General features: G+C 48.9%; 1 long non-coding RNA gene across 1 annotated transcript; it reads left to right on the top strand.

The window, feature by feature from the left end:
• Positions 1-18946: 18946 nt before the first annotated feature.
• On the top strand, positions 18947-57226 carry LOC146871257 (uncharacterized). The gene is made up of 4 exons (XR_014980910.1): positions 18947-20120; positions 30334-30443; positions 35663-35709; positions 56513-57226. It is a non-coding gene; the product is annotated as an uncharacterized LOC146871257 (long non-coding RNA).
• The last annotated feature ends 14863 nt before the right edge of the window (positions 57227-72089 follow it).

Genomic DNA, 72089 nt, shown 5'->3' with positions numbered 1-72089 from the left:
CGGGATCTCAAGACAACCAACATCATTTGGATCCGTAGCCCAGAGCGTTACAGGAAGAGAGAGCAATTCATGTGGGAATTGATCTTTAGACAAATACATTGAAGAAGTCAATTTCTGCCCTAAAGTAAGATGCACACCAGAAGGAGAACAATATATTGTTGCATGCATTCTTTTCAATAGATCCAAACCCAACAGATTCTCGCCGCAACCAGTCGTTAAAAGAAGAGGAGCTTCCATATCATAAGGGCCAATTGAAATAGGCAAAGGACAGGAGACCGGGTTACGAACTGGGGCGCCAGAAAATCCTACCGATACATTTGTTAAGCCAGACAAAGGTGCCCCAGGGAGTTTAGAGTGAATGATAGAACTTCTCATCACACCAGTATCTAAAATAAATGGCTCTGAAACACCCATTGTAGTGACATTGACATAAGGCCCATCCTGATTTACTGGAATCGATACAACTCCCTCACTTTTTCTATGGCTGTCCTAGTTAGCGTTTCACCTTCAACATGATAATCATCATTGTAATACTGTGTAGACTGAGTATTCTGCTGATCGAAGTAGTTCGTAGAATTTTGAGGGGGTAAGGAACGCTGTTCTTGAGGCATCACACCTCGACCTCTACCCCTGTATATTATCTGGAAACCACCACGGCCTCGTGGAGTAGATAGCTCTCCCTTACGTTGCAATAAAACCGGGCAGCTATTCTTAAAATGACCTTCCTCTCTACAATAGGCACATTGGTTAGGACCTAATAAAGGTCGCGGAATAAAGGGCTCAGGCTTTTGATACACCCTCTGAAACTGTGGAGGCTGTTGAAACTGGCGCTGAGTATAACGAGGAGGATAAGCTTGTTGCAGAAGAACCTTCGTTTTTAATTCTTTCGTCTTGTTCTCTTGCTTATCTTTCTCCTCTTTATCCCTGTTCTCATAATATTGAGCAGTAGCCAATATCTGGGCAGAAGAAGAAACAGCCCATGAACTCTCGGAGTCTTTCAACTTATGTGACAGTTCGGGAAGCAAATTAAATACGAATTTATCTACAAATAATCGCTGTCCACCCTCCGTAGTCATATCCTGACCACTGTGTTCAATAAACGTATCCTCAAAACGAGTGAAGAAATCGAGACACTCTCATATTTCTTCTGCTTACACGCAGCTAATTTATCCCAATTAACTCGCAAGGCGGGCATCATCATTTTCATTAAAGTAATAATCCTACCAGGGAGTTCTGAAATCAAAACATCATGCTTAGCACCACCCACTTGGGCTGCATCCGCGGCAGTTAGAGCAGCCCAATCGCCACCCAATGCTTGGGCGTGATCCTCTCTACGAATCCGAGCCCATAATGCTTGTGGGACTACATTTCCCATCAACATATCAATATCGGATAAATTCATAATACAGGCATCAACAGTCTGGGACAACTCCTTATAATAGCCAGCAGGGTTTTTACGGTGATCTGGTAGAGACTGTTTAAGAGCCAAAACTTCAGATCTCTTCCAGGGGACATGTACCCATATACGCTGGAAGTGCGCGGGAACAGCTGGATTAGCACCTGCTTGTGCAACTGCTTCTCTCCACACTGGAGGAACCTCTCTCATGGGATAATGTTTGGATGTCAGCCTAACAGCAGGATCGGAATCAAAAAAGTCTGTGATGAAAATAAGGACCTAAAAGTGACAAGTGTCCTTACGGTATCCTCAACCTTAGAACCCACAATGAGTCCCTTATCGAAATTAGCCTGAACATCTAACAAACCCTGAGGAAGTAAACCCAAATCCATATCCTCCCATTCTTTAGCGAGAGTGTCACACATTACATTAAATACATATCTCTGCGTGGGCGCCTCCCACTGATGAAAGGTTGTCATGATATCTTTCACACTATACTGGGGACCCTTCTCGATCCATTTGCGAGAGAGTCCAATACCACCCGTTCGTCGGAACCTGGGAGTTGACTACGAGACTGTCTTCGAGAAAAAGCCAGAGACATATTCAAAGTCTCAAAGAAAGGAGACAGAAACCCAGAGACAGTATCTGTGATTCGTTTGCGCACAGTAGGAGAATTAGACATAAGAACAGGGGACAAGGTATTAGGTGAACTAACAGAAGAATTAACAGTTATAAGGGGAGCCGAAGGCAAAGGAGATTGATGTTCAGGAAACGGAGGCAAAGAAGTCGGTGGCGGAAGAGGTGGGGGTGGCACTACCGGAATGGGCGAATGCGGAAGAGCCGGAGCAGGCGGAGGCGCAACTAATGGCTGAACTGGTTGTAACAATGGGGGTGCATTAGCACCTTGTAAATAGGGAGGAGGCAATCTCAATAAGTGAGACATCAATGGGTCTTCCTCCGGATCCTTACTTTTATCAGAAGGGGAAATAGGCAACCCCGGATAGCATTTATCTCTTGCCATACGATGCTGTCTCTCTGAAATTTCCATTTCATGATTAATCTCATTATCTTTAAACTGCTGGGCAGCCTGTATAATCGTCATACTTTGTGTTTTCCTATCTCGTTTTGCCTGTTTAATTTCTCTCTGTTTGGCTTCCTTACGCCAGAGGCGGAAAGTGTCAAACATTGACGGCCGGGCTTTTCTTTTAAACAAAATCGCTTCCAAATTATCTAATATGTCAGGCTCAAAGCTTCCATTCTGTGGCCACTGTAGAACACCATCGTTCTTCGTGTATTGGATCCATGCCTCATTAAAGGCAATGGGGTCAACACCATGTTTAGAATAAAGCTCATAAGTGGGAGTTCCAACCGGAGGAATTGGACAAGAGTCCTCCAGCCGGGAATCCCTATCACAACCAAAACAACAAAACTTTCTAAACTTACTCAGACCAGGCATCGTTATTTCACTGGACTGTTCACAAACATCAAGGGGTTAAATCAAATAACACAGCACAATCCGTACTCACCCCTCGGCTTCGGCTTTTGCAATAGCCGAATCAAAGACCCAAATCAAAACAAAATAGTGGGAGCTAACTAAGTGTCTTCTTACGCCAACAGAGGCCCGTCTAACGTCTCGTGATACCATACATCACCAAAAAGGGGCCAAAGCAAGGCGGCAGTCAGGGCAGCAGTCGTCAGCAGCCGTCAGGAAGGAGAAACCGCTCTGAAAAAGACCTTCGGACCACTTCGACATACAGGGGTCGCTTGACGTGGTTCGCGATTCCTCCAGAATTTTCTTGCGGGGCTCCTCACGATCCTCGGGCAGAACTGCTACCTCTGAAGCCGCCTCACAGAGGGCACCAATTGAAGAACCAGGTCCTTATGGCCCTGGCGGCGCAGGGCACGCCTTAATCTCCTGAGTTCACCTGCTTTGTTGAACAGAGACACAGGACATTCTGTTGAGCGTAGAAGATCTGGTTTATTAGCTGCAGCTAAGTACAGTTGTCCCATAAGTACACTCAATATGTTCTTAGGAGACTGCCACTTTACCCCGCGGCGCACAATCTTTTATAGCACATAGATTCACCAAGAACACTCCCAATGCATACATGGTTATCCAATGAGAAGAGTTTGAAAACAAGATATAACCAATGAGAAAAGTTTGAAAACCAGATATCAAGTAACCCAAATAAACCTTTCTTCCAACTGTTTTTGTCACCCCTCCCCACAAGTTAATCAGTGGTAGTGTCTACAACTTAACTTGCAGGTGGCAGGACATATTTGTATGTATGAGAATAGCGAAGGCCAGAAGATAAGATAAAGTCAGGAAAGAATGGTGTGAACCGACAGACAGTTGAGACAGGGTTTAGTCAAACCAGACGAGGATTAGTGGACTCAGCCAGTCTCTGACATCAGTCTCGTAAACAGAGGCAGAAGGTTATTTGACACGTCGCAGTAAGATCAGCAGAAAAACTTCGTTCATTGTGCTGCCTGAGTCAGGGCAACACAAAATGGCGGTGGAACACAAAAAATGGTGGCTGAATGCAAGCGAGATCGAAAATCGAATTTCCTCAGTTGTGTCCTGAGAGACAAAGGGTGCGTCCAAGTATCTGTGCAACTGAGGGCCTAAGAGCAGGGAACTGGGTGCTTGTCAAAACAAGGCAGAGGTGGCACACTATGATCAGAAACGCACAGATCCCAGTAAAAAAATAAAAATAGTGACAGTATTTATTCGGGGTATATACATACATATATCACAATTCGAATGTCTAGTAATGTTTTGATAATGGGGTGATTTTTTTTTTTTTTACCCTGCCCCCGCTAACCCCTCCACTCCCATTGCCCCCGCCCCCATCGCTCAGGCCTTTCTGTGTGGCCCTCGGCCACAAGACAGACTGCAATTTTGGCCCCCGAGAAAAAGTTTGTGAGTACCCATGCTCTAGATTGATTAAAATGCCCAAAAAAACTTGCTTAAAAGTTGTGATGGTTAAGTGCACACATTGACCTCCAAGAGAATGTTAACAAAAAAAAGGTAGTTGCAACAATCTATTTTGTTTACTACAAACACAAAGAACCACTTGGAGAAAAAACATGTGAAAAGTGCACATAGAACTATTAGATCATCTACTTCACTGTGTCACTGCTGGGTACATCACACAATCCTCCATAAGGTGATATAATATACTCATTAACCCTGTAAGAAATTGGGTTTATTAGTTGAGCAGAGTAAGTAATAATAATCACAGTCCTTTCAGAGTGAACCATTAAGTCACTAACTAAACTATCGCCCAACGCCCTGGTAGCTATGGCACAAAGTAGACAGGCTTAAGGTAGAGGCAATGTGTAAAGTATGTATGCAGTACTCAAACCGAAATAAATTTGAAAGGCAAAATTCAAAAGCAAATTAGAAAAATGGGGTAAAGTTTTATAAAGCTACAAGCTGACCAATCCAATGAGAGCAACCAGAGGCATGCATTTTTTAAGTTTTAAGTTGAAATGGCAGAAAGAAGCACAACGTGCCAATGATAGTCAGTCACAGCATAACAGGATTTGGGTGCGATTCGACGCTCAGCGCGTTGGGAGTGTGGGTCAGATACACTTACGAGTTTCCTCCTGGTCAAACATTTTACCTTCTGACTTTGGTCCTTTTAGTCACAAAATGCCACAACTACACTTTTAAAGACCCCAGGACCTCAGGGTAAGGGGGCGCTTAGATATTTGCGGGGTGTCACGCAGATGCAAACAGGAAAGCCTAGTCAAGGTCCATTTGCCACTGGTCAGCTGGGCAGTTGCAGGAAAAGGACTCTTATAGCTTGTTTTGTAACTAGCTTTAACAGGAGGTCAGCCTAGTGTCTCTTGGAGGCCACTTCTTTGTCATGGATGCAGGAGAGGAGAGTGTGTCCAGTTATCTTGACTCTTCTCAGGTCTCAGTTAGTAGGTTCAGTCCTCTTGTGATCTTCCATAAGTTCAAGGGTGTTTTGGAGTGGGTTCCTGGAGGTCCCACATTTATGCATGGCACATGCTGGTGGGTGAAAAGGATCCCTTGGGACACCGTAACTAATGGAGTAAATGTTCCCGGGGCTAATCCAACCAACTTTGGGCATTTTCATGATGGCCAAAGTCTTTGGCCACACTAAAATTGGGCTTTGAGGGCTGCAAGTGTATAGGGGAAAGTGTTCTGTGGTAATCCTGGTGTCCTCCCACATCGAACACTAAAATCCAGTTTTAGATCGCCCCTGTACCCCCAACAGCCGTAGAGAGAGAAGTGTGGTGAAATCAAAGCTGAGCTTTTAGCAACCAGACAATGGAATCTGTGTTTTGGCATTCTGTTTCCCTTCTTTAAATTGTGCACCAAATATTTTTTGTAAACCCATCAGACCTGTCAAACAGACTGTGACACTAATATTGAAGAGATTCCCACTGCGATTCGGACCTGATTGGGTAAAAGGACAACAGAAGGGCCCTGCTCAGGTAACCTTTGCCTGTGGCAGGGGAAGCCTCTTTGAAGTGTCACCCAGTTATCCCTGTAAAAGGCCCAACTGACATGCCAAGCAGGATATGACAGTTAAACAGGATTTGACATGTTAATGTTGGTAAGTAACCTCACAGCCCCCCATTAGCTTATTGTTTAAGGTTCAGATGTTTTATCTCTGCCCATTCAGGTCAGTCTTTTGTTTTGCTCCTAGGAGCAAGTCCACACCTTATTACTGGATGGCCAAAGTAGGAGAACAAAATGCATATTTAGAAATATTAGTCCAAATCAGTTTTTTGTCGTCCAAAGCACTCCTTATTTTTCTTATAAATGGAACAGAACAGCCAATATTTGTGAATGCTAATTGTGCAGTGCACTTCACATACATTGGATGAACTTTTCTGACCTTTTGGGGTCGCACCTCTTGTAACAGCGGGTGCAGTGGATGTGTACGCAACACTTCTTTTCTATGTTTTATATCCAAATGAACTGATCATAAGGAGGGCGGTGCGATTGTTGCTTTGACTCGCTTTTTCTTTGTTTCGCAAAATGCAAATTTAGTTTTCAGGGACTTAAGGGCATGGCAAAGATAACTTTTTAAAGCTTGGGGGGTATTTTCAGTGTAAGGGCATGTTTATCATTATACCTTTACATGTCCTGCTTTTAGCCATGCACCCTGACAAACAGTTGGTCTGATTTACGTATCGCTGCTGTCCGTTGTAAGTAGAACTTGAGACATCTTCTGATGTCAAGGGAATGCAAGGCCCTTTCCGCAGCTGTGAACAGATTTGGGAAAAATGTCTTTAAAATTATAGGTTCATTAAGATGAAAGTCCACAGGAACTTTTGGCATGAAGCTGGGATTAGTGCGTAGCACTACAGATTTCGATGTAAATTGCAGGAAAGGTGGATGAATAGTGAACGCTTGGAGGTCACTGACTCTTCTTGTTGATGTCAGAGCCAATAGCAAAGAAACTTTCCAAGAAAGGAACTTTAAGTCCACTTTATGAATATGTTCGAAGGAGTGCCGCATAAATTGCGTAAGCACTACATTGAGGTGCCAGGATGGAGGTGGACGTCGAATAGGGGGAAACATCCGAAACAACCCCTTGAAGAATTGCTGAATGACTCTATTTGAATACAGAGAATTAGAACCATCCTGCCGAAACCTTGAAATTGCCGCCAAGAAAACTTTCAAAGTAGAATGGGAGAGGCCCGATCTCGCCAAATGAAGGAAGAATGGTAAAAGTTGTTCTGGTTTTGCATGAATAGGGTGGATATTTACAGATTGACACCACATGCAAAACCTCTTCCATTTTAGTTTGTAAGTTTTAATAGTAGCAGGTGCTCGAGCATTAGCTAAAACTTCTCTTGACAGTCCGCAGGAATATTTAGATGTGTGAATTCAAGGTGTTGAGGAGCCATGCCGCTAATCTCAACGATGCTGAGTCCGGGTGACAGATCCGTCCGTTCTGGATGGACAGAAGGTTCGGTATTGGCCGAAACTGAATGGGTTCGCACTCCGGGAGGAGGAGAAGTTCGGTGAACCAGTATTGGCGAGGCCACCTGGGAGCAATGAGGATCATGCGGCAAGGTTGTTTCTTGATCTTGCGGAGAACTTGTGGAACCAACGAAATTAGTGGAAAGGCGTAGGCATATATCTGCGACTAGTTGATCGAAAACGCATTTCCGCGTGAGTTTTGTGGGGAACCCAACTTGCAAAGGATGGGCATTTGCGATTGTTAGAAATGGGATTTCTGGTTGGCTAGGGCTTGCGCCAAAGCCAGGCAGAAACCACCACTCTAAGTCAGGGCTGGGGAGTTACACGCCAAAGATAACCCCTGCTCACCCCCTTGGTAGCTTGGCACGAGCAGTCAGGTTTATCCCGGAGGGAATGTGTAAAGCGTTTGCGCGCGCACCCAGCAACAACACCCAAGGCCCACCACAAAAGAAACTCCACACAAGGTTATATATAAAAATAGCCTTTGTATTATACCAAAACACATTAGATAATATTCACACAATTTACAGTGTGCCAACTGGCACTGGCAGAATTTACAGGGGACTATTTACACAAGACAGGGCCACATGGACCACTGTCAGAATTAGCACACATCACTAATTGTAGATTATATCAACTGTAACACAAATTATCACTGTAGAGCACAACCAGTAACTACTGGTAAAAGGTAAGTACACCATACGCAATCCTAAACACCTTAGGCATATATCACGCAGGGAACCATGAACTCACTGGCACAACCTATACTAGGAAAAACCATCTCCTACGCATAGACACAGTTAGAAATAAAAATAAGCATAAAGGCAATGCACGTTAAATGTAGAACAAATCAGAAATGTAGCGCACAACCAGTAACTACTGGTAAAAGTTAGGAGCACCCTATGCAATCACAATCACATTAGGCATACAACATATTGACCTAAAACACAGGAAAACTGTCCCCAGGCCAATTTGGCCTCTCAGGGGCTCAAACGCCCTTTGTCCAAAATGTCAGGGCTGGGCTGCCAACGCAGCATAAGCACCGGCGCACAGGGGCACAACCTAAACGTTGCAGCTGCCCACTAAGTGCTGGGCAGCTGTGAAGATGAACTTGGGCACTAGCGTGCCTCCTGAGCCCCTCTCTGGGACTCTAAATGAAAAATGCCCCCAAGTCCCACTCAGGGACTGCTAAATATAAATTGCCCCCCTCGTTGCAGCTGCCCACTGATAAGCGGGGCAGCTGTGAGCACTGGCAACGTGCCCCGAGGCGTGCACTGACCCGGTGCGTGTGAGTCCCACTCGGGGGACTCTTAAACAACAATTGCGGCCCCAAGTTGCAGCGGCCAACTCTCCTGCGGGCCGCTGAAGGACACGGCACTGTCACTACTGTGCCTTGTGGGCACTCGAAATGCACCCGGTCTGCCCCCCACTCACCGGGACACTCCACGCGCTGCTTCTGGGCTCCCTTCTTCATTCACCGAAGCGCGGGGTGGGCTCCCGCCTTCGTTTAAATTTAGATATACTGAAATAAGCGGGGTAGGCACCCGCAAAAGCACCGCAATGCGGGGTGGGCACCTGCTTTACGATAGGTAAATCTTCAAGGCGGCAATAGTGCGGGGTGGGCTCCCGCTCAAAATGCACAAAGCGGGGTAATCCCTACGTCGGGATTCCCTCGGAAATTATCGCAGCTCAGCGCTGCTGTTCCCCATGAAGGCGCTCCTCAGTCCAAAAACACAGCGCTTCTTGGCCATGGGAGGCACAGCGCTCCTCCAAATAAGGCAAGGCTCAGGAACAAAGTCTTTCAGGAGGCAGGGGGGCAAGGGCTGGGCCCAGGGGCCAGCTCACAGGGCCCTCCAGGCAGGGAGGCAGTCCCCAGTGGCGGTCTCTCCTGGCACCCAGCAGCAGCAGCAGGCCCCCCCTCCAGTTAGGATCAGAAGGAAAACATTTTACTTGGGGTCACAGACCCTTTTTATATACACATTTCCTTTGTCTCAGGCTTCAGGGTTAAGGAAAAACCAGACGCTGCTGGTTTTGGAGCACTCTGTTGTGCTCAGCCCCTCTCTCCATTCACTGGACAGGCTAGGGACATCAGTCGCACCACAGGGGGCGGAGCCAGCATTGTGTAGGGAAAGCCCAGCCCTATTCAGGTCCCAGGTGTACTCCTCCCTGCCATCAGCATGCAGATCTCTCCATTCACCACCGGGGCAGACCCATCCTGACTCCTGGAGCCAGGCACACCAGCCAATCACAAGCCAGACAGTCACTTCACATTTATTACACAGACATGCCAGCTTCTATAAGTGGCACTTCTACACTAGACACAGTAACGCTGCACACATCATCGCGCAGCATTCAATCTCACGAGTTCGCACATACCAAACTCGACCCTGCACTCCCCACGCATCAGGAACTACCATGGACACATACATTCCCCAGGCATTCCTATGGGAGGGCAGGTCAGTCTCACTAAATGTAACACAGAGCGCACGAACTTTACACGGGGACACCGTGCTAAAGTGCCTAGGGGTCTAAAACAACTAACATCAGGTCACATTAAAAGGCAAAAAGTTTTTGGGGTGAGCCTGCCAGAAGGGCCAAGTCCAACAGCGGTTCTGGCTGGTCGCAAACAGGTCTAAATCTGGGTGCCCCCACTCTCGAAAAACTCTGTTTATGTTGGTTGATGTAGCTCCCACTCGTGGTTGGATGTTATGGACCTGCTGTGGGAATCCGCTAGAACATTGGCGACCCCTGGAACAAGAATGGCTGAAAGGCTGATCTTGTGACGAATCGGCCAGTCCCAAATCTCTTGCGCTTGTTGAGATAGTAGGGCTGACTTTGTCCCTCCCTGCTTGTTCAAGTAATGCATACTTGTAGTATTGTCCGTTCAAATTAGTACTGATGTTCCTCGGATGATGGTTCGAAATGACTTCAGAGCCAAGAAAATGGCTTGTAACTCCAGAAGGTTGATATGCCACTTCATGTCAGAGGGATGCAAGAAGAAATCATCCCTAGGAAGGACTTGTACAAACGGACTGAAACGCACTCTTTTGACAGCAACAAGCGAGCAAGATTGCAGATCTTGAGTTGTCTTTCTTTTGAGACGAAAGCCTGAGCCAGCCGAGTGTCCAGTGTGGCTCTCAGAAAAGTCTCTCTGTGATGGAGTCAGATGAGACTTTTCGAAATTTATGGAGAGACCCAGAGATTGGAATAGTAATAGACACTTCTGAACATGTGCGTTTGCGGTTTGAAAAGAATTCGCCTTGATAAGGCAGTCGTCCAAGTAAGGGAAAATTTGAATGTCCTGTAGACGAAGGTGTGCGGTCACTGGTGCTAGGACCTTTGTAAATACACGGGGTGCTGAACGAAGTCCAAATGGAAGGACTCTGAATTGAAAGTCTCTGCCAGCCACTCTGAACCATAGAAATTTTCTGTGTCTGGTTAGGATTGGTACGTGAAAATAAGCGTGTTGGAGGTCGAGGGCGGCCATGTGATCCCCTGCCGAAATCAGTTGGAGGATTTCTTGAAGTGTTAACATTCGGAAGGATAACTTTTTCAGGTATGTGTTGAGGGCGCGAAGGTTGAGAATGGGGCGCCATTCCCCCGACTTTTTTAGAATCAGGAAAAATCTCGAATAAAATCCTGTTCCTCTTTGTAAAGGAGGGACCTTTTCGATTGCTCCTTTCCGAATCATCAGATTTATTTGGGAAAAAAGCTCCTTGAGATGAGCATGAGGTGGTCCTTTGGGAGGAGAGTTTGGGGGAATCTTTATGAACTCCAGAGCATGGCCACTATATCCAAAACCCACTTGTCTGTTGTAATTGTGGACCAGTTCGAGTAGAAGTGGGATATTCTTCCTCCAATTTTTGACTGGGGTAACGGCAGAGATGGTGGCAGGTAGCGGATCTCATTATTTTTTATTTGAATACCGTCCACGATAGGATGGCTTCTTTCTTGGTTGCGAGTAGGAGTTACCTCGCTGACCGTATGATTGCTGTCTGTAGGGTTGAAACCTCTGATTACTGTGAGAGGTTTGATAAGATTGTTGTTGATTGTAACCTCCCCTATTGGAGAAGGATCCACGTCCTTTGGCACCACGTAAGGACGACTTACGAAATTGCAGGCTACCAAGAGACCTCGCTGTCTCTGTGTCTTTTTTAATAGCCTGAAGGGCCTCATCAACATGTTGGCCGAATAGTGACTCCCCATCGAACGGCATGTCAATGATCTTGGTTTGGACCTCTTGGCGAAAAGATGTCAATTTCAGCCAACCTTGTCTCCTCAGTACTGCTGCACCCGCTAACTGCCTAAATCCTGTGGATGCAACTTCCACGGCTGCGTCAATGATTTCCGCAGAGGTACACTCTCCTTCCTGTAAAATCTTCAAGGCCTCGGACTTGGAAGGTTCTGGCAGCATGTTAATGTAGGGGGAGATGTCGGACCACATTTGCCTATCGTATCTCCCTAATATGGCTAGGGAATTTGCAGCACGGACAGTCGTCGCAGCCATAGTGGAAACCTTTTTTCCAATTGAATCCAACCGTCTGCCATCCCTGTCTGGCGGAGCTGTTAAAGGCGAAGAGGGGTTCCTGGCCCGCCTCTACGCCGCTTGTGCGATGACAGAATCAGCTGTCGGCTGGCCGATAAGGCATGCAGGTGGATCACTCTGCGCTTTATATTTTTTCTCTAACCGAGGCAAGACTGCAGGAAGAGAATTTGGGGCTGCCATGATCTTCAACCCTTCCTTCCAAATGAAATCTATGATAGGAATCGTCCTGACCTGCTTCCGTGGTTGGTCTTTAAAATCCTAAAGAAAGCAATCATCTTTCTTTGTCTCCATAGGTATGAGAAACCTCTTTGTTGCTCTCTCCATAAGGAGATGAAAGCCTCCGATATCCACAGGAGGAGAGTCCACGGGAGCTGGAGCTGACGGTGATGGGGTTTGAATTTAGTATTCGTCCCACTGCGAAAGAACAGACTGATCATCCACCTCTCCCTCTTCCCTGTCATCATCTGTTGTATTGGCATCATGGGAATGTCAAGATGGCACTGGAGAAGGTGGTCTAGGAGATCGTAAAGTAGTTACAGGAACCCTTGGCATGGGCGTGGATGGAAGAGACTCCGCCGATTCAGATGGAGGAAAATGGCGGTAATAGTCCTGCAACATATATTGCAAATTATTAATCAAGTCCACAGGCATTTGTGTTGTGGGAACTGTGACAGGAGCTGGAGCTTGAGGCTCCAGACAAGGTTCCTTCTCCTGGTCGTCATCTTGGTATTTTATAAACAATTCCGACGGACTCCTAGCAGTGCGGAATCTATCATCCTCTACTGATTCCTCTTCTTCTTCTTCCTCCTCAGAATCTAATAATTGCTCAGGCAACTTCAAAGGGGAAAGGGCTTCCAAAGAGGAGCCACGACGTTGTAGTAAAGAAGCCGCCGTTGTAGGCAGGGCGGAGGAAGCAGTAGCCGATGTTGCAGACCAAACTTGTAAATCTGTGCAGGAAGACAAAAGAGGCGTCGACTAGTGTGCCGTCGACGAGATCGTCATCGATGGAGCTGGCGTCAGAAAAGTGAGTGTCGACGAGAGGTTCGACGTCGACGAGGCAATCTTCGTCGACGAGGAGGTCGTCGACGATGAGGCAATCTTTGTCGACGAGGCAATTTTCATCGACGATGAGTCAGTCTTCGTCGACGACGAGGTAGGCTTCGACGGCGAGGTGGCCGTCGACGAGGAAGTCTTCGTCGACGAGGTGGCCGTCGACGCAGCAGTCGTCAACGAGATCTTCTTAACCCTTACCGTCGACGGAGCGCTGACGAGAGATGAAATTTCCTTCGTCGACGAAATGGGTTGAACAGCAACGGAGACCATCATCGACGGAGAAGAAGCCGATGCCATGATCATCTTGGGTCTCGGCGACTAGAAGGTAACCGTCGACGTAGAAGTAGCATCGACGATGATAATCGTCGACGAAGGAGCCGTCGACGACTCCATCGATGACGGAGCTTTCTGCTGAGGTAAATCTTTGTCAGGAAGTCTTTTTGATGCCAGAGACTTTCCAGACTTTCTCGGGGGCGTAGCAGGCTTAGATTTTGAAGGTGGAGAAGCCTTTTTTGAAGAGGAAGTAGAAGGCAAGCTAGAGCCCTTAGCAGGCTGGACTTTTCTCAACACCTTAGCCCTAGGAGATGATAAGTCTTCCTCAGCCATCCTCTTTCTAAAGGACATAGATGAACCAGAGGCTACACTTTCCACCTAAGATAAAGGGTTATCCTTGTCCTTGATCTTCTGTAGCCACAGAAGAAGTCGCCCTTCTCTATCTCTGAGGGTCTTCTGAGGGAAGGTCCTGCAGATCTTACAATCCCTCACCTCATGATCCAGATAGAGGCAGTAAATGCACTTCTTGTGGGGGTCTTCTAAAAATAGCCAGAGCTTCCCACAAGATTCACAAGGCCTAAAGAGAGACCTTTTAGAAGATGACATCTTGAAGATAAGTAAGAAACCAGAAACAACTGAAGTACTGAGCAGAGCTTAGGGAGACTCCCTTCACACGACGTGCGGTAGAAAATCTGAGAGCCTAAGCCTCTGAGGAGAACATTCTGGTGGGTGCTGTCACCTGATTGGCTGCAGTTTGGACTGTACATAATGACTTTGATAGTCATAAGTGTGGAAGGTTTTTCTTGTAGCTTAGGGCTACTTTACTTCCTGGTTTTATGTTACCAAGGTTTTTTGGTTACGTTATGCACAATTATTGCTTTTTTATGTACCGTGGGACTCCTACTCCGAGGACGGGGAATGATTCAGGCATGTGAATCTATGAAAGACACCAATACTGGAGAACCACAGATTAGAGGTAAGTAACTATTGTTCTTCTTTTTGTGTAGTGATATTCTGTAAAATTACCCCACTACCCTTATCTGCTGGTTTAATTACTGTTCTGATGTTACTTTTTCAAGGATGTGATAGCCATGTTTTCAGTCTTGGGAATGTTGTAATGAATATACTGTCTCTTGTGACTTAGTGAATCAGGTTCTTTGACCACTTTCTCGAAAACAAGAAGTTCCACTGGTAAGCTGTGTGACGATGGATCACTTTTCCCGTTATGGGAGTTGTATGCAAAATATTATATTTCAGTCTCATTTCAAATGAATTTCTGTAATTCAGTTCTGACATGTTTGGCAGTCGGTGCAAAGCTTAGTACTCTACTTAGTACTGCAGCTTCTGGAGGTGAGAGAATGTGTTCTGAATGATTGAAAATGAAGGCTATTGCGGAAAAGAGTAGTCAGCAGTCGGTGTAGAATCTACCAGAGAAAATATTTGTGTCTCTTGCGTTTTCTGTGTGTTTCCTGGTTGGTAATAGCCTCTTCCTATACATCTCTCTTTCTTCTTCCTCTTAGCAAAAACTGTCCTCCCTTGCCCAAAAAAAGTTTGTTTGGCTCGTATGGTGTAGAGCCTGGTGGAAAGAATGAAGATTCACTACCTGGTTGTAGAGTACTGTCAGAATCTGAACCCACTGATATAGAGATGTCTGAAAATGTAATGAATTGTCTTTGTCAGCTTCTGCCTCAATCGATTTGATGCCCTGCTTTAGTCTTGCTGGTAGTACTTGCCTGCAATGTAATGGTATGTTTTGAATTTTTGTAGATCTTTAGCTAGTTTGTCTAATTTGCAATGTGTCGTGATACTATTGAAATTGATTGTGTTCTCCAATGAGTTAAGAGCCTCTTTAGAATAGACCAGCTTCTGGTCATTTGCTATTTCCTGTGTTAGGCTATTTATTTTTCAATGTGCTTAAATGCTCCAGCGCTTTCCTATTCTTAATCCCATCCAGTGGCGAGAGCATTTGTTTCTCACAAAGAGTTTCTTTTTCGGACCTACTTTCCTATACTCTCTTGCTCATTGAGTTTAAGGAGAGTTTCGGATGTGAAAGATGCCCTCACAGTTAAAGCAACTGATGGGCGGATAGGAGGTTCGTCCTGATTGGGGCTTTGCTCCTCTGTGGGTTTTCTTGCCCATGGTGCCCTGCAGGTCTCAAAGGGTGCTTAAATCGCACATTTTCCTCAAATGTTTTGTGATGTAAACTACCAGAATCAAGTGGGTACCTTTTTTATCAGGACAAGTGTGCGAATGCTGGATGGTTGCAAATTTGTGGATCCCCATAGATTCTGGAACTTTTTTCACAGACATGTGAAGAAAATGCAAGTTTTTAGCCAATGTGTGAGGTTTATTAAAGCCTTATTTGTAAGAAAACGTCATGAGATCCACACAAGTAACTGGGTGTCTAGTTTTTAGAAATGTCGAGATTTGCTTGGTGCCTCTGGGTGTAAGCTGTTCTAGGGCCCAAATTCTACAACTGTCTACATTCGGCGAAATAAAGTGTTGATTTTGCTGGGTGAAATTTGGAGTTTCTAGTAGAGTTTTGGAGTGTTTTGTATCTCTTGCGCTAAACCTAGCCGTAGCGTAGCGAACCATTTTTTATCAGGAAATACTTTGGAATAGTAGAACACTTGGTGTTGACAGTTGGATTCCTCTACCTTTTTTTAAATTCAGAATGTAAGCCAGTCTGCAAGAAAGAACACATTTTGCAAAAGGCCCTCTGAATCACACAATAGTCTGGGCAACCCCAAATTCCGAGGTGTACAAATAACCACTGTTCCTGAACTCATCTTTGTGTGCATGTTTCAGAAATGCATAGGTTCCTTCGTACTCCTTTTTCATTCATTAGATTTTACCATGTGAATTGCTGCAGGGCCTATACATGATTGCAATGCAATGGGTCTCGCTTTTGGGACCTTATAAGAATTTAGTAATGCAGCATATTGTGCTGCGGTGCTTTCAGGGTGCCAAATCGCTGATGAGCAAGCATTGTCCTGTGATTTTGGGCAAATCGCTTAAAATACAAGCAGCGAACTCAGAGGATTGGTGGGGACGGTGTGAAGGGGTAGGAAGAGACAGCACCGGGCGAGCACATAACAAGACGTAATTGTGAAAATGAAAGCGGTAAGCGATGGCACGCAATGTGACTTGAACAGCATTTGAGTTTATAAATAACTCAGTTTGGCAACATTTTAAAAACAGGAATGAAACTGCATCAAACATGCTGTGAAGGGCATGCGGTCAGAGCTGTCGATTCTGGAGTTAAAGTCTTGCCCAAAATCCTGTCATTTTAAACAAATCACTTAAAATGCAAGCCGTGATGGGGGCGTGGTGAAGGGAGGGCCGGCACGGGACGAGCAAGTTGCCACAAGCAGCAAACAAGACTCGATGGTTAAAATAAAAGTGGGCACGTCGTTGAAAGGCGCACAGCCTCCAAAGTAAAACGGTAATTAAACTTGCAATGCAAATGCCGACTGAAACATGAAGCACAGCATCCGTGAAGTGGGCGCTGGGCTGATACACAAGCTGAGGCAAAAAAAGAAAATAAATAGTGTGGAACCTATATAAAAAAAAAGTGCAAGACCAATTATAACAGGGGCTGTCTCCTTGGAGGGTTTGTAACACAAAAAGGTGGGACTAATTAAGTATGCTGACCAACCAAAAGCATGCATTTATGAAGGACACAAACTGGGATTAATGGAAAAGATGGAAAGTGCTTCAAGTCACTGTCTAGATTACAGAATGTCTCGCATTGCCCAGGCTCGACTTATAAATTGTTATATGCCTCAGCTCAGTTGTTGGTTTTGGGTATCACTTGTTTTTCTAAAACCTACAAACCCTAAATTTCCTCGTAACCAGAATAGTGTGATGGACATAGCGGCGATCCATGCTGGTTCCCCTGCTGTACGTTCCATTCTAATAACAGAAAGAGCCGACGTAGGTTGAGGCTGGTGTTTTGCGGGGTATGAATCCGTTTTGGTCCAAGTGCACCAGTAGTTGTCATTTCCAATATTCTGTTGGCCAACACCCTGCCCAGTATATTATAATCTGTATTCATGAGGGACAGGGGGCGGTACGATCCCCTCTGTTGCGGGTCCCTACCCGGCTTAAGGAGCACCACTGGTACGGCCTTTCGAAGTGAGTGCGGCAGCATTTCCCTTTCGTAAGCTTCTGTGTACACCCGGTGTAAACGAGGGACCAACTGCGTGCTAAACACAGTATACAATTGCAGTGACCATCCATCGGTCCCCAGGGTTTTCCCCTCGCCAATTGCTGGGTGGCTTCCGTTATCTCGGTTTCCGAGATGGGGGATTTAGGGCTGTATAATGGGTCTGCGGGATCCATGAATGGGAACACAACTTAATGTCATGTCACAGTTAAGTTTACTCATGTTGGAACCTAAGGCAACCACATTCAATAGTACAACACCCTCTGCGCCTTGATAAATATTTTTGCATCAAAACAAACTTGCATGTGAGGTCTAATTTACATAGAGCAGAGGCATAGTCCTCTACTCTTTGGTTTGCTTGTGCACGGCTAGATAAATTGTAGCATTGAATGGCTGTGCAAACTGTGGGTGCATAATAATCATCCAAATCTAAAAGCACATTAACAACTAGCATTTTCTCCCAATTTTTTAGGTCTCACGTGGCATGGCAGCGCATGTGCTGCTCGCCTCACGAGATTTATTGTTAACAATGACTTTTCAGAAGAGGGTTTTAAGCCCCACCCCTCATTTCTATTCGCTGGGGTCACCGTTTATGCTAAACGGTGGCCTGCCATTGGAAATTAGGGTTTTCTGTAGACGCCCTTTCGCCTCCGAGCCGTTTATGCTAAACGGTGGCCTGCTTTGCGTCTGTCGCAAAGCACTTTCTTATCTTTATGGGGCCATGTGTTTCTAATTTGAAACACATAGCCCCATAAAGAAAAGCGATCGAGGCTTGTTATAGGATGGGCTGTGACGCGGAAGGTAGGGGAGGGAAGGTACTATTTAACAGAATCCCTTGTTCTATTGGTTCTTTGTGCAGACCCGACCTTGCAGCAGAGACAGGTAGAGGAACATGTACCTTCAGCTTCGGCTAATGTTGAGGAGGGTTTGGGGGGCTGTAGGGACGGTCAAAGGCATTAAATGTAATCGACTGCTGTATCTTTCTCGACTGCTGTATCTTTCTCATCCGCTTCTTAGACAGGCATTTAGTCTCTCACCCTGATCCTTTCATGCTCGTTTACAGTTTCAGTCCTTCCCTCCCTGCCCATCTACTCACCGCAGCTCTGCCTTCTCACCTTGTACTGTTATTCCGACCAGGCATTTATTTCGGTCTCCTCCCCAGCTTGCCCCACATTCGCTACAGATTCTGTCCAACCTCTTCTGTCCCTGCGTTGAGCACAAGCACCGCTATCCCTTCTCACTTAGGGGCATATTAACAAGCCAGGCGATAAAATTATCGCCGCTTTAGCGGCAGAAAACTGCCGCTAAAGCGGCGATAATGGGCTTGATAATATGCTCTATGGAATTCCAATTGAAGCCCATGTTAGATGCCCTTCACATTTAACATGGGCTTCAATTGGAATTCCATAGAGCATATTATCAAGCCCATTATCGCCGTTTTAGCGGCAGTTTTCTGCCGCTAAAGCGGCGATAATTTTATCGCCTGGCTTGTTAATATGCCCCCTGTCTCTTACCTCACCAGAGGCACACTTTCGCCGAACCTAGGTGCATATAATGAGCGTATCAGTCGGTTGTGAAATGGAAGTCAGAAGGCCTGTCCTGTGTCTGATCCTGTGGTGTGAGCCGTTTTCCCCAAAAATATCTATTATTGCCACTGGGGAGGAAGTCAAGGGAGTAGAGAGGAGAGCATCCCGACCTCCCCCAAACCTAAGAAGAGGAGGGGGGCGGGGGAGGAGGATTTGCTTGCGAATTAAATGGTGACGCGACCGCAGCCTACGAACCACATCCCCCCAGCCCCCACCTGGAAATCAATTTAATGATTTGCCCCGGATCCCAGGTCGCTGATGCCTCCATAAGGAATGCCGCCCGCCCTGCGGCGGCGCAGACAGGAGCACATCCCCGGACCTCGACGCACAGGTGACCAAACACAATCGGTCGCCCGGGATCACAGGATGGTGCCGCCACCACGAGGCCAGCGGCCCGCAACAGCACACCCCCGTCGGCGACCACCTCCTCGGAGCCCCACCCGGACCCGGCTCGAGGCCCCGAGGGGGGGGGGGGGGGTCAACAATGACGTGCCCATGAAGCCCACCCTCAATGAGAGTGCGGAAAGGTATTGGAGCCCCGCTGTCTATCCTCCGCGACAACAACCCCAACCCAGGCCCAACTCAAGGACAGTGCGGGAGGAGTGAACCGCCCAGTATCGTTAACTGAGGGCACAACCTCACGCTCGTTAGCTTGGCGAGTGCGGGCATTGAAACCGGTCCCCAATTTTGAGTGTGTACTCGGACGGTATTGGAGCGCTTTACCCTTCACAGTATTTCGCTGCAGCGACGCGTGGCCAGGGGATGATTTAGACCGTGCCAGCGAATCCCCCCGAACCCTAGCTCGATGCGCGGGGGGGTGAAAGGATAGCCCGTGTTAGCAGGGTGACCCACCGCTTCGGGGCCAGCGCCACCAAGAGTCTCATACTGCTACCTGCTGTTACCGCTCATTGCCGGCGCCGCCGACGGACCGAAGCGTCGGCCTATTAAGCCACCCCTGCCCCCATCTTGCGCCCCCTCCGCCCGTGGCCATCCGAGCCACAGGGCCCCGTCGACCTGGTACTGCCCAGGGACAGGGCCGGAGTGGGTGCAGCAAGACTCACCGTTGATCCTGTGACACAGAACGACGACGACCAAAGCGGCGTGGGGACCAGGATCGCAGCAACGAGGTGAGGACAACGACCGATGGTGCGATGTGGGCGACAAAGAGGTCGCCAGGAGGGTGGGGGAAGGCTAAATAGCCTCCCCCTCACACCTGGGCCAGGAAGTGACACGCATTGCGCGTCACTTCCGGCCAGCCCGAGGAGGGGGGCTCCGGTCGGCGTCCCCGCCCCCTCCCTGAGGGAGGGGGTGGGGAGGGGTGACCGGTGCCCCGGGGGCACTAATGCGCCGACCACTGATTGGCCCCCTGTGGGGGCCGCGGTCAGCGGCAGAGATAGCAGGGAAGTAGCAAAAACAGTAATATCACCAAGAGAACGGGAGAGACTGAAGGAGACGGGCAGAGGACAGAGCCACCAGATAGCAACAAGGAAGTAAATAACAACGAAACGGGCTTAAAGAAACATAGAAAGAGTAACAGTGAAGGGACTAGAAAGTACTGAAAAGACAGTAACATAGAGAAGTAACACAAGTCAGTTCCTACGTTCAGGGAAGTTTTTTTGTTGCTATTTTATTATCCTTTGCTGAGTGAGAACTCATGAATTACTTGAAGCCTGAAATGCTAGGTCCCACGATTTAAGCCACACCCCTAATTGTGTTGGTCACACCCCTTTAACAGGTTTGTCACGCCCTTTTTAGAAACACCCAAGTTTTTTTATCCCACTTAAAGCCCTGCTCATCATCACCAACATTCTAAAGCCAAAAGAATGCTGATATTAATACATGATAATTGTGTGTAATGATGACATCACAGGAAGATTACATGGCCTGATCTTTAATCTGACCGTGACATCATAGATAAGACCGTACACAAGTGACTTAGATAAGTCTGGAGTAAAAGACTGTGGCCTTTTGATACAGAGGATGTCGCCAATGGTTTGGCTTTCCGTGCTAAACTGGCAGCGATGCCCCACTGCACTACAGAAATATGGCATAAGAGGAGGACTGCCGTCCTGTGTGCCCGCTTATAGCCCTCTCGTTGTTTTTGGACCCTGCATGGCTCCATGCATTCCCCTTCCACACGCGAGGACAGTATCTCGTGCTGTTATTTGTGGTTATTTTACGAGTAGAGAGGAGGAGGAGAAAGACTACTATGAAAAAGACAGCAAAAGAAGGGAGAAGAAGAGAAAGGCGTAGGGAGAGACTGGGTAGGGAGAGGAGAGGAGGAGGAAGAGAAAGGGAGGTATTGAGCACAGCGGAGACAAAAGAGGAGCTAGAATGAGGTAGAGTGAAGGAGTTGGTGGGAGAATAAGGAGAGAAAGCGAGTAAAGCTTGAAAAAGGAGAGAAGAAGTGGGATTTGGAGGGTGATAGTAAGGAGGATGCAGAGGACGAAAGAGCAAAAGTAAATCAAATATAATGGCGGAGAGGGATTGAGTAAACGATGAGAGCAGATGAGATGGGCAAAGGAGATGTAGAAAGAATGATTTCCCAGCGTATATTTACAAGAATGTGAACAAGGTTGTTGGGAGGAGGAGACAGAGAAAAGATAAGGACGAGAGTCATCAGTAACAGGGAGAACCGAAGAAGGAGGAAGAAGACTAGGGTGGGAGAGAAAGGAGGCGAGGGTGTGAAGGGGGAGGAGGAAAGGGAAATCGGATGATCTGTAGATATCAAGTTAGATAAGATGGGGGGAGAGTGAGTAGGAAAGAATTGGGGAAGTGGATAAAGGAAAGAGGTTAGGAAGACAAGCGCAACTTAAGAGGGAGAAGGGAACAAGAAGCAAGCATTGGCATAGCCAATAGGTCTCGCCTTTGGGACCTTGTAAGTAAAAAAAAAAAGTAAAGAAAAAAAAAAAACTTAAGTGTAAGACTTCACGTTTACATTTACTGCATCGTAAATACGAAGGAAAATGTAAACCTGGAGTCTTACACTTACGTTTTTTTGTTTTTTTTTACTTACAAGGTCCCAAAGGCGAGACCTATTATCTATGCCAATGCTTGTTCCTCTTCGCTCCCATCGACCCACAACCTTCTGTGGGAGTGAGGGTGAGCTGCCTTAGTCACAAGCAGAGGGGTCAACTCAGTATGACACCATCCGTCATTGTGCGCCTGTCGCACGAGGCAGTGGGCTGCACACACTTGTGGCAGGTTGCAGTGGGTGCCAGCATCAGAAAGTGGTCGATGCCGCTCAGCGTGTTATTAATAACTGCGATTACAGCCTGCCCGCAGGGTGCGTCCAGGCAGGAGCCGGGCGCGCTGCCATCAAGCAGAACCGGGAGACGCACACACAGGCGCCGAGCAAGCTAGGCACAGCGTGTTCCAGGCGTTAGCTCCCACATCCATGGGAAAAATACACACACACAGTGACACTGAGGACGTACAAGGGGCAGGCACCGCACTGAGGAGAACTGGACACACACACACACACTGAAATCCGCAGCAGTGAGGGAGGCACACGCACCACACTGACAGGATGACTACCACACAATAAAAAAAAAATCAGCCAGCTAAAAACACACACAGATGCTGAAACATCCAGAACATGTATTGGCAGACTCCACACTCACAAAAAATGGCACACAACCAGCAAAGCGCAGACACAACATACTGAGAAAAACATCTGAATCGTAAAATCAAGTTGAAGAACGCACACAACTCTGGTATGTAAACGTATACACTTCAACCAGAAACACACAGCATATGGTGCCAAACACGCAGATTCAGATTAAAAACAAGCATTTACAATGCAATGGTCTCGGCATTGTTAAAGTTAGAGCTATTGGCATTGTGACCCGACTGCTTTACTCACACGTGACACCCGATACCCCGAGAGTTAGCCGTAAGGCCCTTATTTTGATGGATAACGTCCAGGGCAGGGCACACCTTATCCTCTCGTGTGAGCGCGAGGCGTCTTCCGCAGACATACAATGGATGTCTCATCTATTTACGTACTCATGTGTCATTTCTTTAGGGTTAGGCCAGTGCTTTGAAAGGAAATACAGAAGTGCAGTCACTCACTATTCAGTGAAGTGACCGTACTCTACCATTAGATATACTGCAGCAGTGCTGAAAAGAGCAGGAACTCTCCCATTGAAATGAAAGAAGCGCAGGTACTTGGTGCCGGACAGTACCTGCCAATTTGAAGCACTGTTTTTTAGGCACACGATTAATGATTGTAAGGCACAAAACATCCCATACCTAAAGTCTGGAGGTTCTTGGGAGCAAAAACCTGTGCTGGAGTATTGGCCTCCGGACTCTCAGCGCTCTATATTATGGGAGGTGGTATAGGGGGGTGGGTAAAAGGGGTGGGGGTCGCGGCGGCGCGCAGGCGGCTCTTACTGGCTGTTTGCAGGATCTCACGGTGCAGACCGCTGTGTGTCGATGAGCTCCTCCAGGCAGGCTCCGCTCGCTGTCCGTAGCCCGAAAACCTGTGCAGCACTTTTTCCAGCTCCCGCTCCACCGTCACGCACTGGTCCATAGTGGGCTCCGGCGGCGGCGGGGGGGGGGGGGAGGGGGGGTCGGTGCCAGCGCCGTGCCCAGGACCTCACGGGGGCTCTCGCACTCTCCCTCTGCCTCTCTATGGCTCATACGTGTTTCGGGCTTCTCTGTGGGGCACACAAGGGAGAGTGAGGCTTCGCGCAGCGCCGAGTGACGCCTTGCGGGGGAGGGCAGCAGGACGGCTCGCGTATTGTCTGGCGACGAGTCTCTCGAGCGGGGCCTGTGCCTCGTGCGCTCTGTGATGAGAATTGTCTCGCGCTTGCCGTGACAGGCCAATCGAGCTACCGTCGTGTTATTGTTTTCATAGATGAGAGACGGGGCGGAGTTCCAAGTTGACCTGCTTAGCTTGGACAAAACCATTCTCACGTCCTGTAGGGTGACAGCCGGGTAGGAACATGGATAAGACAAGTTTTGGAGCTGCATGGGGAAGCTGAAATGTACACCTTAAAGAACCCAGCAGCGTGAAGGTTTGTTCTCTTCGCGTACATTACTGCACAACGTTAAATAACCCCCCCCCTTCCAGTTCCAGTTATGTGCCACGGTCCATAAACTCCGCCCCTACGGAAGTTTGTATATTGAAACAGTCCTCGTGAACTAAAATCGGTAGCTTCTACATCCGGGTTAATTAGAGTCTGCGTAATGCATTTGAACTGTTTGCACGAAATATCAATTTCCAGCTGGAATGAAGTAAAGTTTCGATTTGATTTTACAGTGGCCCGTAAAAACGAGAGGACGAGCACACCACTGCCTTTCTCCGAGGCGAAGCAGAAATGCCTCAGAGAAAGGCAGCGGCGGTTTCAAATTCGGGGGCGTGTTTTTCTTTTCTCTCCTCTTGCCATTGGCTGGAGGAGATAATGAGAAAAGTAGCAAAAAACACGCCCCCGAATCCGAAAAGGACGAGGCCTGTTCGGAGAGACAAACCTCTTCTCCAATGGCTGGCCAGCATTCAAGAGGCCAGCCAATGCAGAAGAGGGGAGAAGAGGGGCGGGTTCAAGCCCCTCTTCTCCAAGTCATTAAATCTCGGAGCGAGACTGCGCAAGCGCAGCCTTCGCTAGCCGAGACCTAAAAAGGGAGTAGACAGCTAGAGCTGGCGTTCAATAAGCCTGCTCCTCTTCCTTCCCCTTGGAGCTCTGGCTTCTGGGAGGGCAAAATCACTACCACTTTATGGAGTAATTAACTTTGTGGCACTCAGGCGCGCTACACCCATTGGACTCAAAGGGCTTCACCCCCCCGTCGTGTGTAGCAGCCCAGGATGAGACAGCTTCCCGGGCACACACACAGCCAGCCGCACCCGAGCACTTCACAGGTCTTTAAAAGAACATTTGCATGTTAATGAGGCCTCGCTGTTGATTCACCCCTTCTAAGAGCCCCTGCAGCTCCACTCTGCATATTGCTTAAAGATTCAGCCCCCCCGAAAAATTCTTAGACCCACCCCCGAAATTTGGCTCTAGTTGCGCCTCTGGTGGCACTCCAAGGTTTTACTGCTTATGGGTGCCACAGACCCATGCAGAGACCAACATAAACCCAAATGCCACGCCTCCAAAGTGGAATTCTAAGCCATATAAATTCTCAATGCACAACCACCTGGCAGTCATGAGGAACAGTGTGTGGCACGGCTGCATGGCACTCTAGGGGAGCACGGTCCAGGGCAGTTACAGGGAAGTATCACCAGGCCCTTTAAAAGGCTACTGCTGCCTGCTCTTCAGAGAGACAAAACCCTTGCGGCACTGCCTGTCACAGCACATAGACAACTGATTGCGCTGTTGGGATGACATATTTGATCAGAGATTTACAGACGACAACCCACTTCTGTTACATGCGATGTGGTGAGCCCGATGCAAACATTCAAATGGCATTCTTGAAGACAGATAGGGTTAAATTGCTTCACACTTGAACTTGTATAATAACAGAGGCTTCTCAGCTCGGATATTAGTTTAAGTACGTTTCCATCTTTGGCACAGAAAACTACAAAGACCCTGGAGATGTTATAATGATTAAGAGTTTCCCTTTCACAAACTTTAGGCTTCAATAGGAGTTTGACTCAACTTGATCGTATACAGAAATAAACACATTTCTAATGTGCATCCAAAAAATATACATAATTTCAATTTGCAAAACATTTGCTGACATTTTGATGGTCGGCATATTCGCTTTACACAGTTTCACGTCAGTGTAGCAGACTAGAACACAATTAAATAACACATAGTGATTGACTAGTGTTCTTCTGGGCCCGAATACGTTGGCTGCACGCCTTCAGTCATGTTAGTTAATGTATCCCTCATGACGCCCCTTCAAACTAACTCCCAACCTCTTTAAGATCACCTTTTCCTGTGGTATCCCAACTTTTGTTATGGCCCTTTTATCATTCAACTCCCCACCTCCTTCTGTGCACCACTGTTTTGCTTTTAAGCCTCAGCCTGGCTAACGTTCGATAAATACCAGTTGCAAAAGCTTGGGCTCAAATTCTTTTGATCCGGCACTTAAGGGCAGATATATCGATCGATAACACACACCGACTTCTCTCAAGCGCCTAGAGGTAAACCACTGCGTATTCGTTTTAGAGGAAAACCTCCGTCCACGTGCTAAAACACATCCACGTTTAGCTCACACTCATTAATCTAAAAGTTTACGACTGTAGAGAGAGCTGCTGTTTCACTTCAGCACATATAATACTTCACACACATGGCAAACTCTATTTAAAGTGAGCACTGGTCTTTGATACTTAATCTTCCACTGACAGATTTTTTTAAATAAAACTACGGGAAAGCACTCGAAAGAATCTATATAGCACTCTAGATTCCCAAAAACAATAATCTGCTCTTGTGGGAACTTTACAAAAAAATCTAGATATAGCAATACATTCTCAATACACAAGACCTTCAGACTCGTCTGGTCAAAACCCAGCCTATAAAACCCAGATTTTCTTAAATACGCCTGCGGGTAAGTTTGAACAGTGGCCTTTGCTTTAACTTCACTTATTTAACCCCTTCGAATTGAACCAGACGTTATTATTTATTAGCCCCAAGTGGTATTACCAATGAAAACAATCTATAATTAGACTAATCTAGAAGGCAAGAGCTCATGCCAGTCTACACAGTAACATATTTCCCTTTGCAAATATCCCGAGAAGCAAAAGTACTACAGTCCACAAGACATTCTTCCTGTTTCACATAACTCACAATTATCACTCCTCTTTCATAAAGTCACCACCACAGCCTCACTCCTCGAGTTCAAAGGACCCACCCACCCGAACGTGTGAACCCCACAGGACCACTCGTGACCACTAAAGATGATTCTTCCAGAAATGTCCCATTGAAACTACTCCCTGCAGACCCCCCCAGTCCCCATAAAGGCCGTGCAGCACAGACGCTGCTAATAGCCCCCACAGCACCCTCGCTACTACCCTCGTAACACAGTCTCCACTTCCTGCTGCAGTCATATCTCCTTGCTACCGCAGCCCAGAACGGCACCCATTCCTGGGGCCCGCCACAGCACCTCTTCCGTTGCCCATCTTATTTTTCTAGCTCCCACAGCACATGTAATCAAAGTCGTTCACCCTCGTCTCCCCTACTCACCGGCGGGATCAGCAGCGACGAGGAGCACAGCTGGGGAGGTACAGCTTCTGCTTGAGCGGGGCTCGAAGTGAGGCTGCCAGGAATGTAAGGCCACACCCGGGTCCGCCCTCTCCTCACTCTACGCACCGAGCAGCAAAACAGAGGAAGGACTACGCAGCACCGATGAGTCATACACTGTACAAATATTTTATAGAAATGGAAGGAAAAGAAACAAGCCCGTCAGCGATATCTTCGTACAGCAGGCCGACATATTACTCCGGTATTCTATCTAATAAAAACGAGAGGACGAGCACACCACTGCCTTTCTCCGAGGCGAAGCAGAAATGCCTCGGAGAAAGGCAGCGGCGGTTTCGAATTCGGGGGCGTGTTTTTCTTTTCTCTCCTCTTGCCATTGGCTGGAGGTGATAATTAGAAAAGTTGCAAAAAACACGCCCCCGAATCCGAAAAGAACGGGGCCTGTTCGGAGTGACGGACCTCTTCTCCAATGGCTGGCCAGCATTCAAGAGGCCAGCCAATGGAGAAGAGGGGAGAAGAGGGGCGGGTTCAAGCCCCTCTTCTCCAAGTCATTAAATCTCGCGAGCGAGACTGCGCAAGCGCAGCCTTCGCTAGCCGAGACCTAAAAACCATGTGGCGGCAGATATTACACTGCCCCCGCCCCCTCTGTGAACACGAACATTTTAAAGTTCGCGGGTCAGGCAAGCGACAGAAACCTAACAGCCGAGACAAGACCGTGTACTGACTCATAGCAGCACACAGATTAGAGGTAAAAATAAACAGTACATACAGAGAGCACACAGCACTGCCAGCAAGACTTAATATCCAGTAACAGAACATATGTGAAAAGCATAACGAGAAAATACTGACAATCGTTAACACACACATTGAGACGAGACGGTGAATCGAAACGAGTGGTGCGCGCGCGCCACAGCGAGCAATCTGTTTTGAATTATCGCGCACGCATCTCTGCACGATAATTGAAAACAGATGTGGCCTGTGCGGGTAACCACAAGCAATAGGCCGTAGGCAGAGCAAAGGCAGGACATGTGCCCGCCTTTGCCCAATTGCGTGCTGTCTTTCTTAGAAAGACGCACGCAAAAGCCAATGGCTTGTCATGAAAAGAAAACCACACGCACAAGCGGGTGGTGAGATTTTCAAAGCCCTGTACTGATGACATTAAGCCTTGCAGAGCGAGGAGCGCATGCACGCTCCAGCGCTAGGTCTGCGAGGCCTAAGAAAGGAAAGCGGGTTCACACACAGGCAACAAAGGCGGAGGGAAAGGAAAGAAGCGTGTGGTCGGACAATGAAAGAAGAAAGTCAGAAAGAAACACAGACGACATCTAGGAACAAAGAAGTGTGAGCTGGGAATCAACAGTCACCGAGTCAGCATGACTTTCTCCTCTGGTATCCTGTACAACACCTTTACTATTGCATAAACTCTGAGTTGCACCTGACCCTGTAGGGAGAACAGGATTGTGTTTCCAGAGCATTTGATCGCACAGTAGGAGAGCAGCCGCTCTGAAACATCGACTGCAGGATATAGCCCCCTCTAAAAGTGCACCAACTGAAACAGCTACTTCAGAGCTAAGAAAAACCAGCATTGAAAATGCAATATGGCTCACCTTTGTTTAAGTTAAAGGCATTTGCTATGCTAATGGTATTGTATAGCAAAGCAAATGGCTTTAACTTAATGAAAGGCCAGACCTATTGCATTTTCAATGCTTGTTTACATGCCTGTTAGGGAATTTGATATAAACTCTCTCAACTTCTGGTCCCGGAAGTGTAAAATAATTTCTGTCAGGCGTTACAAAGTCTGCTTGTGTTAGTGGGAATGCTTGTGGTGGAGTCGGTGGGTAAGACTGAACCATTTCATAAATATATGAATAAGTTACAGAAGTAAAACACACTGAAAGTGTGAAGTCAAAGTTGAGAGGCCCTTTTGAAATGTATCTGCCAATCCAGTAGCAACAATTTAAAAAAGTCGGGGTAAGCATTCTTTTAAAAGTCAGTTCCACAGTTTGCAAAAATAACTTCATTGTACAGACTCAGTGAATTTTATGATCAGCAATGTCTCAAACTTATTCTCCTTTGAAGCATAAAACGATCGGTGATCGTGTCTCTTTCAGTGTACCACAAAAATGGATGACACATTGTGTAACCCACGTAACATTATGGAGTCACACTGCAACACACTGACCCGCTGAGGTGGGTGTTCTGTGTTACAGAAAACAGCACTGGTCTGGGGGTTTCAAGCACAGGGGAATCTGTTGGTGGTTGACAGCATGTGTGCTTCACTCTTAATTGTTTCCCAGTGGGGAAATGCATTTCAAAGTACACGCCTCTTCTGTTCTAATAAACAAAAAAGTAAAATGTCTTGTACTTCCTGTAGCCACTAAGGACATCTTGGAACACATGTAGGTCAGTAGAGACCCTGCACATTTCACATTGAGGAAATGACGCTTGGGTGAATCGCATAGCTCGTTGCCCAAATAATGTAGTAACCACACAGGGAGTTGTGGTGTATTCCAATGTGTTATTTTACTTGAAATTGCCCCAGCATTGAGTGACCACAAGATACTGCTCCCAACGACATGGGCACATCCTGCTTTAGTGCATCAATCTCCACAACATATAATTTCACAGTACATCCTACCAACACCATTCTGGAAACATCTGAAGCAAGACCACTGTTGAAGTGACACCAAGTTCACTGCAAATGGGACACCACAGCCCCCACACAGGCTCTGTGTTGTCTCTGAGGGTCCTCCTTGCTACTCTGACGTCTTTGGGATCCTTGCCCTGGTGTCTCTTGCCACCACCATTACATTTTTAACACTCAGGACTTTTCTTTTTCTACCTTGTCTCTTGCTCTGGTTCTTTCCTTTTCTTCTGTTGTCTACTGTCTCTCTTGCCTTTCCTGTCTCCAGCGGTGTGTCTTGGTCCTTTTACATTGTTTTCCCCTCACGTCTGCCTCATGTCTCTAACCAGTATCTTTTGGTGTCTATTTCCACCTTATTATCTTTACCTAGTATATTGGCACCCTTCCCTGGATCATACCCCCACTTTTAGTTCCTCTCTTAATGCACTCACTCTCTTCTATTTTTCGTCCCACCACTCTTCTTTCTTATATTTTGCTTTTCTCCTGTCCTTCCTTCTCACCACCTTTCTCCTTTCCCTTCTGGCCAGTTCTCACAATTTTCCTATATCTTTTCAGATTTTCTTATTTACTGCCTGCACTCCTACAACGTAGAAGCAATCATGGCCGCAGATGACTTTGACATTGTCATCGAAGCAATGCTGGAGGAACCATACAAGAACCGTGAGGTGAGTCTATTTAAGTGTGACCAGATGCTTTATTTTTTATTTTTGTAAGTTTAGTGCAGCAGACTGGTATGCTGCCCAGAAGGGGAGAGGGGTGTGTTTTGTGAGGCCTGTTCTTGGGAGCCTGGGGCCTTCAGTGGTCACTGGGCAGGTTGTTTATTATATAGGTCTTAAGCCTCGGTGGTGGTGCCCTCCATTTGCAGAGCCTAGAGTTACTCTTTGTGCTCTTGACTTTGCGGGCAGTGAGGTTGATGTGTCAGTACTTAATTCATGGTGTGGAAGGCGTTAATTAACAGTGAATAACACTTTTGTCTTGTCAGTGTTGCTCTTTATTAAAGGAAATGAGCACATTTATCAGGTAAAGTGGGGATACTTTTGAAACCTCTGTCTCTCATGTTCTAAGCTCTAGATAAGACTATGAACGTGCACCCCTCTGCAAATGATACAGATGTGCGGCTCTAGACTTCGTTCTTTTAAACTACTAAGCTGCCACTCACTGGGTACTGTGGCTTTAGGGTTCTGCATCTTGGGATCTGCTTCTCAGTCAAGATTTTCTGGCTGTGGGTACATTCATGGAACTGGAAGTTATCCGTCCGTCGCTGGTGACCCTAGTACCTATTGGCAATGTACTTGTTTAGGGTTAGGTGAGACTGCAGCTTCAGTATGATCACTGGAACATAGGGGCTGGATAGGTGCCTCAAACCAGTCAGCCAGAGGAAATTGAATCCTTGTGTGTGTGAAAGTAGTTATCGCCTTATGTCTTGGGCTGAAGAAAGAGGATATAGACAATTTATGGATAGGGAAGGATGATTATTAACTCTTCACCTAACACCTAAATACACCCCACATAACACTCAGTGCCACATAATTACACACCACATAACTACACTCTACTCAATGTAACATAAATACACTCCACATAATACCACTCAGTACCACATAATTACACGTCACATAATTACACTTTACTCAATGCAACATAAATACACTCCATATAATACCACTCTATGCCACATAACACCAAGCAACATAAATGCACTACATACCATGACACAATTTCACTAAGCATAATTTCACTCAACACCCTAGTTCCAGGCTACACAATTCAACTCCACACATTTCCAATGCACGCCACATAATTACACACCAAACAACATATTTCAACTCCACAATCCACAACGTACCTCCAATCCACACCATATAGTGGCACCACCTGAGCACCAAACATCATTCACCACCTCCATTTTGCATCAACGCACTGTAAGAAACTGGCTCTATATATACTGCACCAAAGTGAGGTACAGTGTGTATAGAGTCCAAGGGTCTCCAGAGGTTTGGCAGAGGTTAAAGTTAGATAGAACCTTACTCTCTAAAGTGGTAGCTTGGTCGAGCAGTAAGGCAGTATCAGAGGAAAGTGTAAAGCATTTGATTTACACACTCAGTCAGAAAATTAATTAACACACTCAAGAACTGAACTCTAGGCCAATTGTTTGTGTATAAAAAAAACATACTGGTGTTTTATTTCTAGAACCAAGCAAGCCTGGCACAGGTAAGCATATCAATACTTTGCAGTAGTAAATTACTTGTAGAAATACAATTCAGAATTGCAGTATAACTTGTACTGGTTTTGGTTACAGTTTTAAGTAAGCAGTTTGCAACACATTGCAGGTATAGTACATTCAAATGAATGGGCTTTTTAAGTAAAATGTGGTTAATTACTTTTCAGATTACTTTTACTAACACAGGGTTGGATCCTAGATTCAGCCCTGGGACATTTCTTGAAAACAGGTGAGTAAATGCGTTTTAGTTAGAGGTACGATTTTTAAAGAATATTATTGTATTTCAAAAAGTTGACACTTGGAAACTTTTTCACATAGAATCACCAATGTTATCCTATGTGAGGAAATTCACTTACAGGCAAGTTACTTCTGCGTTACTTTTGTAATCCAGTGCTGGACTCCTAGATTCAGCACTGGGAAAAATACTTAAAACAGATTAGTAATTACGTTTTTTTGTAGTTTGTAGGATTTTTAAAGAATATTTTTGTATTTCAAAAGTTGACGCTAAACTTTTTCACAAAGAATCCCCAATGTTCTCCTATGGAAGGAAATTCAATTCACAGGTACGTTACTTTTTAGTTACTTTTCTTAGTCAGTGCTGGACACCTGGGTTCAGCACTGGGACCTTTCCTGCAAACAGTTGAGAAAATTTGGTTAGGTTATTTGTGAGATTTTAAAGGATTATTCTTAGTTTTCAAAAGTCGACACTTAGAAACTTTTTGGAAGAAAAAGTGTCAATGTTGTTCTCTGGGGAAAAAGAGGTTATCGGTTTCCAGGTAGGTAATCGGTCTTTTGAATTGGGGTTCTGGGGTTAGACTCAGGGGTCTCTCAGGGTCAGTGATGCACTGTTGTTGCACCCCCAGTGGCACTAGGGTGGCCTGGTGCAGAGTGTTGAGGCCCAGTGTTATCCTATGGCGGATAGGGGGGCTCCGGTTGGTGGCGGCTGGCAAGCAGGCCACGGGGTTGTGGGAGCAAAGCTCCTAGGGTTAAGCTCAGGGCAAGTTGGGGACCAGGTTAGCATAAAAGGGGCACTGTCAGCGGCACTAGGGCGGCCGGGTGCAGGGTGCTGTTTTGAGGTCGGGTGCCCTGTTGATTTCAATGGAGATTCTCTGGGGAAAAAAAACACTGCAGGCTCGGGGACGAGGATCTTCCAGGAGTGACCACCACTTCAAGGGGTAAGTTGGGATGTAGACGGATGGTTAGGCACCACTGGGTTGGGCACACAAGGCCGTGGGGCATCGGGTGCAGGGGTGCCTATGGATGTCGGATTTTCTTACCCACTCTGGTCGCGGTAGGGGGCGGGTCCTCTGGATTGAGGCTGCAGGCGTCATCTGGAGGCTCGAGGCAGGTCAGGGGTTGCCGGATCTCGGTTCAGGATTGCTGGGGGGGAACTCCGCGTGGTGTTTGTTCATTCAAACACTGGCCGGGCTCGACGGGTGCCGAGTGTGCTGGATTCGCGGTTTCTGGCTGGCACCAGAAGCTGCACTTTAAACACGTCCGGTGAAACAGCTTGGAAAGTGAATGCAGGCAGGTTCTCCAGGGTTTTTGAGGTTGCTGGCCGCTGGACACGCCGGGGTTTCGCAGGAGCACGTTCAAGGGGAGACAGGCCTGTAGGGCTGGGGCCAAGTTAGTGGGTGTCATCCTCTTGTTAGCTCTGCACGGCTTCTAGTCCTTATTTAATTGCTTTTTTTGTGGTTGCTGGATCTGAGGAAGTAAGGTTCAGGGTGCCCCCTAAATACTAAATGTATGGGCGTTACAGGTAGGTAAAGGGCAGGGACCAATGGATCCCTTCCCTGGGGTGGGTACACCCCCTATTCTGCTACTCTCCAGTGGGAGGGAGGCAGGAGCCTGTCCCTGGTTGGCTGGGTCTCACCATCCTCAAGATGGCAGGAACTCGAGGTTGTGCTTCACCTCGCCTCCCCTACCTTAGGGGTGGTGTTGGCAGAGGTGGGTACACCTCTCTTCCTCACTTGTTTTTCCTGCCGGTTCTCCCGCCCAAAGTGGGGGGTAGAACCAGTGGGGACCAGTTGCTGGTCTGGAGAGGCTCACAAAGGCGGTATGCCTTTGAAGCTTCTCCTTTGTGAACCCTGCCCATCCTGGGGGAGGAGGCTTGGCACCTCGTCCCAGGATGTGCATTGTTTCAGGCCCCCGAGAGCAGCAGGCTCTCGACCCAGGGGTCCAGAAACATGTCTGGTGGTGGCAGCCTGCGCAGCCACTAAGTCAGGTCACTGGTAGTTGGTCGTTTTTCAGGGGGCATCTCTAAGATGCCCTCCCTCTGTGGTGCATTATACATTAAATCCCACACTGGCATCAGTGTGGCTTTAATGTGCTGAGAAGTTTGATACCAAACCTCCCAGTCTTCAGTGTAGCCATTAGGGTGCTGTGGAGTTCGTAATGACAACCTCCCAGCACCATATACTGTAAATGGCAGCACTGCACTTACAGTGCCCAGGAATGGACCTGGGCACTGTAGGGGTACAGGTCTCATGCACCTGTACCCTCACCACTGTCATAGGGCACCCAGCTAGAGGGGTGACTGATGTATGCCAGGGCAGTGGTTTGTGGCCATGTCGACTCTTTGTTTTGTTCTGCACCCAGACACTCAGCCTGCAAAGGCAGTGTGTGTGTGTCAGGGTACAGGTCCTCTAAGGGTGGCACAATAAGTGCTGCAGTCCTTAGGGGCCTTCTCTGGTTACAGTGCCCTGGGTACCTATGGTACCATTTACCATTGGCTGACATGTGGCCAGAGATGCCAATTGGGTTTTGTTTTGGGGAAAGAACGCAGGCCCTGGGGTCCTGATTGGCAGGGCCCCAGAGCACATCAAGTCAAAGAGCATCAGTAGTCTGGCAACAAAAAAAAAGGGGCGAGGGTTACTGCAACAGAAACCCTCTTTCTCACACGCTCCACCTAAGCATCACCTAAACATCACCTAATCATCAATTCAGTCGGCCCTCGGAATCTGGCATCTGTTGATTCTCCCCTAGTGTCCGTCCGCTGCTCGTGTTCTAATTAAATTACTGTTTTCCAACCTCCACTCCCCCGTTATTTATGTCCCGCTCCCCCATAACAAAAGAAATTATAACAAACAAGCATGAAAACAGTCAGGAAGAAGTTGCCAGCAGTGCAAGTACAAAAAAACCAGAAGACATTTTTATATTAAAATCTTTTTTTAATCAGGTTGTTCAGTTATATATAATGTTTTCTTGGTTTGTATAAAGGTAACATAAATGCTTTACACTTTTTAATATAACTTTTTAACATGATGCACAGCAACCACAATGCTCTACAACATAGCCAAAAGTTCAGGCTAAACACATAAGGTCCCAAAGGCGAGACCTATTGGCTATGCCAATGCTTCTTTAAACTTGTTTTCTGCACTGATATTGAGTTTTTATTCACTTTTAATCTCTTCCACTACTGAAACAGAGCGCTGGTGTTTCCTTACTTGATGTTCTTGGTGTCCAAGAGGAACCGATTGTACCACCTGTTAAGTACCATATCCTGCAAAACCGATCAGCAACCAAAGGCTAAAAATGTGATCGATGTGTTAATAGTTTTTATATTAATTTTAGTTTTTGTATCATCTTTTCTTTTTTTCCTCCTTTTTCTGTCACCTCTTGCACAACTGCACGTCATTTGGACATTGTTCGTGACCTGTCTAGGATGAAAGCCAGAGGAATGAGGAGACACAGGAGGCAGAGAGCAGCAAGTGAGTTGGATTGGATTGACCTTTAATTGTAGCACTCAACCTGTTGTGGTGAGGCATAGTGATGGCTCTCTAAAAATTGTCAGTACCAGAGTGTCTTTTGCTACAAGGCTGTGTATGGGTTACTGGGGAAAATCCATAACTTGAAATGTTATTTGATAAGCCACAAGTCCAGCAAACCATGCAGTTGTTTTCACGATTGCTAGGATTTCTGTACAAGCCCCATCTGTATGCACTAAAAGGTGAAATAACTGATCTAAAAAATGTACCTCTCTTTCTATGCATGACAAAACATGCTTCTTATTTAAAGAAGGACTTAAAGCATGTTACAAAAGTATTAAAAATGATTTGTTCTATATATTGTACTAGTTCACAAGTCTTTTGTATGCAACTAAATTTTAAGTCAGGGGAATCGCTTGTCTTTGGAGGCAAGAGCAATGTTTTTTGAGGGAGGAGAATATAAACTGGATTGGAACGCTCGATCATTCAAATTAGTTGACTGAACCATGTTTGTGCTTCCTTTCCTTGGGTCCCAGTGCAGTTGTCAAGTATAGGACAATAACGTTAGGATTACTGTTATTTACCATTGGTGTCACATTACTATTCATTTAAGTTGAGCGCCAGAGTAGTTCCGTTTAATACCGGTCTGTTCGACCCGGTTATTCTAAGAAAGTAGCAATTTAGATAAGTGCATACCTTTTTTAATATTCAGGCAGACTACTTTATTTCATAATTAATTGAAGTCATTACAATCTGGGACCCCTGAAAGAGGGAAGAACATCACCAATAAATACATATAAATAAAGCTTTTACTAAAACCATAACAAAAAGAAATGAACCGTCAAAATACATTGAGAGAACATTAGCACTAAGCGAGCTGTTCCATTATAGACTGAAAAGGCTTCCCTTTGCTCCCGTTCAGTTTTTGTTCTAGCCCAAATGAGGAGGGGGTCGGGCGAAGGACTTGATTTTGGTCCTTTAGAGCGCTGGGCAGTAAATCAATGTACAGGTGTGAAACTCAGCAGTTGCTGCCGAGAGGTTAGTAAAGCAACTGCAGTTTTCATGAATTTCACAAAGCGAGCGGCTGGCTGTGCGGATTCACCTATTAGACACATTTCTACGGGGCCTCGGCAAGTCCAGACATTTCAAATGCGCCAAATCAATCAAAGCCAGAACTTCCTTAGAAGGAGCAGTTCATCACAGATACAGAGTACATGAGTCAGTGATTCTTCTCCCTTCACACAGAAGCATCATTTTTGTCAGTGTCATTCAGATTCTTTGGACATACCCATAGGACTCCAGAGGCATTAATCTGAAGCGCAAGCCCATTAGCTGATGTTTCATAAGCCAGTTGAGAGACCAAGAAAAATAGGGTGGGAGGGTCCCGGGCTTCTACAGCATAGAATCCACCCATCCGTGACCCAATTTCTTCACTGTCTGTACATCACAATTTGTTGATATTAGTCTAGCTTGTTTAATCAGCAGTTTTGCCACCATGAGAACCGGCAGGTGGCCTGTCCGGATTGCACATGCTTCCAGGGCCTCAAGAGCATGATTAAAATACTTGTGCCAGTTTGTTGCCGGATTACTTATCAGTTCCTAGATGCCATTTTTTTGAGATGCGATTCTTCGTCTGCTTGGCTTTCAGGCTCTCGTGCACCCTCTCTCTGTCGTGCGCCCTCTCTCTGTCGTGCGCCCTCCTTTTTTCCCGTGCGCCCTCCTTCTCTCTTGTGCGCCCTCCTTTTCTCTCGTGCGCCCTCTGGCTCGCTCTCTCGTGCGCCCTCTGGCTTGCTCTCTCGTGCGCCCTCTGGCTCGCTCTCTCGCGCGCCCTCTGGCTCGCTCTCTCGTGCGCCCTCTGGCTCGCTTTCCCATGCGCCCTCTGGCTCGCTTTCCCGTGCGCCCTCTGGCTCGCTCACCCTAGCCCTCTCTCTCGCCCTGGCCCTGGCCCTCTCGCTCGCCCTGGCCCTCGCCCTCTCTCTCGCCCTGGCCTTCGCCCTCTCTCGCCTTGGCCCTCGCCCTCTCTCTCGCCCTCGGTCTTGCCCTCTCTCTCTTGCCCTCTCTCTTGCCCTCGCTCTCGCCCTCGCTCGCTCTCGCCCTCACTCTTGCCCTCGCTCTTACACCCTAGCTCTCTCGCCCTCGCTCCTACCCTTGCTCTCTCTCTCGCCCTTGCTCTTACCCTTTCTCTCTCTCTCTCTCTCACCCTCGCTCTTGCCCTCACTCTCACTCGCCCTCGCTCTTGCCCTCGCTCTCTCTCTCTCTCTCTTGCCCTCTCTCTCTCTCTGTCTCTCTTGCCCTCGCTCTCTCTCTCTCTCTCTCTCTTGCCCTCGCTCTCACTCGCCCTTGCCCTGGCCCTCTCGCTTGGCCTCGCTCTTGCCCTCGCTTTCTCTCTCGTTCTCGCTCTCTCTCGCTCTCTCTCGCTCTCTCTCTCGCTCTCTCTCTCTCTCGCTCGCTCTATGGCTCGCTCTGGCTCTCTCTCTCGCTCGCTCTCTCTCACGCTCTCGCCCTCGCTCTTGCCCTTGCTCGCTCACTCTCTCGCCCTCGCTCTTGCCCTCGCTCGCTCTCTTGCCCTTGCTCTTGCCCTCGCTCTCTCTCTCGCCCTTGCTCTTGCACTTGCTCTCTCTCTCGCCCTCGCTCTTGCCCTCGCTCTTGCCCTCGCTTTCTCTCTCGCTCTCTCTCGCTCTCGCTCTCTCTCGCTCTCTCTCGTTCTCGCTCTCTCTCTCGCTCTCTCTCTCGCGCTCTCTCTCTCTCTCTCGCTCTCTCTCTCGCTCTCTCGCACTCTCTCTCGCTCTCTCTCGCTCTCTCTCGCTCTCGTCCTCGCTCTCGCTTTCGCTCTCTCCCTCGCTCTCTCCCTTGCTCTTTCTCGCTCTCTCGCTCTTGCCCTAGCTCTTGCCCTCGCCCTTGCCCTCGCTCTCTCGCCCTCGCTCTCTCGCCCTCGCTCTCTCTCGCCCTCGCTCTCTCTCGCCCTCGCTCTCTCTCGCTCTCTCTCGCCCTCGCTCTCTCTCTCATCCTTGCTCTCTCTCTCGCCCTCGCTCTCTCTCTCTCGCCGTCACTCTCTCTCTCACCCTCGCTTTCTGTCTCTCGCTCTCTCTCTTTGCTCTCTCCCTCGCTCTCCCTCGCTCTCTCCCTCGCTCTCTCGCTCTCTCACTCTTGCCCTCGCTCTTGCCCTCGCTCTTGCCCTTGCTCTCTCTTGCCCTCACTCTCTCTCGCCCTCGCTCTCTCTCGCCCTCGCTCTCTTTCACCCTTGCTCTCTCTTGCCCTCTCTCTCTCACCCTCTCTCTCTCTCGCCCTCGCTCTCTCGCCCTCGCTCTCTCTCGCCCTCTCTCCCTCGCGCTCTCTCACCCTCTCTCCCTCGCGCTCTTTCGCCCTCTCACTCTCTCTCGCCCTCGCACTCTCTCTCTCCCTCTCGCGCTCTCTCGCCCTTGCCCTCTCGCTCTCTCGCCCTCTCGCTCTCTCTCGCCCTTGCCCTCTCGCTCTCTCTCACCCTTGCCCTCTCGCCCTTGCCCTCTCATTCTCTTGCCCTCTCGCTCTCTTGCCCTCTTGCTCTCTTGCTCTCTCGCTCTCTTGCCCTCTCTCTCTCTTGCCCTCTCGCTCTCTTGCCCTCTTGCTCTCTTGCCCTCGCCCTCTATTGCCCTTGCCCTCACTCTCTCGCCCTTGCCCTCACTCTCTCGCCCTTGCCCTCACTCTCTCGCCCTTGCCCTCGCTCTCTCGCTCTTGCCCTCTCGTCCTTGCCCTCACTCTCTCGCCCTTGCCCTCACTCTCTCGCCCTTGCCCTCGCTCTCTCGCTCTTGCCCTCTCGTCCTTGCCCTCGCTCCCTCGCCCTTGCCCTCTCGCCGTTGCCCTCTCGCCCTTGCCCTCGCTCTCGCTCTTGCCCTTGCGTTCTTGCCCTCGCGATCTTGTCCTCGCACTCTTGCTCTCTCTCGCTCTCTCTTGCCCTCGCTCTCTTTCCCTCGCTCTCTTGCCTTCGCTCTCTTGCCTACGCTCTCTTGCCCTCGCTCTCTTGCCCTCGCTCTCTTGCCCTCGCTCTCTTGCCCTCGCTCTCTTGCCCTCGTGCTCGTCCTCACTCTTGCCCATGCTCTCGCGCTCTCTCGCTCTCTCGCTCTCTCTCGCTCTCTCGCTCGCCCTCACTCTCTCTCTCGCCCTTGCTCTCTCTCTCGCTTTCTGTCTCTCGCTCTCTCTCTCGCCCTTGCTCTCTCCCTCGCTCTCTCCCTCGCTCTCTTCCTTGCTCTCTCCCTCGCTCTCTCTCGCCCTCGCTCTTGCCCTCACTCGCCCTCGCTCTCGCCCTCACTCGCCCTCTCGCCCTCGCTCTCTTGCCCTCGCTCTCTCACACTCTCTCGCCCACGCTCTCACTCTCTCTTTCGCCCTAGCTGTCGCTCTCTCTCTCTCGCTCGCCCCCGCTCTCTCTTGCCCTCTCTCGGCCTCACACTTTCTCGCCCTCTCACTCTTTCTCGCTCTCTCTTATTCTTGCCCTCTCGCTCTCTCTCGCCCTTGCCCTCTTGCTCTCTCTCGCCCTTGCCCTCTCACTTTCTCGCCCTTGCCCTCTCACCCTCTCACTGTCTTGCCCTCTCGCTCTCTTGCCCTCTTGCCCTCTTGCCCTCTCGCTCTCTTGCCCTCTCACTCTCTTGCCCTCTCGCTCTCTTGCCCTCGCCCTCACTCTCTTGCCCTTGCCCTCGCTCTTGCCCTTGCCCTCGCTCTCTAGACCTCGCTCTCTTGCCCTCACTCTCTTGCCCTCACTCTCTTGCCTTCACTCTCTTGCCCTCACTCTCTTGCCCTCGTGCTCATCCTCGTGCTCGTGCTCGTCCTCGCGCTCGTCCTCGTGCTCGCCCTCTCGCGCGCTCGCCCTCTCGCGCTCTCTCATGCGCTCTCTTTGGCGCTTTCGCTCTCTCGCGGTCTCGCTCTCACTCTCTCTCTCGCTCTTGCCCTTGCTCTCTTGCTCTCTCTCACTCTCTCTCTTGCCCTCGCTCTCTCTCTTGCCCTCGCTCTCTCTCTTGCCCTCGCTCTCTTGCCCTCGCTCTCTCTTGCCCACGCTCTCTCTCTTGCCCTCGCTCTCTCTTGCCCTCGCTGTCTCTTGCCCTCGTTCTCTCTTGCCCTTGCTCTCTCTTGTCCTTGCTCTCTCTTGCCCTTGCTCTCTCTTGCCCTTGCTCTCTCTCTTGCCCTCGCTCTCTCTTGCCCTCGCTCTCTCTCTTGCCCTCGCTCTCTCTCTCTCTTGCCCTCGCTCTCTCTCTGGCCCTCGCTCTTTCTTGCCCTCGCTCTCTTGTCCTTGCCCTCGCGCTCTCTTGCCCTCGCTCTCTTGCACTCGCTCTCTTGCCCTCGCTCTCTTGCTCTCACCCTCGCCCTTGCTCTCTCTCTCAGCCTCGCTCTCTCTCTCGCCCTTGCCCTCGCTCTCTCTCGCCCTTGCCCTCGCTCTCTTTCTCGCCCTTGCCCTCGCTCTCTCTCTCCCCCTTGCCCTCACTCTCTCTCTCGCCCTTGCTCTTGCCCTCGCTCTCTCTCTCGCCCTCGCTCTCTCTTCCCCAGATATACACATGGGAAACTGTGCACATGCAGAAGTTTCACTTATCTAAGGAACCTGTCTTACATGTCAATCAATCAGTGGTTGGTAAAGCGCACCTACTCACCCGTGAGGGTCTCAAAGTGCTGGGGAGGCGTGGGGGGGTGGCTCCGTAGTGTGCTGAGGTGATTTGAGGACTCAGTTCTTGAGGTCCTTCCTGAACTGGGGCAATGTGGGGGGTTGCTGGAGGTTGATGAGTAGGGTGTTCCAGGCTTTGAGGTAGGTGAAAGACTTTCCTCCTGGTCTAGTCTTGATACGAGGTGCGTTGGCCAGAGAGAGCTGGGCTGATCACAGGTGTCTTTTGGGTGCGTTGAAGGAGATTTAGCTGTTCAGGTATGCGGGTCCGGTGTTGTGAAGGGCCTTGTATGCGTATGGAGGACTTAGAAGGTTATGCTTCTTTAGACTGGAAGCCGGTGGAGATAGCGAAGGTGTTGGGTGATGTGACTGCGACGGGGGATGTCGAGGAGCAGTCTGGCTGCAGCGTTCATTGTGAGTGATGAGTCTAGTATTATGCCGAGGTTTCAAGCATGGTCTGTCAGGGTGGATTTCTGAGGGCTGAGGGCCACCAGGAGTCGTTCCATGCGGAGGGGGTGGAACCATGGATGAGGACTTGTGTCTTTTCTGAGTTGTTTCAGGCAGCTGTTCTTCATCCAGGTGCCGACGCCTTTTATCCCTTCTTGAAACTTGTTTTTGGTGATGTTGGGTGCGTTGGTAAGGGAGATGATCAGCTGGGTGTCGGATGGTGTAAGAGATTATGTTGAGCCAGTGTTTCCTGATGGTTGCGAGGCGGGCCATGCAGACGTTAAAGAGGGTGGGGCTCAGGGAGGAGCCCTGGGGCACTCCGCAGTTGGTCTCTGTCGGTTCAGAGAGGTAGGGAGGGAATCTAAACCACTGAGCTCTGCTGATGAGGATGGAACGTATCCAGTTGAGCGCTTTGTTGCGGATGCCGGCATCGTGGAGTCTGATTAAAGGTATCCAGACCTTGCATCGAGTGTGTGGTGGGAGACAGTGTTGAATGCTGCCGAGAGGTCCAGGAGGATGAGGGCTGCTGTTTCGCTCTGGTCGAGGAGTGAGCAGATGTCACTAGTGGCTGCGAGTAGGGCGGTCTCTGTGCTGTAGGTGCTTCTGAATCCAGATTGGGAGATGTCCAGTATGATAGCTTTGATGAAGTTTGCTAGCTGGGTGTTGACGGCCTTTTCATTACCTTGGCTGCGAATGGAAGCAGGGAGATGGGCCTGAAGTTCTTGAGGTCCGTTGGGTCCACTGAGGGTTTCTTCAGGAGGGGGTTGGCGTCTGCGCGTTTCCCGTTGTCTGGGAAGGATGCAGGCTCGAAGGAGCACTTGATCATCCAACGTAGTTCAGGTGCGATGGCGGAGGTGGCTCTGTAGAAGATGTGGTGTGGGCAGGGGTCTGGTGGTGCTCCAGAGTGGATGCTTTTCATGGTCTTCAATGTGTCTTCTGTCATGAGTGGGATCCATTTGAGCAGGGTCTGTTGGGTGACGTCGCAGGAAGGGGGATCTGGAACAGTGAGGTGGTTTTGGTTATTGAAGTTGTTGTAGATCATCTTAATCTAGTGGTGGAAGAAGGTGCGTAGTCAGTTGCAGAGGTCTTGAGAGTTTGGGATGTCTGTTGCTTTGCTGCAAGGTTTGGCAAATTCATTATTGATGGAGAAGAGCTCTTTGGTGTTGTGTGTGCTGGTGAGAATTCTGTCTTTGAGGGATTTCTTGCTTGTGGATTTGATGAGTTGGTGGTGTGCAGTGGTGGCTGCTTTGTGGGCGGTGCAGGTTTCCAGGGTTTTGTTGTTCCTCCATGTATTTTCGAGTCGTCTGCGGGAATGTCTGGATTCTTGGAGTCCAGGGGGTGAACAAGCTGGTTTTCTTGATGTTTTTTCCAGTGGCTTTCGTGAGGGGTGCAAGTGTGTCAGCGCCGTACGTAGTCCAGTAGTGGAGGTTCCTTGATGTTTCCATCTGACGTGGTCGGTGGCAGGGTGCTGGCGAGGGTGGAGGTGAGCTGGTCTTCAGTGACTTTGTTCCAACTTCTGCGGGGCGGCAGCGGGTGTGCTTGTGTACATTGTTTTTTTTAAAGAAGTGGATGCAGTGGTGATCTGTCCAGAGGAGTTCAGTGGTGTGGCTGTAGGAGACGCGGTTTCCTCTGGTGAAGACTGGGTCAAGTGTGTTCCGCTGTGTGCGTGGGGGCAGTGACTAGTTGATTCAGTCCTATGTGGTTTTTTTTGTAAATCTTTTTACTGTGGACAATAAACACTGTTGCAGATAGTACATATAGTTTTACAAATCATTCTCACTAGTGTCATGGAACTTGACATATTCTGTATAAAAACATTTCCCTTGATCAGCGCAATCTTGTACTTTACTAATCCAATTCTTCCTGGGCTACTTGTACTGGCAAACTGGGTGGAGTACATATATTTCCCCTGTAAGCGTTACTTATCCCATATTTGTATCAATTTCTTCGGGCACCCCCTGGATATGTATACTGTCTTCTCCCGAAACATGCACCAATCCATGTCTTTTTCCCATTCTTCTATTGTCTGGCCTCTCTTGCTCGCCATTTCTTAGCTATGTTCCTCTTACTATCTGCCCCAGCGATACCCATGTTCTCTCTTTACTAACTAGATCTGTTGGTTCCCACATGTAGGAGAGTAGGGTCTGCTATCCTATGGTCACCCCAAATTTTTGCTTTTTGCTTCACTGGTTTTTGACATATTGAGGCTGTGGGCCTGCCAATCAGACCCCCAGCCTGCTGTTCTCTCTACTAAATTAAAACTATGCACCCTAGGTGCATAACCAATTGGAAGTGGATCACCCTGTCAGCCCCTGTACCAGTGTACACTAGGTACCCAGGGCATTGGTGTACCCAAGGCCTGCCAGGGGCTGCAGCATGTATTATGCCACCCCAGGCTTGGCCTAACAATCTGACACAACTGGCTGATCACTCAGCTGGGGTAAGTTGGTGTAATCACCTCTTACTTAGGTGTAGTATACCTATACCTAACCTTAAATGGGACACCTGGTAACCTATAAGTCACTCCTATAGCAGGCCTTAACAATCCTGAAGGCAGAGTGCTTGGTTCCATGTGAGATGGTGCTCTGGCATGAGCTGAGCCTGTCTGCAGTGGTCGGAACAACTTCCTTCTACTGTTTCCAGATATCGTCATACCATATACTCTTAAGTGCATTATGAACCTCGCGGTTAAATGCTATCTTTGGTTTGGCTTTATCAAAACATGTCGAGTAAGGTGTCATACGAATTGGAATACTAACCCCTCGCCAATTCTGGCGACGGGGTTAGCATTCCACCCTTCTAGAGGGACACGACATGTACAGTGCCTGAAACCCGGGTAAAATCAGACATAGCCTCAGCTCCACAAAATGGATGCTGCCACCACAGACACAAGTCTGCCCTCCTGCTGCTGGGAGTCCTTCCAGCTTGGGAGGTGTGGACAAAGGGTTTCCTGCCAGGGGAGGTGCGTGCACCACCCCAGACAGGATTTTGTGTATTGGTCAGGTAGGGCTTGAAAGAAACCAGACATGCCTGTGGCTCACAAGGAGCCTCGGGGCATATGCCAGTTCAAACCGGTCCTGGGGCACACCAGTCCCGGGCCTGGGGCGAGCTGGACAAAGGATTGGGGGTGTAACCACCCCCCTTCCTGGTCCCACCCATAGGGAGGGACCTAGCAGGTAGTCCGGCCCCTAGAATCCGAATAAAGGTAGGAGCTGTGTCCTAAGACTTCAGACATCCTGGAATCAACTTGAAACTAAGAAGAAGACGGGAACTTCGACATTCTGCTGCACAGAAGACTGAAGAAAATCTCCCCTGTGGTCAGGGAGTGACCACCTTGCTAACGCAAGCACCATCCAGCGAATCAACGTCTGCTTTGCCGCCGCCTCCCGCCGGAGCCCGAGCCCAGAGACTGACAAGACCTGGACCTCCAGACCTCTCACCGCCCGATCCACAGTCCCTGAAAAGAGGAGACCCGTGGAGGCACCGAGACACGTGGAGCCAGCCATCTTGGAACGACTACGACAAGCTGACCAGTGCAACAACCGAGGCTCCCTCCAAGTTGTGCTTTGGGTCCTGAGAAGCCCAACCCTCGAGCAGCATCTGCACCAAAGGTGAGCCCTCCAGCATCTCCACGATCTGCGTGGGGCCCTTCTGCATTTTGCCACTCGACGCGCCTAACCGGTTGCTGGCCCGCTGGCTAGTGGCCATCTTGGCGACGAAATCTACGACAAACACCGCTGGTCTGGTTGCTCCAGACTGGCCCTTGCTCCACACCAAAGGAGCAATCCCTCTGACCTTGCTGGTCAGAACCAACAGCTGATTTCCGAATCCTCCTGCAATTGCTTTTGCCAAGGCTTGTTTGCTTCGATCAAGTCGCCGACACCGCCGACAGCGAGAGCCTGCGTGGGACAGCTCGTGAGCCGACTCCTGGACGTCGTCGACCTTCAGGGACCACGTGGCTGCGGAGACAAGCTACCCCTCATCACCTGTTTGCACCCGACATCGCCTGGTACCCACCTGGTGCCACGCTGGTCACTGGCTAGTGACTGTGAACACTGTCCCCTCTGCTTACAGGTCTTCAACATCTCCGATCCACTCTTGGATCCACTGCATCTCCTCCCGACCGACCGCCTGCAGCATCTTTGTCCCAGGCTCAACGGAACAGATAGACGAAACCCGACGCACTTTGAGGCCTATGCACCCGCTTCCTGTGGGTGAGGTAAAGCTGGCACACCTGTGCCCAAGTGTAGTAATACATCTCTAGTGCCTGTGTTCCAAATCTTAAGTTCCTAGGTCATCCGGAAGATTCCTTTTGCAGTAACTTTGTACTTTTTACGCACCCATTGAAACCTATGGGAGCCCGCGTGTGACTATTTGCTCTGCACACGCCACCCGTGGACCTCCTGGTCACTAACTGACGTTAGCTCCTTGTAGGCCCAGCGATTCTAGAGGCCCTAGGCCTTTTCCCTTTTCTGTTCGTGGTACTTATACCACTATTTTAGTATATGGTTCGAGTGGCCACCAGGGCCTATCCATATAAAGTGCAACTTCTGTGTATTCTGTGATAATCTTGTTTGACGATTTGTGCTCCTGTGCTCATAAAGAGACTAGGGGTTACTTTGAGAAATAAATACATATATATTTTGAATATATATCTGTGTGGTGTCCTTTCATTGGTATAAAAGGGGGTTACTATTGGTAAAACAGCTTGCTTAACACGCATCACGAGTTTAGCCTCAAAGACTGCTTAGCCTACGCTACCACTAGGGCAGCTAGTCCGAAAAGGTTGACTTACAACCACACCATAAGGGTTGCTTGGCATGGTACAAGGTGGTCACTAGAACTAGTGAACAGCATATACCAGGCCAACTTCTCACATTGGTGAGCAGCGGTGGGATTTGAGCTTGCTGTGTTTTACCATTGTAATCTCTTGGTTACCAATTGAAAGATCACATAGGTACCTGTACGTACATATAAAACAAGATTAGATATACTTAAGTTCTACTGAACTTAGTTGTTGTAGAGCAAAGGGAGTAGCACACCCTGACTACAACTACTAGATAGGTTTAGTAGGTAAACCCAAGTGTAGGTAGATTGCAACACATCCACCCACACTTAAGAGCAATGGCCGGGGCAGAGGGGTCCACTGTACCCATCTCTGTTGAGAGTGACCCCCAGAGGGCACCATCCAGCTTTGCTACCCTTAATCAGAATGAGCTCAGGCATTTGGCAACTCTTAGAGGCCTTAAACAGCCCAAGAACCCAAACTCTGCTGAGCTCAGAGAGCTCTTACAGAATGATGAGAATCAGAGAGCACTCAAGAAAGCTTCCCAGTTAGCCCCCTTAGGGACAGGAACAGGAGGCCCCCCTTCTAAAGATGCCACTGAAGTACCCCTTCCCAATAGTCACCCCTTAGATGGGATGCCTACCACAGAGGATGAGAGTGAAAAGGATACTGACAGTAGTGAGGATGAAGGGAGAACTAGCCCAGTGCCAAGTATTATACTTGGCCCAGCTAAACCAAGGCTATTGGGGACTGACAGTGGGTTCAACCCACTGGATCTCCCCAGTGGACTTAACACAGGGCTTGGAAGGCAAAGGAATCGCTCAGGTGACTCCAATGCTTCCCATGGCTCTAGAGGCTCTCAAGGTCACTCCAGGAGAAGGATGACCACCCCTCAGAGGAGGGAACATGAGGCCAAGATGCAAGAGGCTCAGCTGAGGATCAGGAAGCAGGAGCTAGAAGTAGCCCTGATGGAAGAGAAACTTAGCAAGGCTAGACAGCATAAAGAGAGTGGGTCTATACCCACTGGTGGCAGCATTGTCCCTAAGGACAAAGATAGGGTTTTCGACAATAGAAACCTGTCTAAGGTTGTGCCCCCCTACAAAAGTGGGGATGACATCCACAAGTGGATAACTGCTCTTGAGAGAGCCTGCAAAGTACAGCAGGTTCCTGAAGATCAGTGGGCAGCAATCCTCTGGCTCTCCTTTGAAGGAAGAGGCAGAGACAGACTCCTCACTGTTAGAGAAGAGGATGTCAGAAACTACAGAGTCCTGAAGAGTGTTCTAGTTGATGGGTTAGGCTTAACCACTGAGCAGTACAGGTTAATGTTCAGAGACACCCAAAAGACACAGACTCAGGACTGGTCTGAATACATTGAATGTGCCACTAAGGCTTTGGAGGGTTGGTTGCTGGGAAGTAAGGTATCTGATTTTACAGGATTGTATAATTTGATGATGAGAGAACAGATTTTAAATAACTGTCAAAACCAGCAACTGCATCAACACTTGGTTGACTCTGATCTGACCTCTCCCCAAGAATTGGGAAAGAAGGCAGACAAATGGGTCAGAACCAGGGTTAAGCAAAAGAACCAGAACCAGGGCCAAGGGGGTGATCAGAAGAAAACAGACCAAAAGGGTGGAGATCAGAAACCTAAAGACCAGAAGTCTTCAACAGGGCCCCAAACTACTGCTAAGGAGGGTGGGTCCCAACAGTCCAAGAAGAAGAAAGAAGGTCAGAAGAAACCCTGGTGCAATCATTGTAAAAATACAACTCACTGGACTAGTGATTGCAAAAAGGGTGGAGCCCCCAACACTGTTGCCCCTAAGGCACCTGCTCCCAGTACTACTGTTAGCAGTGTTGGTCCCCAGACAAAGGGTGTAGTGGGAATCACTATGGGAACTGAAGGAGATTCTGACTTAGACAGAACCCTGACACAGGCAGTCTTGATCTGTGATGGGGACATTGATTTGTCCCTGACTGTGAGCCCCAGTAACCTGGGCAAGTACAGACAGACTCCTTTAATTAATGACAAAGTGGCTCAAGCCTACAGGGACACATGTGCCAGTGTCACTATGGTGACACCAGGCTTTGTGGATCCTGGACAGTACATACCAGGTGAGAACTACCTGGTGACCAATGCCAGCAATGCCACTACTTCACATAGTGTGGCAGTTGTTAACTTCTCATGGGGAGGGGTAACTGGCCTCAAAAGGGTTGTGGTTAGTGCAGACCTCCCAGTAGAATGTTTGTTGGGCAATGACCTAGAGAGTTCTCTATGGTCAGAAGTGGAGTACAGGACTCATGCAGAGATGTTAGGTATATCATCACATGTCCTTGCTGTGACCAGGTCACAGGCCAAAAAGTGCCTCACTGAACCTCAGGTCTTGGATCCTGGAACAATGGACCAAGCACCTACCAAGAAGAAGAACAGGAGGGTCAAGGCTGTGCCTTCCCCCCTGCCTCAGAGTGATGATCAGCCTTCCCAGGAAGCTGATCTAGAGGACCCTGAAGGAACTGTCCCTGAAGAGCTTGAACCTGATCGGGTTGAGTTTCTGGGGACAGGGGGACCTTCAAGGGCTGACTTGAGGCAGGCTCAGTTATCCTGTCCCTCTCTTGAACCCCTCAGACAGCTGGCTGCTGCTGAGGCTGCTGGGAATGCTCAAGGTACCCATAAAGTGTATTGGGATGAAGGGCTCCTTTATTCAGAGGCTAGAGACCCCAAGCCTGGTGCAACCAGGAGGTTGGTTATACCTCTGCAATTTAGGGGCTTCCTTCTTACCTTGGCCCATGATATTCCTTTAGCAGGACACCTAGGCCAGAACAAGACCTGGGACAGACTTGTCCCTCACTTTCACTGGCCTCATATGAATGAAGATACAAAGGAGTTTTGTCGCTCCTGTGTTACCTGCCAAGCCAGTGGCAAATCAGGTGGCACAACAAAGGCCCCCCTGATACCACTACCTGTGGTGGGGGTTCCCTTTGAAAGAGTGGGAATAGACATAGTGGGTCCCATGGATCCTCCCACTGCATCTGGGCACAGATTTATACTGGTGGTAGTGGATCATGCCACCAGGTATCCAGAGGCAATTCCCCTTAGGACCACTACAGCACCTGTTGTGGCCAGGGCCCTGCTGGGAGTATTCTCCAGAGTGGGGTTTCCTAAGGAGGTAGTATCTGACAGAGGTACCAACTTTATGTCAGGATACTTGACAGCTATGTGGAAGGAATGTGGTGTCAACTACAAGTTCACCACCCCTTATCACCCACAATGCAATGGGCTTGTTGAGAGATTCAACAAGACCCTAAAGGGTATGATCAAAGGATTACCTGAAAAGCTCAGGCGAAGATGGGATATCCTTCTACCCTGCCTTCTGTTTGCTTACAGAGAGGTCCCACAAAAAGGAGTTGGCTACAGCCCCTTTGAATTGTTGTTTGGGCACCCTGTGAGAGGCCCACTGTGTTTGGTGAAGGAAGGATGGGAGTTACCTCTCAAAAAGCCTAAGCTAGACATAGTGGACTATGTACTTGGTCTCCGCTCCAGGATGGCTGAGTATATGGAGAAGGCATCTAAAAACCTTGAGGCAAGCCAGGCCTTACAGAAAGCTTGGCATGACCAAAAGGCTGTCTTGGTTGAGTATCAGCCAGGACAGAAGGTATGGGTGTTGGAGCCAGTGGCCCCAGCAGCACTCCAAGACAAATGGTCTGGACCCCATACAATCCTGGAAAAGAAGGGAGAGGTCACCTACTTGGTCGACCTAGGAACTCCCAGGAGTCCCCACAGGGTACTCCATGTTAACAGGCTTAAAGCATATGTTGACAGGGCAGACATGGGCTTGCTCATGGCTACAGATGAGGGACAGGAGGAAGAGAGTGACCCTCTCCCAGACCTGTTGTCTCAGAACCCTGAAGATGGCTCAGTTGAAGGAGTGACCCTTGGAGGCAACCTCACTGCCCATCAGCAGACTGAATGTAGACAGGTTCTACAATCATTTTCACATATGTTTTCCTTGATACCTAGTCAAACTGACTGGTGTACCCATGTTGTGGACACTGGTGACAGTCTGCCTGTAAAGAACAAACTTTACAGACAACCTGACCACGTCAGGGACTGTATAAAGGCTGAGGTACATAAAATGCTGGAATTAGGTGTCATTGAACCCTCAGAGAGCCCCTGGGCTAGCCCAGTGGTTCTGGTCCCCAAACCTCACACCAAAGATGGCAAGAGAGAGATGAGGTTCTGTGTGGACTACAGAGGACTCAATGCTGTCACCAGGACAGATGCACACCCTATTCCAAGGGCAGATGAGCTCATAGACAAACTAGCTTCTGCAAAGTTTTTGAGCACATTTGACTTGACAGCTGGCTATTGGCAAATCCGATTAGCTGAGGAGTCTAAGGCCAAAACAGCATTCTCAACCCCAGGTGGGCATTATCAGTTTGTGGTGATGCCCTTTGGTCTGAAGAATGCACCTGCCACCTTCCAAAGGCTGGTGAACCAAGTCCTTACTGGGTTGGATGACTTTTGCGCAGCATATCTTGATGACATTGCTGTCTTTAGTTCCACCTGGGAGGATCACCTGATCCACCTGAAGAAGGCTCTTGAGGCTCTGCAAAGGGCAGGCCTCACTATCAAGGCTACCAAGTGCCAGATAGGGCAGAGTAAGGTTGTGTATTTGGGCCACCTTGTAGGTGGAGGCCAAGTTCAACCACTGGAGAGTAAGATACAATCCATCAAGGACTGGTCCCCTCCAACCACCCAGACTCAAGTTCGAGCTTTCTTGGGCTTGACTGGGTACTACAGGAAGTTTGTTAAGAACTATGGGTCCATTGTGACTCCTCTTAATGATCTGACATCCAAGAAGATGCCCAAAAAGGTTCAGTGGACAGTAAGCTGTCAAAAGGCATTTGATGACCTGAAGGAGGCCATGTGCTCTGCACCTATCCTGAAAAGTCCTGACTACTCCAAAGAGTTTATTGTCCAAACAGATGCTTCTGAGTTGGGTGTGGGAGCTGTGCTGTCACAACTTAATGTAGATGGTCAAGACCAACCCATTGCTTTTATTAGCAGAAGGTTGACCCCCAGAGAGAAGAATTGGTCAGCTATTGAGAGGGAGGCCTTTGCTGTGGTGTGGGCCCTGAAGAAGCTGAGGCCATACTTGTTTGGCACTCACTTCAAGATTCAGACCGACCATAAGCCCCTCTTGTGGCTAAATCAGATGAAGGGTGAAAACCCCAAACTGCTTAGGTGGTCCATTTCCCTACAGGGGATGGACTTTACAGTGGAGCACCGGCCAGGTACTGACCATGGGAATGCAGATGGTCTCTCCAGGTACTTCCACTTAGGACATGAAGACGAGACTGGTCAAGGCTAGTTTAATGTCCCAGCGTTTGGGGGGGGGTTGTGTAGGAGAGTAGGGTCTGCTATCCTATGGTCACCCCAAATTTTTGCTTTTTGCTTCACTGGTTTTTGACATATTGAGGCTGTGGGCCTGCCAATCAGACCCCCAGCCTGCTGTTCTCTCTACTAAATTAAAACTATGCACCCTAGGTGCATAACCAATTGGAAGTGGATCACCCTGTCAGCCCCTGTACCAGTGTACACTAGGTACCCAGGGCATTGGTGTACCCAAGGCCTGCCAGGGGCTGCAGCATGTATTATGCCACCCCAGGCTTGGCCTAACAATCTGACACAACTGGCTGATCACTCAGCTGGGGTAAGTTGGTGTAATCACCTCTTACTTAGGTGTAGTATACCTATACCTAACCTTAAATGGGACACCTGGTAACCTATAAGTCACTCCTATAGCAGGCCTTAACAATCCTGAAGGCAGAGTGCTTGGTTCCATGTGAGATGGTGCTCTGGCATGAGCTGAGCCTGTCTGCAGTGGTCGGAACAACTTCCTTCTACTGTTTCCAGATATCGTCATACCATATACTCTTAAGTGCATTATGAACCTCGCGGTTAAATGCTATCTTTGGTTTGGCTTTATCAAAACATGTCGAGTAAGGTGTCATACGAATTGGAATACTAACCCCTCGCCAATTCTGGCGACGGGGTTAGCATTCCACCCTTCTAGAGGGACACGACATGTACAGTGCCTGAAACCCGGGTAAAATCAGACATAGCCTCAGCTCCACAAAATGGATGCTGCCACCACAGACACAAGTCTGCCCTCCTGCTGCTGGGAGTCCTTCCAGCTTGGGAGGTGTGGACAAAGGGTTTCCTGCCAGGGGAGGTGCGTGCACCACCCCAGACAGGATTTTGTGTATTGGTCAGGTAGGGCTTGAAAGAAACCAGACATGCCTGTGGCTCACAAGGAGCCTCGGGGCATATGCCAGTTCAAACCGGTCCTGGGGCACACCAGTCCCGGGCCTGGGGCGAGCTGGACAAAGGATTGGGGGTGTAACCACCCCCCTTCCTGGTCCCACCCATAGGGAGGGACCTAGCAGGTAGTCCGGCCCCTAGAATCCGAATAAAGGTAGGAGCTGTGTCCTAAGACTTCAGACATCCTGGAATCAACTTGAAACTAAGAAGAAGACGGGAACTTCGACATTCTGCTGCACAGAAGACTGAAGAAAATCTCCCCTGTGGTCAGGGAGTGACCACCTTGCTAACGCAAGCACCATCCAGCGAATCAACGTCTGCTTTGCCGCCGCCTCCCGCCGGAGCCCGAGCCCAGAGACTGACAAGACCTGGACCTCCAGACCTCTCACCGCCCGATCCACAGTCCCTGAAAAGAGGAGACCCGTGGAGGCACCGAGACACGTGGAGCCAGCCATCTTGGAACGACTACGACAAGCTGACCAGTGCAACAACCGAGGCTCCCTCCAAGTTGTGCTTTGGGTCCTGAGAAGCCCAACCCTCGAGCAGCATCTGCACCAAAGGTGAGCCCTCCAGCATCTCCACGATCTGCGTGGGGCCCTTCTGCATTTTGCCACTCGACGCGCCTAACCGGTTGCTGGCCCGCTGGCTAGTGGCCATCTTGGCGACGAAATCTACGACAAACACCGCTGGTCTGGTTGCTCCAGACTGGCCCTTGCTCCACACCAAAGGAGCAATCCCTCTGACCTTGCTGGTCAGAACCAACAGCTGATTTCCGAATCCTCCTGCAATTGCTTTTGCCAAGGCTTGTTTGCTTCGATCAAGTCGCCGACACCGCCGACAGCGAGAGCCTGCGTGGGACAGCTCGTGAGCCGACTCCTGGACGTCGTCGACCTTCAGGGACCACGTGGCTGCGGAGACAAGCTACCCCTCATCACCTGTTTGCACCCGACATCGCCTGGTACCCACCTGGTGCCACGCTGGTCACTGGCTAGTGACTGTGAACACTGTCCCCTCTGCTTACAGGTCTTCAACATCTCCGATCCACTCTTGGATCCACTGCATCTCCTCCCGACCGACCGCCTGCAGCATCTTTGTCCCAGGCTCAACGGAACAGATAGACGAAACCCGACGCACTTTGAGGCCTATGCACCCGCTTCCTGTGGGTGAGGTAAAGCTGGCACACCTGTGCCCAAGTGTAGTAATACATCTCTAGTGCCTGTGTTCCAAATCTTAAGTTCCTAGGTCATCCGGAAGATTCCTTTTGCAGTAACTTTGTACTTTTTACGCACCCATTGAAACCTATGGGAGCCCGCGTGTGACTATTTGCTCTGCACACGCCACCCGTGGACCTCCTGGTCACTAACTGACGTTAGCTCCTTGTAGGCCCAGCGATTCTAGAGGCCCTAGGCCTTTTCCCTTTTCTGTTCGTGGTACTTATACCACTATTTTAGTATATGGTTCGAGTGGCCACCAGGGCCTATCCATATAAAGTGCAACTTCTGTGTATTCTGTGATAATCTTGTTTGACGATTTGTGCTCCTGTGCTCATAAAGAGACTAGGGGTTACTTTGAGAAATAAATACATATATATTTTGAATATATATCTGTGTGGTGTCCTTTCATTGGTATAAAAGGGGGTTACTATTGGTAAAACAGCTTGCTTAACACGCATCACGAGTTTAGCCTCAAAGACTGCTTAGCCTACGCTACCACTAGGGCAGCTAGTCCGAAAAGGTTGACTTACAACCACACCATAAGGGTTGCTTGGCATGGTACAAGGTGGTCACTAGAACTAGTGAACAGCATATACCAGGCCAACTTCTCACACCACACATTCAGAAGACCTTTTGGCCTCAGGTATTAGTCTCTTCCCCAGCACATCTCCCATGCATTCAACCACCACATTCCAATATTTACTAATCTGCTGGCATTCCCAAATAATATGGAGGATTGTAGCCTCCTGCCCACACTGTGTTCTGCAACTAGGGTCTTCTCTGAAGCCCATTTTTACCAGCACTGGCCCAGTGACATATATTCTATGCAAGATGTTTAACTGCACTAATCTCAGCTTAGATGAAATTGCCACTTCCATGGGCGATGCCAATGCTTACTGCCAGTCCTCCTCCTCCAACCCTCCTAGGTCTGTATCCCATTTTGCACAGAGTTGCAGTATTGGGTCAGATGAATGATTAATCGGTTTTGAGTACATAAAGGAGATCGCTTTTTTTTAGCATATATCCATCAAGAAGCCTATCTTTGAGGGGGGAGGCGACCTGAGGGAACTCCCCTTTCGGAAACACCGTCCGTAGTGCGTGTTGTACCTGTAAGTCCCGGAATCTCTCTGTCTCTGCCATCTCATACTCTTGTTTCAGGGTATCGAAGGGTACCACCTCCCCCTTTTTCCACAGGTCACCCACCTTAGTGATACCTATAGTATCCCTCTCATCGAAACCTTTAGTCTGCCAGAGAGAGCCCAGTTGTTCAGTTTCCCATAATGGGATGGCTAGTGTTATTTTTTTCTCCCAGCCCATACTCTTATGTTCAGTATGCCACACCTGGATCGAGTGCTTCGTGGGGCCTGTCAGGTTCATTCTCTTGTACACAGTACAGTAGTGGATCGCTTATCAACAAGCACTGCTCATGGATTCTTATTGGTTAATACTGAAATGGTTGCCATGCGTGCTATGGTAATGCAAAATCGACTTGCCCTTGACATTCTATTGGCAAAAGAGGGTGGAGTCTGTGGAATGCTGAAAGTTCAACATTGTTGCACTTACATTCCAGACGAAAGTAAAGATCTAAAGGTTTACATTAAAAATATTACTGAATTGCATGATGTACTTGTACCACTGGAGGTTGAAGATGTATGGACAAGAATGGGAAAGAAAATAGCTGCTATTAAAAATTTCTTAGTTAAAATTGGTAGTACTGTTATAGGTAAAATTTAGTTTCCATTAACATGCGTGATAAGATTAGGGTCTATGTGTTGCAGGAAAAAGAAAACAAATAATAAAATAAAAAGAGATAAACTTAAGAGAAAAGGAAAAGATCCAGAAAAGGATTTAGAAGAAATAGCCTTAGATGAGTGGAAAGACAGTATGTATAAGAAAGTAAAAAGAGATGAATATGAAGAAACTGAATTTTGAGCTATGAGTAAGAAGTCATTTCAAATTTCCGTAAAAGGGTACTAAATGTGGGTGTTTTGTGGTGATAAAATCACCAAAGGGGGGATTGCTGGAGTGAGGTTTTCCCTAAGAGTTGTATACCTCCTCCATTTTATCAATTTTGAATTAAAACGAATAACTGATTAATATTAATAGTATTAATGGTTTGCTGTGTTTGAATAATCAACATTACTAATTAGAAAATACACGTGGGAATCGCATTTGCATGGCCTGATTGATACGTAAACTAATTTTCGTACGCATACTAATGTCAGATATTTAGAATTTGCATGTTATATGTTGCTTTTGTGAAGTGATTTGTGAATCGTGCTTTAAATTGTGAGTATAAACTGCAATGTGTGTTGCTTTTGCTAGATAAATACACACACATAGAGGGTTTAGTGAGGGAATAACATTTTAATAGTCATTTCCATGTATTAATTACGTTTTGTGTTTCTTTGCTTAAGTTGACCTTTCTGGAGTAGCCACAAAATGGCTGCCATCCCTATTTTGACGGACAGACGAGATACAGAAGTCACTGAGTGAAGTGCGCCTGCGCTAAAAGATGAGCAACAATAACCTCGTCCTGACCCCAGGCAGACTGTACTCGTGAAGGTCGCACCGGGAGGAGTGCCAATCCTCAGACAATGGACTTCCTTAAACTAAGAACTGTTATAATTGATGACACCATGGACACAAACCCGTATGGGAATCAACATGCCCTGAATGAACTAGAAACTGTTGCAAATTATTAATAAATTGAGAACTACATCTAATGAAACATTGAACGCATGAGAATCAGGAAGAATGATCCTGGTTCCACCAATCGGATTTGTTCTAAAACATGTATTGTAACATTTTGTTGTTGATTTTACTATAAAAGAAGTAGACTAGAGAGGGTAGGTACCTCTTGTCGTGCTTTACCAGATTTCCTGACGTTATGCTGACGGAGAGGACGGTGACACTGCTGGACAGCTGCTTGCCAGAGACTCTGACGGACTGATCAGATGCCCAATTAATTACGAACTGATTGATCGATTTATGGGCATAGAGACGAAAGATTTGAATTTGATATAGAGGATGCCATTTAGCCAGATTAGGTAAATATACGAAACAAAATATTAAATGCTTTATGATTTCCTTATGCTTTATTTAGATAAACATTTTAATTCATTTAAGAACTGTGTCGGGTTATTATTTGAAGTGTATTGATGTATATTGTTTAGAAGAATTAAGTGTCGCTCTACCCAGAAACTAAGCTGATCCATGGCCTATCCATGGGAGACATTGCTAGGTTATAAGGTATTGAGACCCTGGTGAGGTAGGAAAGAATAGGTGAACTTGTTGTTACTCATTAGGGGATTTGTGCATTTTTCCTCCCATTTCCAGCGCATGGAATAGAGAAAGGAATTCCCCTCTCTCGAGGACCATTGATCTAAAAGTAGAATGAATGATTGGTGTTATGGGCCCCACCAGTGAATGAGTGAATGAATGTTGGTTGAAGAGATCTGTGGTCTGTGATGTAGAAAGGGGATTTTGGTATTCAGCGCTGGAGCACTTCATCCTGCAATCTGCTGTATTTACTGTCTGTGGGCCAGGAGTGTATTATGGCATTTGCCACATAGTTGGCTCCGTTGGAACAGCAGTGAAGAGAGAATCCCCACCATCACCACAAGGGGTATAAAACCTCAAACAACTATTTTGGTTCTGAAATCCTTTTTCTTTTTAGGTCTCGCCTGATCTAGTGCATGCGCTGGTCTGGCTGAGACATTTAGTGTACGGGTTTTCAAAGTGCTGCCACACGGCCTAGGTGCCATCTGGAGCTTGTGCTGTGAGCGCCGCGTGGCCGTGTCAATTTCACGGCCGCACGGCCATTGCTTGTTAAGTTAAACGTTCCATCAGGGCCGGTTTGTTTTTCTGCCTGCAGACACAGAGTTGTTATCTATTGTAAAACCAGAGGATTTTCGCTTTCCGAGAGTTTGACGTGTGAGTATTTATTTGCTCGTCTAGGCACTTACTTGCTAATTGGAATTACTGCTGCCAGTTGGTGCTCTACTTCGCAGTTGGGAAAAGGATCGTTGTTTTTCTTGGTCTAAATAGTGGCGTATGAGTTAAAGGTTAAAGCACGAACTGGGACGTTAGCTGTTGCACTTCTATTTCACACGCTTCAAATCACATATTTCGTAGCACCCGCGATTAATCACTCGCGTTTTACATACCGATCTGCAATCATTCTTCCCGCTTCGGCTGGCTTTCTGGAACGCTGTCATTACGTTTGGGCTCATTACATATAAATAGACTTCCGATTCCATTTCCCTTGTCAATAAAGTTGTTGAGCAAAGATTGCTGGTTCATGTAGTTTTTAAAGCGTGTGCGCACTTTTTTATTGTCATTGCCTGAAACAAGTGTAGAAGGCATTCTGGAACGCCGGTAGTTCGTCTCAGCTTATTTCGTTTTTGTGATCTTCCTAATCCATATTGCCGTTGCCTTTATCAAGTTCATTATTTCATTGTGTTTAAAAGGCATTCTTGGAAAGCTGTCAGTTTGTCTCTGTTTATTTCCTTTTAGTGGACTTCCTAATCCATGCCCCTTGTCAGTGAAGCTGTTACACAAAGGATGCTGGTTCATGTAGTTTGTCCATAAAGCGTGTTGGCGCTTTATTGATGCCGCGAACAAGTTCTTTATTTCATTGTATTCAAAAGGCAGTGACTGTGATGCATATTTAACAGTGGTCCTTTCTTCAAACTATCTCGAGCATTATAAACATCTTAACCTGATTATTTAGCACAAACTTTCTTCTCATAGGTTGAAAACAACCTGTGTAAAATGGAGTTTAAATACATATGCGCCGTGCGTAATCCTCAGATTGGCAGAACTTGAGGGCCAACAAAGGACAGTGAGTCATAAGAAGAAAGAAGGAAAACTCGGGACAATCATGTATAAGTAATGAAACACAACACAAAGGATAGACCAGTCAAAACAGTAATAAATGCAAAATAACAGGCAATTAATCAAAACAAGCATTGGCATAGCCAATAGGTCTCGCTTTTGGGACCTTATAAGTATTTAGTTATGCAGCAGAATATCCTTGGTGCAACAACACCAACTGTCGCATGGCTAAACACTTATAAGGTCCCAAATGCGAGACCTATTGGCTATGCCAGTGCTTGTTTTACTTCCAGCCATTGCTTGGGAATAAACAATGTGCCCTTTTTATTTTGCATCTAAGCCTGCGTCTTGCTTTCAGCCTCCAGGTTTTGTTCTTAAGTTTTATTGCATAAGTTTACTGAGCGACAGTAGATGCACTTTTTACGCCATGCATTAAGGCATCACATTTTAAAAGCTTCCATCAGTTTGAACCCATAACGGGTTTAGTTTAAGTTTGAAGCGTATTAATCATTTTATAGTTAATTAAATCCTTTACATGGTGTAAGAACACAATGTTAACCTTTATACAATCCTTTACAAATAACATGGACATGCAAAAACATGAGGTCACTTCAGTAAATGTCCTTATTAATACAAGTCTACACAAGATAAACTGCAAGTGCATGCACTCTTCAACAGGGGGTTCAGTGGGCCGGGTCATGCATGTGCTCAGCACCTCAGTTCTTAAAAGCAGGTGCTGAAACGGGTCCCTATCAGGCTTTCTATTTTTACCCTCAGGATGGAAAAATAAATCTTAACTTTGCAGCAGTACCACTGCTTAAAGCCTTTGATATAGCTTCAAAGAGACATGTTTTAGTTCTTTCAGTCTCATCATTTTAGAACTGAAGCATTTTCAATGTTGTATACAACAAAACCATAGTTTATTTTATGCAACTAACAACCATTGACAAAGCCAATAGTACTGGCTTGTTGCAGGTATGTTACTTGATGTATCATATTTCTGAAATGACAAGATTAAATAGTGTTGGGGCAAGGACACAGCCTTGTTTTAGGCCATGTTTTGTTGGTAATGGTATAGTTATTCAAAGATTAACCTGGACACAAGTAAGGATCTAAGTTTGAGTACAGTAGCTGTAGTGCTCATAGGAGGTTGGCTGGGATGTTCCATGTTGGAAATTTATGCCACATATAATTCCTGTCAACGTAGTCGAAGGCCTTTGAAAACGTAAGAAAGCATGTGTAGGGGAGTTGTTTTTCAGAGTATGTTTCGATATTAGCGTAATAGGGCGACAAGATTGTCTGTCATGCTCGAGTTGGAACAGAAAACTGTTTGATTGAGTGAGAGCTAGCTTGATTCCTCCACCAAATTTTCAATTTCCTGCAGTAGGATGCCGGCGAATATCTTTGCATGAGTATCTAATAATGCAATTGTGCGATAGCTGTCTAGGGCCGAGTAAGGGCCTTTTAGGTCAAGCCTGGGCCGCACATGCTCTGATCTGCGAGCCATGCTGTATTGGAGTATGGACTTAAAGCCCCGCCTACTCTCCACCCATATATCATTGTCTTGTGTCATTGTCCTTAGTAAATGCTGGCTTCTGATTCGTTAATAGGCTTGTTAGTCCCTCCCTAGTACCGCCTTGTCTTCATTTGTAACCTCCCATGAGGTCTGGACCTTTTAATCGATAGTTACATGGTACGTCTTATTTAGTCAGTAAGCACTATTTTCTTTTATGGTTTCTCCTCCTGCAGGCACTACATGCTTTCCTGCAACAGTCAATGCATTCAGCGCTTTCATGGGGCAATTTTACAACAACAAAAAACGGTCCATACCGCACTTTCACTTTAATAGCGGCTGCGGACCTTAATTGCAGCATTTTTAATTACAAATTAAACGCATTGTCATTTACAATGCTAATAGCTCAAAATCTCGCAATTGCGAGACAAAGTGCATTGCAAATGCTTGTATTTTTTGGGGGGCGTTGACTATCCCACCATTTGGCACCTAATCCAGCCTCTCCTGATGTCATATGCCCTACCCCTAAGTTTCCGTGTATGGTAGTCATCGTCAGATTCTTTTTTTTTCTTCTATTGGTTCTGGAAGCGTTGCTGAAAGCTCTCCAGTCACCAGGAAGAAGAAAGATTTATTTGAAAGTTCATCGGAGAAAAACCCAAAACACTGGAGAAAACAACTGATTAAAGGTATCAAGACCTCACGTTGAGGGAAAACCGGAGAAAGTCAGAACAAGGGGTCCCCTGTTTCATGTGATATGGAGAAAACACTGTTTTCCCAAAGTGCCACCACAAGTTTGCACAGAAGCAAAACCACCAGGTGTGCCACCTTTAACTCCTGCTTGACAACAGAAGCAACAACTGTGGGGCCTATGAAGACTTCAATCTGAAGACCTTAAAGGTGAGAGACAAACCAAGGCAAGCACATTCTGCCATGCAGGGACAGAAGGACACTCCACAGAGAGACCTGGGGTTGTCAAGCGAGGAGGAGGAAAACCTTGCCTAAGGAGCGGGCTCAGATGCCGGGATGAGGGTCATTGAGGTAGAAAAGAACATTGAAAACCGAAGGAGAAACGTTTGCAGGTAACGTCAAAAAACAGACTTGGGGTAAGTCTCGAACAACAGATTCAAAAATACCAAAAGCTGCCTTGGCATCAAATCTCGCTGATCAAAGGCAAGCAGAAACTGAAGAGCCCCTCGGGTCCCATACAAAGGACACCGCAGGCGTAAGAGCTTCCGCGAAAGCGCCGAACAGTGGTCGAAGGTGCGTGAGGTAAAAAAAAGTGTCAAGTGAGACCACGACAACTTACACAGAAAGTCGACACCCACACTTGAAGCTGAAGTTCGCGGTGCCGAAATTGAATGCAAGAAGAGGCGTCTTGAAGCCGAATTGGCCGCGATCCTGCAAAAGAAAACAAAGAGTTTGACGCCTCTCTCAGGGAGTTCAGGATTCCGCCGATAACCTCAACTGAACAGACTTAAAAGGACCAGGAATTGGAAGAAATGGAACCCCTGATGACCTAAGGATCCACAAGAGGAAGAGCAAAAACAGATCTATGAGGAAGATGAGTGTTCCAGGATACAGATGGGGTGGAATACCTCAAGAATCAATGGCAGGACCTCAAGGCTTATTCCCCAGAGGAGGGATTAAACATTTATCCACCGAGGCATACCCATCTGGACAACATCGCGATGTACAACCAACTAATTTAAAGGGCTGCATATAAGTATGGCGTTCAGCTTGAAGAAAAAACTCAGCCATTCTTTGTTAGAGACACTACTACCATTCCAAAGACCAGGGAATGAATACCTTCAAGGAGCCTGCAACATGTAGGTCAGTTACACCTCTGCAAGAAAGAGAAAACTTCACCACCGCATATGGACCGCCTCCGGACACAGATAGTAAGAAGATGGATATGGTGGGAAGAAAATTTGAGAGAAGAGCTGCGACCCAATGGTGCATAGCCAATTTGAATGCCCTGCTCAACAGGTATGCATATCGGCACTGGGATGAGATGGCAGAGCTGAGGAAACGTCTGCCTGATTCATCCCAAAAAAGAGCAGTGTCCCTCCTTGAGAAGGAAATACTATTGCCAACACCTGCTTAAAATCGGAACCAGCTGCTGCAGATATAGAAATTGGACAGAAGATGGTGACTGACTCTACGTCAACCCTGCCAGCATGCCTGCTGGCTTTCGTCCCTGCTATAAAAGTCGTCCTGCAGCCCAGTGACCGCCAAAATCCTGTGAGGACTGACTGCCTTCAAAATAGATCACAAACTCCTGTGACAGTGGACCTGTCCAGAAGAAACCAACTTTAAGAACAAGGACTCTGCCCTAAGGAACCTGAAAACTGCCTACCGGACTCACCTCTGCACCTGACACCCATGGCCTGAGTCCAAGTGGCCCACCGGTACTGTGAAGGTTCTCCAGCTTCTGAATAGGAGTCCATTGTGGGTTGACCCCTGCTGGGCTCCACGTCGATGCTTGCAGCCTCTGCATGAAGACCCCCTAACCGCAAGCAGTTCCAGTAAGTATTTTCGGTCGTCAAAGGAAACCCCTGAAACCCCTGAGCCCTGGGGAGCTTGAACAACGGTGTCCCTATGTCCCCAAGCATCAGTACTTATGCATTTGTAGGTTTTCTTCGTCCAGCCTCCTGGTCAGAGCTTGCCGCTGTTTACCAAAACCAATCTCCCCAATTGATTTGTGGCCTGACGCTGTGTTGACAGTCTGCACCCGGCCTTTCCTGTGCCTTGTGCCTCTCCCCCCTGTGCTTCCTTTAACCCCTGTACACTGGGTTACTAAACTGTTGCTTGCCAGTAAGCAGCATCTCTTTGATTACCTCCTTCTCTATTGGATAACATTGGTGACAGTCCTAATTTGAACACTGCACCCAGCCGCCATTGTGCCATTAGAGGTGCAGAGTTGCTACTTACCTGAACCTTGCCTGGTGTTGATTTTTTTAATCCCGAAAACCTAGACTAGAATTCGTATACCTGCATGCAATAATGCATTCCTGTTTGCCTTCCATAGATAAACATTGCTGAACTGAAAAATTCCACTGTCCACTTTTTAAAGTGAAAAGTATTTCTTGTGAAAAAAGTACTCGCCTTTTAACGTAAATATTAGTCTTAAAATAAACCTAGAGAGAAGCTTATTTTTCTAAAATTGGTGTGAATCTCCTTTTTGGGTTGTCATTTATTAATCACTGTGTATGTATAACAAATGTTTTACACTCCTCTGTGTTAGGCCTAGGGATGCTCAACCACACTACCACTGATAGAGTACTTTGGGTTTACATTGAGCCCTGTACACTTGTGGGGCAATCTCTGCACTCTTTACACTATATTACCAATTTTTGGTATATCACATAATGAGCCAGATTCTTACAAGTTGCTTTCTGTGTAAAAACAGCACTTGGACTGTTTACAAACTGCCTGGCAGCGGTGGCGACACATCTAAGGCAAGGGATACATGTATAACCTTACCTAGACTGCTTGCTGGTGAAAGCAAACTCCCTTCATAAGTGCAGACACCATAAACACAGTAACGTCAACACTCCACAATCTGAGGTTTTCAGTTAGCAGAAAATCCATCTCTCATCCCAGGACAAGAGAAGCTGTTCCTGGGAGCGAGAATCAACTCAACAGAGGCGAAAGCGTACCCTTGCATAGCTGCCAACTGTCCTGTTTTTGTCAGGACAGTCCTGGCAAGTTGGAGACTGTCCCGTGTAATTCGCGAGCCCGTGACATTCCTGACATGCTTACGTTGGCACATAATTGGCGAATCACTTCGCTTTGCATGATCTGCAGATTGCTACCTTTAATACGTTAAAATAAAATGTGATATCTGTCCTGTGTGTATCCAAAACCTCTGGTGGAGTATTTTCGTCAGGAATCCAGCAGATGGCACTCCTTTATTTGTTTTGAAAAGCTGTCAACATCTTGCTGTACTTTTCTCAATCCTGTTATCAAAAGAGGTAAGTGAAAGTTAAATGATGCTAATTATGTGGGTTGGGCTGGGTGGGCAGGGCTTTGGGGCAGTGGGTGTGGTCAATTTTTTTGATAAACAAATTTTTATTATTTTAGGTAGTACAACAGAAGAAACTTTCGGGCCCTTCGAACCACCACCACACAGTAATACAGCATAAAACGCACCGCATTCCCACCCTCCCCCTGAAACCCCCCCCACCCCCCGTCTTCTAAACCGCCCTATCATGGTACGTTGCCCAGCCATTTCCCCCAGACTTTTCGGTATTTCTTGGGGCAACCCCGTGCCCGGTAAAGAGTTCGCTCCTGCGCCGCACACCAGTCCACCCCGGCGCCCCACTTGGCCAAGCTAGGCGGTTGCGGCTGCTTCCACGCCGCTGCAATGTCTCTTTTAGCCACCATTAAGGCTGTCATGAGAAATAGCTGCTCCGGGCGTGTGCCATCCAGGGCGTCAGTGATACCCAGTAGGGAGTGTCTAGGATCATGTGGCACCTCCCACCCCAGGACCTCCGTAAGTTCGGACTCTATGCCCCTCCAGTACCCCTCCAGTTCCGTGCAAGACCACACCATGTGAATGAAGTCGGCCGGCTCAGAGCCACAACGGGGGCAAGCCGCGTCAGTGGAGAGGCCCGCGCGGTGTAGGTGAGCCGGTGTGAGATAAGCGTTGTGCAGGTAGTAAATTTGGATAAGCCGCAATTTGGCGGAGGCCGTCACCAAGCGGGGGGCCATAAGGGCATCCTGCCAGTCGGCCTCATTCAGGGGACCCACCCACCCCTCCCATCGTTCCTTAAGGCCCTCCAGGGATGCAGGGGTGCATTTGATGAGGGAGCGATAGATCCTGGAAATGCCCCCCCTCCCCAGATTACCCATCATGACGTGAGCCTCTGGGGGGCTGTGGTCCGGCAGCCGAACGTCCAGTGGGGTGTAGGTGCGTATGGCATGTCGTATTTGGAGGTATTTATAGAATTGGGAGGAGTGGAGGGAGAAGCGCGCCTGCAGCTCTGAATAGGAGCACATACGCCCTCCCCGCCAGACGTCCCCCAGCTGGGAAATGCCGAGTAGGTCCCACGATTTAAAGCCCTCCAGCTCCGCGACCTCCCGCAACCATGTCCCATGCCACAAGGGAGTGACGCGGGTCAGCCTCCCAGTCCATCGGGTGTGGCGGAGCGCCGCTCGCCAGGCCAGGAAGATTGCTTTGGTGATATCCGGGCAGGAGGCGGGGATGGAGGCGCCATACAGGCGGTCCTGAATACAGGAGAAACCCAGATCCCCAAGTTCCACCCTGTAGGCCGGATCGGACCATCCCCCCCCCCAAACCAGTCATGAATGACCAGGAGGCGGGTGGCCAGGTAGTAGAGGTAGAGATTGGACATGCCCAAGCCCCCATCAAAGGTGGGCAGGCGGCATATCGATAGAGCCAACCGAGGCCTCCCACCACCCCAAAGAAATCTCGCAGCCATCCCGTCCAGCTCACGAAACCAAGGTCTTGGAAAGGAAAGGGGAGTGTTTTGCAGCACATACAAAAACCGGGGAAGAATCATCATTTTGTAGAGGGCCACCCTCCCCAGCGGATTGAGGGGTAGCTGTTGCCATCTTGCCAGGTCCGCCTTGGCTTTCTTAACCAGGGGGGTCACGTTAAGCGCCCAGCTCAGTTCCGGGAGAAGGGAGACCCAGATGCCCAGATTTTTAAAGGACAACCGGCAGAGGGGAATGGTATCTTACCAATCGAAACATTCCCGGGAGGGGTGCAAAGGAACCAGAACCAATTTCCGCGAATTTAGAGACAGACCAGACGACCGGCCAAAGCGGCCCAAGATATACAATGCACGGGGTCCGGAGCGCACCGGATTTCCAAGATACAGCAGGACGTCGTCCGCATAGAGGGCGATTTTGTCAGCCTCTAGGCCAGGCCATTCCCAGCCCTGAAGGAGAGGGTCAGTTCTGATCAGGGCAGCAAGGGGCTCCATCGCAAGCGCGAAGAGAAGGGGCGACAGCGGGCATCCCTGCCGCGTCCCCCGGCCGATCCGAAAAGGCCTCGACAGCGTCCCGTTGACCAATACCCTGGCACGGGGGCGGGCATAGAGGACCCGCACCATCCCCAAGAACTTAGGGCCGAAACCCATGTGGGTCAGGACGTCAAACAGGTAGGCCCACCCCACCGAGTCGAAAGCCTTTTCGAAATCAGCAAGCAGGAGGGCGAGGTATGGAGTCAAACGGTGGCGGTGAGCCAGGGCCACCTGGAGGCGGCGAAGACAATGGCGGGTGCCCCGATCGGGCATAAAGCCACATTGGTCCGGATGGACCAGGCTCGATAAAAAGGGCCGGAGCCGTTGGGCCAGGACCGCCGCATAGAGCTTCATGTCAGTATTGATAAGAGAGATCGGTCGGTAAGTCGCTCTGTCAGTGGACGGCGGCGTAGACTTAGGCAAAACCACAATCGTGGCCAAGTCAGCTTCCAGGGGGAAGGAGCCCTTCTTAATCGCCTCCGCATAGAGATCCCGCAACCGCGGGACCAGGCTATCCCTATAGGTGGCATAGAATTCCTGAGGGAAGCCGTCGGGTCCCAGGGTCTTCCCAGCAGACGTTCGCCCTATCGCTTCCCCAATTTCTTCAAGGGAAATGGGGGCCTCCAGGCTCTCCCATTCACCCGGCCTAAGCCGGGTGAGTCGCACGTTACTAGGCGCGAGCAGAGTGGCCAGAGAAAGATCCGGTGCCCGGGCCCGGTAGAGCTGAGAATAGAACTGGGCGAAAGCTTCCGTTATCGCCACGGAAGAAGACTGGAGCACGCCGTCGGAGTCGGTGATTGCTGGAATGATGCGCGATGTCCTGGGATAGGTGGCCAGGCGATGTAACAGCGCGCCATTCTTATCGCCCCATCCATACACCCTCGCCAGCGAAGATTGCCAGAGAAGCTTGGCCGCTTCGAGTGATCGCATCAATACGCGCGTAAGAGTGATGAGCGGCCGAGGTGTGGGTGTACTGATGTGTGTGAGGATGCCAAATCCTCCAGGCGTCGCATAGGCCCTGGGCCTCGGCCCAACCCGCCAGTTGCCTCGCTCGCGCAGCGCGGGAGTCTGAAATTGGTCCCGATGAATCCAGCTGAGGGACCGAGACGGCATTAAAATCCCCTCCAAGCACAACAGTACCCAGCAGGAAGGTCTCCAACAGAGAGGCGGCGTGAGATAAAGTCTGCGACAGTCCGGAGGGTGGCACATAGAGCGACAGAAAGCTGATCGGCCTACCGTCGAGTGTGCCGCAAATGGCAATCCCCGTTCCATGAGGGTCGTGGGTCGCCTGTGTAAGGACAAAGGGGAGGGAGCGGCGCAGCAGGACGGCCACCCCGCGGGAGCCACGGGAAAACCCAGAGTGCCACACCCGATCATACCCGTAGCGTGCCAGAAAGGGACATCTCTCACTGAGAAGATGGGTTTCTTGAAGCAAGAGCACATCGACCCCTACACGCTGGGCATACTTAAGGACTGCAGTGCGCTTGAGCCTATCCAACAGGCCGTTCACGTTCCAGGACAGGATGCGCAGCTGGGCCTTGGGGACCAGGTCTTCCATGGAAGCGGTGGACGCGAGTCGCAGCGGGGGCAGAACAACCAGGGGGGCGCCGGGAGGACACCGAACGGTGTGGACGCACGGGGAGGGGACGAGGAGCATGCAAGCTCCAGGGGGATAACGAATCTCATACTGAAGGGAGCCAGTGAAGGCCGGCGGAGAGCGAGCTCTAGCGGAGCGCGTGTCAGTGTCAGTGTGGAGCCACACAGTGGCGCTCACAGGGTGCTGCTGTGTGACAGGCCCAGTAAGACACAAACCCAAGCTAAAAAGAACATCCTCCCTAGGAGGAACAACCAACTAACACCCACCCCCGACCCCCCACCCCCACCCTACACTTTGAGAAAGGAAACATCTGTCGCCCTAACTTTAACTAACAACTACAAGGCCCCAAGCAGGAGCGCTCGGGTGTAAAGAGCGTGGTGGACCCCTCCTGAAGTACGGATGTAAGTGTTCTGTCCTAGGTTACTACATAAGAGCGGGAAGCCGCTGAGTCCGAGTCTGAGAGTGAGACCCCCGCAGCGGGACCAGGCCGTCGAACCCCCTGCCAATACAGAGGACGAAGAAAAGTCACATGGCGGGGCTGCGGGAGAGGTCGAAGAGGTCTATGTGTGTGGGGAGGGGGGTCGGAGATGGATCCGGCAGATGCGATGGGCGGCGTTGAGAACCCCCAGCCGCTTGAGAGGATGTCCCGGATGAGGCGGATGAGTCTCTCGGTCTCCTCCCCGACACACTCGCGGATCGTGGCCCAGCCGCCACCATGCCTCGGGGCCGCCGGGATTGCGTGCGCCTCCTGCGTCGTGGTCGCGGGAGCCTGGCAGTATCCTGGTCCGGAGGTCGTCTAACAGGTGACACCCGCCCGGGCTGGCGCAACGGTCTTTCTTCGGTGAGCCAGGTCCATGCCGCCCGGGGAGTGTCAAAAAATAGAGTCTTGCCCTGGAAAACAACGCGGAGGCGTGCCGGGAATTGGAGTTGATAGCTGAGGCCCAAGGAGCGCATCTTGTGTTTCACCTCCGTGTAAGAGCGGCGTTGCTCCTGGACCTCCCGGGTGTAATCCGGGAAGACCATGATGGTGTGGTTGTTAAAGGACAAGGGGGCTTTCACCCGCGCTTCCCTCAGAATAGCGTCTCTGTCTCTGAAGTTGAGGATCCGCAAAAGGAATGGGTGCGGGGGGGGCCCCACCGGAGGCTTGGCTGCCAACGACCGGTGTGCCCTCTCCACCACAAACCGTGTTGACAAGCTGGCCGCCGGCATCCAAGACTTGAACCACTCTTCCAGGAAGTCGTCGGTGCGGCCAGACTCGACCCCCTCCGGAAAGCCCACCAGGCGGAGGTTGTTGCAGCGGGCCCGGTTTTCGGCGTCCTCTGCCCGCCGATGCAGCTCCTTGGAATGGGTCGTAAGCTCCCGGACTTGGTCTTGGAGCTGTCAGATGTCATCCTCCGCCGTCGAAATCCGCGACTCCGTCTCCGTGATGCAGGCCGTGGCATTGCGGAGGTCCTGTCGCAAGAGCGTAACATCCACCTTCACCTCCCCGACCATCCCCTCCAGGGACGCGCGGGAGGCGTTGATAGCCTGCAGGATGGCGGCTAGGTCTTTGCTAGGAGTTGATGCCGCCTCTCCGCCCGCACCCGGCGGGTCTGGGTTCGTAAATCAGTCGATTTTGGTCTGGTGGGACGTGGTCGTTGACTTGGCACCCCTGTCCTTGCCCATGATGGCGCCCGGGATGTGTGCGCCAGTCCTTAGGCTCGGTATGGCGGACCGCCTGCCAGTCGCTCCCTTCCGTCAAGCGACTGGCCGGTGCGGGGCCAGGGACCGGAGGGTCAAGAAGAGAGGAAGAACAGAGGCACCTCTGTCCCCCAGCGGGGGGAGGCCAGGAGTCCATCGGAAACGCCAGTGCCCCGCTCTGATCCGGGCCGGGCCGCCCTCTCACCTCACCACGGCCGCCCTGGCGCGACCCACTCCTGTAGACGTCGTCAGATTAGGCGTAGCCCCTGGTCCGCCACACTGCCGTCACCCGCGGTGGGCCCGCAGGTTCACCCGGTTCAGTGGGGCCACCCCGCAATCGCCCCCGGGCCCGATCGACAGCAGGACCCCTCCGGGGTTAGGGCCGGGACATCACCGCCCGGCCGGCAGCAGAATTAGCCCGGGCGAAACCCGGGGGGGGGGGAAACAGTGCGCCCCCTTCTCGCCGGCGGCAACACCCAGCCGGTGGTGTAGGGTGGGGATGGAGTTCAACGTCCGCAAAACCAGGTATGAGCTCCCACGCCGGCCGCCTTCGTCTGTGCCCACAAGGCGCCGTCACCCCTCGTGGTGGATCCACTCTCGAGGCCCTCCAGGAGGCTGCCGCCCGGCCGTCGCCGGCGCAAGTCCCCACCAGCGGTGCAGAGAAGAAACAGGAGCCAGTCTCAGCGAGGCCCGATGCGGCCGCCTGCGCAGGCCCGCGCCGCTCGATCCAGGCCATCTCCGCTGCGGGGCCCCCGCAGGTCCCGGGCCACCCCACTGTGCCCGTTACAGCGCCCTGGTGGTCCGTGGAGGACAGGGGTTCGCCTCCCCGGGTCCCGCGATGGCCCGCAGGCCGCCGCCAGTCACACGGCCTTCGCCCCTCTCTGGCGCCGCGGGACTCACGTAGCGCCCAACGCCGGCCGCAGAACCAGCCGGCCGCGTCCCTCACGTCCTCGCGGCAAAGTGCACCAGAACTCGGCCCAGGGTGCTGGAAAGCGGCTGAAAGTTGGACCGAGTGTTGTGCAGCAGTCCCGCTGCAGGCGGTGACCTCCGGATCGCTGCTAGGACAGCGAGGCACGGATGGAGATCCGATGCGAGGGGTCGAGCATCAGGAGCCTCACATCAGTGCGGCCATCTTGATTAGCGCCACCTAGTGCTCGGGTGCGGTCCATTTTCAAGTAAGTATTTAATTCGTTTTCTTCAAAGGTTGGCAACTATGCCCTTGCGAGAAAAGAATACTATAATTACTGTAAGAAACTCACCAATGCCAGAAGGGCAGTCTCTCACAGTGAGGACTGTGGGGTAAAATGCTGGGGAAAATGGCATGCTGCATACATCTCATACCATATGCAAGGCTACATATGAAACCAATTCAGGAATGGGTAGAAACGCAATGCTAACAAACCAATGGAAGTTTGGGAGATCTAGTGGTAGTCACGCAAAGAGTACAAGAGGAGATGGCGTGGTGCAAAAGAGCAAATATTGCAACTTGAAGACCCTTCAGTTCTCCAACTTCCACAGTAACTACTACCACAGACGCCTCACATATGGGTTGGGAAGCTCATATGGGGAAGACTCCAAATCAAAGGAATATGGAAAGGACAGGAAGCAGTAGAACATATACATGTACTGGAATTAAAACAGTATTCCTAAATGCCTTTCAGAAACAGCTGTGGGGAAACTCATTACGAATCCAAACAGACAATACAACAATGCTCTATCCCAACTAGCAGGGAGGTCATTTATACTTTCAAAAATAACATAAGAGATCTGGTGGTGAGTCTTCCAGAGACAAATACATATAGGAATGATACATCTACCAGGGAAATACAACAGAGAAGCAGACAAACTGAGCAAATAGGCAACTACATCTCACGAATGGGAACTGAATCAAACCGTTCTCAAACGGATATTCAGGCAGTGGGGAACATCAGAAATAGACATTTTTGCAACACCAGAGAATGCAAAATGCCAATCCTTTATGTCCAGGCATGCACACCACCACTCCTGTGTGAATGCTCTGTTGATAGACTGGTCAGGGAGACTGATTTGCTTGAGCTTATCTCAAGGTCCCACTGTTACCCTTTGTGATCAACAAATGCAAACTATCATGAATTATGCTGTAGAACGAGACAGATCTAGTTCTCAGACCTGTTAGATAGCCCAGAACAACATGCAGAAACTACCAGGGTTACAAGACCTACTGTGCTCTATGCAGAACGGAGGGGTGGTGAGCACCTAATTTACTCACACCACCATTATCCGATAGGTATATTTTATATACCTTTTTAACTCTGACTAGGGAATCTAGGAATAAAACTATTATAGAGATATCCCATAGCCAGTTTTAAACCCATGATTTATCTGCACTATAGGAT

The sequence above is a fragment of the Triturus cristatus genome, chromosome 1_1 (assembly GCF_964204655.1).
Source record: "Triturus cristatus chromosome 1_1, aTriCri1.1, whole genome shotgun sequence".
Classification (NCBI taxonomy): domain Eukaryota; kingdom Metazoa; phylum Chordata; class Amphibia; order Caudata; family Salamandridae; genus Triturus; species Triturus cristatus.
The sequence above is the reverse complement of the archived record's forward strand: the minus strand, read 5'-3'. Positions and strand labels throughout refer to the sequence as shown.